This window comes from Malania oleifera, chromosome 3 (genome assembly GCF_029873635.1).
Source record: "Malania oleifera isolate guangnan ecotype guangnan chromosome 3, ASM2987363v1, whole genome shotgun sequence".
Lineage (NCBI taxonomy): Eukaryota > Viridiplantae > Streptophyta > Magnoliopsida > Santalales > Ximeniaceae > Malania > Malania oleifera.
Genome location: NC_080419.1, coordinates 34,877,825 through 34,949,913, shown reverse-complemented (window position 1 = coordinate 34,949,913; position 72,089 = coordinate 34,877,825). Strand labels below are relative to the sequence as shown.

General features: G+C 36.7%; 1 protein-coding gene across 2 annotated transcripts; it reads left to right on the top strand.

The window, feature by feature from the left end:
* The first annotated feature begins 17,012 nt into the window (after nt 1-17,012).
* Nucleotides 17,013-69,686, top strand: LOC131152054 (protein NUCLEOLAR COMPLEX ASSOCIATED 4). 2 transcript variants are annotated; one of them, XM_058103650.1, is made up of 15 exons: nt 17,013-17,448; nt 17,547-17,639; nt 20,193-20,266; nt 20,381-20,442; nt 20,535-20,586; nt 53,852-53,952; nt 59,904-59,995; nt 62,067-62,168; nt 63,066-63,124; nt 63,221-63,395; nt 63,932-64,105; nt 65,340-65,499; nt 68,106-68,163; nt 68,314-68,419; nt 69,067-69,686. In XM_058103650.1, exons 1-15 carry the CDS (start codon nt 17,083-17,085, stop codon nt 69,292-69,294), a joined length of 1,902 nt encoding a protein of 633 aa, XP_057959633.1. In that variant the 5' UTR covers nt 17,013-17,082; the 3' UTR covers nt 69,295-69,686. The 2 variants fall into 2 exon arrangements, with proteins under 2 accessions (XP_057959633.1, XP_057959632.1); XM_058103649.1 differs by having other exon boundaries at nt 17,027-17,448; nt 20,381-20,445.
* The last annotated feature ends 2,403 nt before the right edge of the window (nt 69,687-72,089 follow it).

Here is a 72,089-nt window from a genome sequence, read left to right as displayed (position 1 = left end):
CTGCGCTCCTCTCTCTCTCTCTCTACGTCACTCTCTCCCTTCTCTCTTCGATTTTGGCCCCGCCAGTCACCGGAGCTAAGATTTGAGGCTACCACAACGCTCCTGGCGAAGTTCTCTACAAGTTTGCCGGAGCGGATCGTTGGGAAAACGAAGTTGGATTTCATCCCAAATTCAGGGTATGACCTTTTATCCTATTTTTGACCTTATGATAGTTATAAGAAATGATGTAGGCGATGAAATATTGATATTTTGTTTTGGCGAATATTGTTTTCAGGGTGTTGTGTAGTATTCCATAGGGGCTTTCTAGTAGTTAGGTAAGGGAAATATGCTATGCTAGGTATTTTTAAAATATATACAGTTTATTAAATGATGAAAATTATGTATTACAGGATCGTGTGGCTTGTGAATATGAATATAGTATAAAGATATTTTAGTATTATGATTTTACGATATTTTAGTACCATGATAATAAGAATATCAGTATTATGATCATGCAGTTTCAGTACTATGATTATGCAGATGTCAGTGTTATAATTATATAGTTCTCAGTATTACGTATGAACTACAGTTACAGTTTATGCAGTACCATGGTTATTTTAGTATTTTAGAATCATGGTAAATCAGATAGATATATATATATAGAGAAATATATTATATGATATCAGACCCTGTTGGACTATGCAGCTACAGAGTACGGTACCGTTACTATAGATATTACGTTACTTTTTGAGTGCAGCCACCTATTTAGATAATACGTGGTAAGGTCGATCACCTAGGCCCTTGAAGAGGTTAGGCTCGCCATCTAGATATGGGTTGAGGTGGGCAGATTGACCGATGGAGTATAGTGATTTATTCCTAGTTGGCCAGTCAAGGTAAATCCTGCCTACGGGCCGCACAACCCTGTCATAAGGGGGTAAGTCATGACACACAGACTTCCATAGGGAACAGTTTCAGTTATTATTACGTATGTATAGATTTGCAGAAACAGGGAACATACTTACTTATACTAGAAGTATTTTGAATAATTTTCTCCGATACTGACATGTTAAACATTAGAGACAAGGGTGGTGGATTTTATCACTTATACTTTATTTATATATTCAGTTATACATGTTTATTTGAAAACAGATTTTCATGATATAGTAGCTCATTTGCCACACACTAGTAATAGCATATTTCTTCTTACTGAGCGTTGGCTCGTCCCAGTATTGAAACATTTTTCAGGAGATCTAGGTAGGTGAGCAGACTAGGCTCGCAGATAGAGGGGCTTCTGTACTGCCCTGCTAGTGGAGAGTGAGTACATTTTGGGAGTATTTTTGTATACCCTAGCTAGTTAAGGGTATTTTGGGGAATAGACGTATGTATATATATTTTGGAAAAAAAACATGTAGTACTCTTGTATTGTGTGGTATTGGTTTTTGTATTGTGTATATATTTTCATATGGTTATGTCTATGTGATTTATGCTTCTCGCTGCTTAGGTTCATGGTTGGGTTTATCCCAATATGGTATCAGAGCATGTAGAATGTTTTATTATAAAAAAAAAAAAAAAAAAAAAAACCCAATTAATTATGGTGGTCGTTAGAGTTTGGTATCAGAGCCTAGGTTTGCTAGGTTTTGTAGACTTTAGAGTGCAACAGAAGTAATACCAGAGTATAGGAAAAGGATTTGGGGTTTGTTTTGTGTTTGGGTATAGGATTTTCGTAGTGATTTCTATGCTTTTCCTGGGGTGACGATTTCAGGAAAACCATAGTGAACTATTGTCGGGTCGTGTGTCTAGGTGACAGAACTGGATATTGAGTTAAGTTCAGGGAAGGTAGTTAATTTTGAGTTTATACAGGATAGGTACGTATAGGAGATAAAGTGCTTAAGTGTGTTTCTTGTTTTCAGGATGGACCCAGGAAGTAGTGGCACCAATGAAGGGGAGGACAGGCCAAGACCTTCCAGCATAGGTGGAGGAGATATAGATGCTGTACTACGCAGTGTCATTCAGCAGGTGATCGCTAAGATGGCCAGAACCTCTGGGGTGCGTGGCTGTTCGATCGAGCAGTTTGCACGTATGAAGCCCCCATCCTTTGCTAGAGGTGATGACCCGATTGTAGTTGAGAATTGGGTCCAGGATATTGAGGAGACGTTGGCGGTGCTTCCATGTACGGATGAGCAGAAGGTAGCATTTGCCATATTTAAGTTGACAGGGGAGGTGAAGCACTAATGGAGAGCAGCGCGAAGAGGAGCAGACGCCGGTTCCAATGCCAGTGACGTGGGATCGATTCAAGGATCTATTCTTCGAGTGGTATTTCCCTGCTATCGTTCGGAGTGTGAAGGCAGTAGAATTTCTGCATTTGGTATAGGGGCAGATGACTGTATCTCAGTACTCGGCTCGGTTTGTCGAGTTGTCGCATTTTGCTCCACATCTAGCACCTGATGAAGAGAAGAAGGCAAGGAAGTTTGAAAAGGGATTAAGGCAGAATTTGTTTGAGTAGGTGATTGGTTTCAGGGCTCAGACATTCACAGAGGTTGTAGACAGAGCTGCGATTATCGAGAGTGGCATTCGGAGGGGTGTAGCAGCTCAGAGTCAAAGGAAGAGGCCTGCGCCTCAGGGTTTTCAGGCTGGCTCCAGTAGGGGGCCAAGGAGAGGAGGTCATGATAGGGGAGACCAGAGGCAGATGGCAGGACCTCGTGGGAACCAGGGCGCGCCGACTTACCCGGTGTATCAGACATGCTTGAGACATCATTTGGGAGAGTGCCGGGTAGGTAAGGGTGTATATTATCATTATGGGAGACCCGGTCACGTGATGCGTGAGTGCTCAGGTCAGCAGGACCAGGTCCCAACACCCAGGCCCTATCAGGGAGGACAACAGGCAGCTCGTGGAGGATACCAGGCACCTCGAGGTGGCCAGCAGAGGAATGTGGCCCCAGCACGAGTATACGCTCTGACGCCAGGAGATGCAGAGGCTGCTACGGATGTGGTGACAGGTACATTTACTGTTTTATCATATCTAGTTATTGTTCTTTTTGACTCGGGTGCTACTCATTCTTTCATTTCTGCATCTTATGTTAGACTATCTGAGAGTGAGACCCATTCATTAGATATACCGTTGTCGGTAGATACACCATCAGGGTCAGTGATCAGATGTCAGAGGGTACTTAGAGGATATCTGATAGAAATTCAGGGAAAAGTATTACCAGCAGATCTTATTGTGTTTGATATATATGGTTTCAATATAATACTGGGTATGGACTGGTTGGCTGCCAATCACGCCAGCATTGATTGTTTCCAGAAAAAAGTAATTTTTAGACCTCCTAGAGAGCAGGAATTTAGATTCATTGGTTCATGGGTACGTGCTCCAACGTAGTTAGTGTCAGCCATGCAGGCGGACAGATTACTCTTAGATGGAGGTCAGGAGTTTATAACATTTGTGAAAGAAGCATCTGAAAATGAGTTGAAGATTAACAGCACCCCAATAGTACAAGAATTTCTAGATGTTTTTCCAAAGGAGCTACCAGGGTTGCCTCCTGTGCGCGAGGTAGATTTTCCTATAGATTTACCTCCAGGGACTGTGCCGATCTCTAAGGTCCCGTATCGTATGACTCCAGCTGAATTGAGAGAATTAAAGGAGTAGTTGCAGGACTTGTTGAACAAGGGGTTTATACGACCCAGTGTATCACCATGGGGAGCTCCAGTGTTGTTCGTAAAGAAGAAAGACAGGTCCATGAGGATGTGCATTGATTACAGGGAGATAAACAAGGTTACTATTAAGAATAAATATCCTCTACCTCGTATAGATGATTTGTTTGATCAGCTCCAGGGTACACGGGTATATTCCAAGATTGACCTTAGATCCGGGTATCATCAAGTGAGAGTAAAAGCGGAGGACGTCGCAAAGACAGCCTTCAGGACCTGGTACGGGCATTATGAATTTCTCGTTATACCGTTTGGTCTGACGAATGCCCCAACTGTGTTCATGGACTTGATGAATAGAGTTTTTCACCAGTATTTAGATTAGTTTGTAGTAGTTTTTATTGATGATATATTGGTGTACTTGAGGAGTTTTGAGGAGCATGAGGTGCATTTGAGACAAGTGTTGCAAACTCTCAAGGAAGAGCAGCTTTATGCTAAGTTTAGCAAGTGTGAGTTCTAGCTTGAGAAAGTGGCATTTTTAGGCCATGTGATCTCAAGGGACGGTATTTCAATGGATCCCAGCAAGATTGACGCGGTGGTAAATTGGGCTAGGCCGAAGAATGTGTAGGAAGTCAGGAGTTTCTTAGGACTAGCAGGTTATTTACCAACGTTTTGTTGAGGGGTTTTCAGCTTTGTCAAGTCCTCTCATGCGGTTGACTAGGAAAAATGTCATATTTGTATGGGATGAAGAGTGTGAGCAGAGCTTCCAGGAATTAAAGCAGTGGCTCGTCACTGCACCAGTTCTGACGATTCCATCAGGAGGTGATGGTTATGTTATCTACAGTGACGCGTCCTTGAAAGGGCTTGGTTGTGTGCTGATGCAGCATGGTAGGGTAGTGGCATATGCGTCCAGGTAGTTGAAAGAGTATGATAAGAACTACCCTACTCATGATCTAGAATTAGCTGCGGTTGTACATGCACTAAAGATCTGGAGGCATTACCTTTATGGTGAGAGGTGTGAGATATTTTCTGATCATAAAAGCCTAAAATACATCTTTACACAGAAAGAATTGAATATGCGATAGAGGAGGTGGTTGGAACTCATTAAGGATTACGACTGCACCATCAGTTACCACCCAGGTAAAGCAAATGTGGTGGCTGATGCTCTGAGCTGTAAATCAGGAGACACAGCGCAGTTAGTAGCAATAGTTCAACATCCGATTCAGATGAACTTAGAAAGACTCGGTGTGGAGTTAGTGGAAGATAATTCTCGGGCGCTTATTGCCAGTTTGGTGGTACAGCCCACATTGTATGAAAAGATTTAAGCTGCTTAGAGAGATGATCTAGAGTTAGTGGAGGTGATAGCCAGAGTTCAGGATGGGTAGGGGGAAGAATTCAGTATTTCTGATGATGGGGCTTTGAGATTTCGCACCAAATTGTGTGTGCCTGCAGATGATAGCATCAGGAGGACGATTCTAGAGGAGGCACACAGGTCTCTATACACTGTTCATCTTGGCAGTACAAAAATGTATAGGGATCTGCGGGATTATTTCTGGTGGAGTGGCATGAAGAGGGAGATAGTAGAATTTGTGCGGCGGTGTTTGACATGCTAGCAGGTTAAGGCTGAGCACCAGAGGCCGGCTGGTCAATTGCAGCCATTTTTCGTTCCTGAGTGGAAGTGGGACCACGTGTCCATGGATTTTGTTACTGGGCTACCACCAGCATTGCATGGTCAGAATGCCATCTAGGTGATAGTTGATAGATTGACGAAGACAACGCATTTTTTGCCTATTAAGATCAGCTACCCTATGAACCGATTAGCAGAGATATATATACAGGAGATTGTTCAATTCCATGGAGTGCCGGTATCCATAGTCTCGGACCGTGATCCATGTTTTACATCGCGGTTCTGGAGGAGTTTACAGGAGGCACTAGGGACTCAACTAGCATTCAGCACAGCTTTTCACCCTCAGACCAATGGTTAGACTGAGAGAACCATCCAGGTATTGGAAGATATGCTTTGTGCCTGTGTGTTAGACTTTGTAGGTAGCTGGATTCAGTTTTTACCGCTAGTAAAATTTGCTTAAAATAACAGTTATCAAGCTAGCATCGGCATGGCACCCTACGAGACATTGTATGGTAGGAGATGTCAACCTCCTCTTTTCTGAGATGAAGTAAGCGAAAGGCGAGTTTTGGGTCCAGAGATAATTCAGCAAGCATATGATACAGTCTGACTTATTCGAGATAAGATCAGTACAGCGCAGAGTCGGCAAAAAAGTTATGTAGATACTCACCACCAGGAACTAGAATTCTGAGTAGGTGATCATGTTTTTCTGAGAATAACTCCACTGAAGGGGATCTTGAGGTTTGGGAAGAAGGGTAAGTTGAGCCCTAGGTTTATTAAACCTTTTGAGATACTTGAGAAGATTGGGTCAGTAGCTTATCGGCTAGCTCTACCGCCATCTTTATTTCGAGTTCATGACATATTTCATGTTTCTATGTTGAGGAAATACGTCTCAGATCCTTCCCATATCATCAACCATGCAGAATTGGAAGTCAGTGAGGCTTTAGCATATGAAGAAGCTCCAATACAGATCCTAGATTACACAGCCAAAGGATACCACTAGTAAAAGTTCAATGGAGAAACCATGCGATTGAAGAAGCCTCATGAGAGCTTGAAGATGAAATTAGACAGAAATATCCCCATTTATTTGATGAATTATAGTATTGATGTATATACTAAGATGGTAATTTTATTTTGTTGAGTCCGATGTAATTGTAATGTAGAGCATAGGTTAGGTAGTATTTTGGTTTTGGGAGAAATTTTCTTTTATGGTTGTAATCTCTCAGAACTACCCATGTAACCACGGTAGTCCTCCGCCAGAAGTGAGGGCAGGTAATAAAATAAGTAGACTCTTTTCTTTTACTGGATGATGGAGAGTATAACTAGAGATGTAGACAGTAAATTTCAAGGACGAAATTTTATAAGAAAGGGAGAATGTAGTGACCCGAAGAATAATAGCATTTTAATAATAATAAGAGGGAGAGAAATAGAAACAGAAACAGAAGGAGGCTGTAGACTTCATTGACGACATTGCATTTTGGAGAATATAATAAATTCGAGGGATTGTCAGGACTCGTCGACGAATACAGGGCTTTGTCGACGAGTGCATAAGGAAATTCCGAGAGATGGTTTTAGCTGCTCTGAATTTCGTCGACGAATACAGACTCTCGTCGACGAATTTAATGAAGGACTCATTGACGAGGTGACGTGTCTCGTCAACGAATCTGACCCTATAAATAGCTAAAAATCTAATTTTTATTCACTCTTCGCGCTCCTCTCTTTCTCTCCTCTTTCTCTCTACATCACTCTCTCCCTTCTCTCTTCGATTTTGGCCCCGCCAGTCGCCGAATCGAAGATTTGAGGCTACCACGACGCTCCTGGCAAAGTTCTCTGCAAGTCCGCTGGAGCGGATCGTTAGGAAAACAAAGTTGGATCTCATCCCAAATTCTGGGTAAGACCTTTTAGCATATTTTTGACCTTATGGTAGTTATAAGAAATGATGTAAGTGATGAAATATTGATATTTTGTTCTGGCGAATATTATTTTCAGGGTGTTGTGTAGGAGGCCCTGCGGGTGTTAGGCTAGTATTCCATAGGGGCTTTCTAGTAGTTAGGTAAGGGAAGTATGTTATGTTAGGTATTTTTAAAATATTATACAGTTTATTAAATGAGGAAAATTATGTATTACAGTATCATGTGGCTTGTGAATATGAATATAGTACGAAAAAATATTTTACGATATTTCAGTATTCTGATTTTACGATATTTTAGTACCATGATTTCATGAACCTCAGTACCATGATAATAAGAATATCAGTATTATGATCATACAGTTTCAGTACTATGATTATGCAGATGTCAGTGTTATAATTATATAGTTCTCAGTATTACGTATGAACTACAGTTACAGTTTATGCAGCACCATGGTTATTTTAGTATTTCAGAATCATGGTAAATCAAATAGATATATATATATATATATATATAGAAATATATTATATGATATCAGACCCTGTTGGACTATGCAGTTACAGAGCACGGTACCATTGCTACAAATATTACGTTACTTTTTGAGTGCAGCCACCTATTTAGATAATACGTGGTAAGGTCGATCACCTAGGCCCTTGAAGAGGTTAGGCTCGCCATCTAGATATGGGTTGAGGTGGGCAGATTGACCGATGGAGTATAGTGATTCATTCCTGGTTGGCCAGTCAGGGTAAATCCTACTTACGGGCCGCACAACGCTGTCATGAGGGGGTAAGTCATGACACACAGACTTCCACAGGGAACAGTTTCAGTTATTATTACGTATGTATAGATTTACAGAAATAGGGAACATACTTACTTATACTAAAAGTATTTTGAATAATATTCTCCGATACTGACATGTTAAACATTAGGGACAGGGGTGGTGGATTTTATCACTTATACTTTATTTATATATTTAGTTATACATGTTTATTTGAAAAACAGATTTTCATGATATAATAGTTCATTTGCCACACACTAGTAATAGCCTATTTCTTCTTACTGAGCGTTGGCTTGTCCCAGTTTTGAAACACTTTTCAGGAGATCTAGGTAAGCGAGCAGACCAGGCATGCAGATAGAGGGGCTTCTGTACTACCCTACCAGTGGAGAGTGAGTACATTTTGGGAGTATTTTTGTATACCCTAGCTAGTTAAGGGTATTTTGGGGAATAGACGTATGTATATATATTTTGGAAAAAAAACATTTAGTACTCTGGTATTGTATGGTATTGGTTTTTGTATTGTGTATATATTTTCATATAGTTATGTCTACGTGATTTATGCTTCTCGCTGCTTAGGTTCATGGTTGGGTTTATCCTAGTATGGTATCAGAGCATGTAGAATGTTATAGTATATAAAAAAAAAACAATTAATTATGGTGGTTGTTACAAATTACCCCTCCCCTGGTCCAAAAACTCACCTTGTATGTTAGGGTCCCAGCTCCCTATGGTCACGGAGCTCTATCACCTTGCCTATCCCTAGTCCCTGAAAAATTTAGATAATTTGGGTGAAACAGTGTGTGGCCATATGAGTTCAGTTATAATACACTTTATTTTTCAAATCATCATTTTATCTAAGAAAATACACTGATATACACATTCTCATAAACATATAGATATACAACACAAGCTTTTATAAGCTTTAAAATCATTTCTCAAGTTTATTCATTTCCAACACACATATTTACCTGCGAAGTTCCTGAGAATAGGGAAGATTGCCCACCCATACAGGTAGCTTCCCTCTGCCCTAACACATTATGCTGCCAGGAATGGCCACATCTTATACCTATTAGGGGACTCATCTTACTCAGCAAGCCCTCAGGCGGAGAGTTTCACTTCGCCTCAATTATTTATTTTATAAAACACACACTCTTTCATTTCTCATAATCATTTCTCACTCTTTCATGCAAATAAATTCTACTCACATATAAATACCACATTTCATTATTTTCTATTAATCACATCAGTCATTCTCATTTCAATATTTTCTCAAGAAATACTCATTGCTATATTTCACATTTTTCAATACATGTCATGTGCCACACAGTTTTCTTCTAATATTCATAATATATTAATTTCACACTCCAAAACATCACAATTTAATATTACTCAAATGCCACACAATTTATCTAATATTTATATCATAATAACTTTCAAGCAAAATACCATATGCTCATTTTCACATATTAATTTCAACAGTATTTCTAAAAATGCTGCTATATTTTATTCCCTTTACCTGACTTAATGAGAGTCTCATTAACACCCAAATCCTGCGCCCTCGGCGCCCGAAATTCAAATCCTGCAATTTGCATTTTTCCTAGATTAATTGACTCATTTCCCCAAAATAATACTCAACTAACCTCCCCAGCCTCCATATACCCCAAATTATCATTTAAATTATTATTTAACACCCTCACTTAATTTTCTAAATTATGCATGCGGGTCTCGAAATTACACCCGCGACGCTCACCCGGGCCCTAAATTCTGAAAATCCAACTTCAACCTCAGATGCTCAATATTCTAGCATTTCTAAATCAATCCTAATTATTAAAAATAAGCCCTTTAATAACCCCCTTATCCCAAATTTGGGGTTATGCCCATGACGACCCCACGAGAAATCCATTTCGTTAGATTTGTAGAGAATTACCCCTAGATTCTCGTGGTGGTGTCTAATCGTCAATCGGGCTTATAATTTGTAAGAAATTGAGAAAAAATGAGAAATTAGCTTATCCCAAGAGATACTCCTATGCCGCTCCTACCACCAATTCGTTCCGGTAGAAATGACGGCAACGGAGAATGGAGTCCAGCGGCATCTTCCGATTTTCGATCGGGCATGAATCCGTCACGGAACTGAGGAGAGAGGGAGAGAGAACAAGAGAAGAGAGGAAGAGAAATTCATAGAGAGAGAGAGAGAGAGAGAGAGAGAGAGAGAGAGAGAGAGAGAGAAAGAGAGAGACCTGAAGATTCAAAACACCTGAAGATTCTTTGAATCTTCGGGTGAATATATATAATAATAATAATAATAATATATTTTTATTAATAAAAATAAAAATTTTTTTTTTTGGGAATCACCCCACTAATCTTGTATAGTCATTTTTGGGGTTGTTATAGTGTAGCCACTGAGGCTAACACCGAGCACAACACCTACACCAGATGACATGTGTATTGAGGCCACCCTTCACCGTATGCATTTTTTGAGGGATGATCAGGCCTTGATTTGGAGGAAACTTGAAAACTGGTTAGCAGGCCGAAAGATGTGGTGGAAGCAGAAATGGAAGAGGAAGTTGCAATCGGGGAACAACACTTCTCTGACATTCATATAGATACTCCAGAGGCACCAAGAATTGATCCCATCATGGAGCGCCTTAATAGGATTGAGTTGGGCATGACAGCACGTATGGATGCAATGAAACAGAAAAATCGTGGTCAGTTTGACTCCTTAGACTCTAGTCTAGCCGCCATCCTTGACCATCTACGCCGTAACCAATAAGGACCCCTCATTTTTTTTATGATGGCAAAGAGGGAGAAAGAAATATTGTATTGGTGTTGATGCTAACTCTGACTGATGTATGTTTTTGTATGTTTTTGGCTGCTATTGATGCATGATGTATGCTTTTGGCTATCACTAATGCATGCTTGACTGACTAACGCATGCTTAGTTGTATTGGATGGATATCTTCAAAACTTTAACTCTTATTTGAATTTCAATCTCGGTTTTGCTTAGTTAACATTATTACTTGTTGAAACTTGATAGTTGGTTGAGTACTACTGTTGATACTGTTGAGCAATATTGTTATATCATAAAGGTCATGATTGAGTACTACTGATTAATATCACAAGTTGTGACTTTTGAGTAATTCCACTGCCACATCATTTTTATAAATCATATATATGATTGTTGTGTAATACTTCTTATTTGGTCATACTGCTCATTTGTTGAACATTATTCTTGTGTTGGATATACTGATTGTTATTGGAAAATACTGCTGAACTGTGGAAACTTTATTAAACTGAACTTTTTGAAATTATGCATGTTTATGAATCTCAAGGTTGAATATCTTTTAACCATGCATAAATTGCATTCATTAAGGAGGAGGAATGTTTTCAAAAAATTTCAAAACAAGTATGTATATTTTGAGGAGGAGCATTTTTAAGAAAGATCTTACAAAAGAATACCAATGGTTTGCCATCATTAAAAATGGGGAGAATGTTAGCTTTAGTAGCTAAGGTTTCCCATTCCAACAAGTTTTGAGGATAACAACCCATTAGTGTCCCTCAGGTTATCTAATCTATGAATTTAAGTTCGGTGCATGTTAAACATGTCAAACAAAGCAAAATGAGCAAACGAATCATTGAAGAAGAAATAAGTAGAAGACTTAGCCGAAGCATACTCATTGAACACCCAAAGCACAACCAACCGAAGTTAATATGAAGACTTGTTTTTGTTTTCACCTATGTTGTGTGAGGTAGGAAAACTTTTTATAACTCTTTGTGCTTGTGATGTGTGTGTAAGAATTCTGTGCAAGAGATGAGCAATGCATGTGCATATAGTTCATGTTAGTATAGGACATCAAAATATGTTTTCACATGCATACCGAGTCACGCTAAGTGCATAAGATGTCAAACGAGCATTCAAATTTGGTTGTATCAAACAAGACATCTTACACTCATTTAGACCTCATTTGGACAAGCCTAAAGCATCATTAGATTTAATATAACTAATTGGCACTTGTCCTTGCATAGGCTACCTTACTTAGAGGCCTTTTAGTGAGAAAAACAGGGGACTTATCGACTAATGCATAGCACTCGTCAAGCACTCATCGACCTCAAAATCCAGTAGCCTTATATAAGGATCTGCCCAGGAGACTAGTTGACGAATATAGGGGACTTGTCGACGAGAAGTGACTGAATCGTCAACGAACGTGTTTTGGCTCATTGACGAATGAAACCAGTAGGTATTTAAGTCTTCTTAGCCCAGGTGACTCGTCGACGAGAGCAGGGCACTCATCAACGAACTGATGGCGGCAAAGTGTAATAAATGCGCAACAAACGCCCATTTTTTGCCTTGTCTTTGTCTCCATTAATGCCCAATGGCTAGCCAGCAACTTGCTCGTCTCTTTGGCCATAAATACAACCCATTGGAATTCATTAAACACATTGATTAAGCATTGGTTGTTAAGAACATTAGTTGAAGCATTCATTCTAGGGTATGTTTCTAGCGCTTTGTTCTTGTTTATACATTATTTGCAAAAGAGAGTATGTCAGCTTTATTGTAATCCCAATAGGGGGTGAATTGGTATTTTAAAATTTAATCCCCTAGGTCAATCCACTAACAAAAGTATTACAAAAACCTAAGGTCAATCTAGTGCGTATGAAATAAATCAATATATATATATATATATATATATATATATTCAGCGGAAATTCAGTTGCACAAGTAATCTAACTAAGCATACATAATAAAGCAGTAGATAGAAACGACACCATAAATGTTATCGAGGTTCGGTAAAGTGCCTACGTCCCCACCTTGGCTCACAAGTACAAGAATTACACTATAGACTCACTTAACGGGTGAAGCGGCACCTAATACAACCAAGTCAATTAACGGGGCTGACCTCAACCTACACAATCATTCCGAGCTAGATTATCATCCCTTCAAACCACGCCTAGAATAAAACAAATTTACAGTAAAATTTGCGTACAAACTATATGCTTCTCAATCAAGCAAATTTGCACCAATATAATCAACACACTACCGAATGATAAGATATGATAAGTTCAATGTAGTCTTAATATCTACTCTAAAAAATTAATGCAAATATAGATCTTTGTGTCAAGATAATAATATCAATCACAATGCAGCAATAAAGATCTCAAGCACACTTCAAATATCTTCAACAAATATTTTTTTTTCAAGATAAACAACAAGAGATATTTGAAAATTAGTTTATAAAATATTATTTCACAAACAAAATGCAATACGAACTCTTGAGTATTACAATAAAGATGCAGAACTCATGAGCTCTTAGAGGTTTTCCTATGGAAGACTTATTAACAAAGTCTCATAGAAAAACTTAAAATTTGCTCTCAAATAAAAATATCTCAATCAACAAGAACAAATAAGAGTGTGAGCTTAGTGAGAAAGTTTCAAGAACACTCTTACTAGATGATTTTAAGAATAGGAATGAGTAAGAATGAATGTAGGGATCTTGAATATGAGAGTAGGGATTTTTGAATTTTAAAGAGTTTTTTGTTAATTGTATTTGCTAATCCTACCCTATTTAATGCAAATGAGGGGGTATATATAGACACTCCTAAAATTATAACCGTTTGGGACCTATCCGGCATTTTTGGAAAAGTTTAAATGAGGTTAATAAAAAATAACAGCGTTTTAATCTCGGTAAAATCCGAGCAACCCGAGAGGGTCAGTCGACCAATTTCATGGTTCGGTCGACCAGGGTGCTCAGTTCAGTCGACTAGGACAATTTTGAACTGAAAAGATGGTGGACCAATCTTGAGGCGATTTCCAAAATTTCGAGGTTTGATCGACCAGACTGAGTTTGGTTGATCGAACTTGGGTGTTCGGTTGACTAGGTTAATTTCCTTCTATAACTTCGGTCGACCAGACAGTTGGGATCTCCCCACGTGTCAGTTCAGTCGACCAGGGCATTACAACACATTCTGTGGTCGGTCGACCGAAGGGTCAAACTATTGACCCTGGGGAAGTTTGGTCAACCAAAGTGTTTCTGTGTGCTGGGGTTCGGTCGACCGAGCACACCAACTTTGTCCATTTAATTTCTAACTCCCTTTTAAAGACACCCCTAATCATATATTTGTTAATGCTATGTTATATGAGGTTTTTCATGTGATGTGTAGAGACCTATGGTCTATCTAATGTCTTTTTAGCCTACCAAAAAAATCTGGCGTCGATTGACCGAATCCCTAAGATCCATCTATGGTCTTGAACTTATAATCCCTACCATGCTGGTCATGCATTAATTATTACAGACTGATAGATTATTATTACATACCCGAATGATACATATAAAAATATAATACAACTTGAAACACAAATTAATTTTCATGCACTACTCCTTTACAATTCCATGGAATATGCTGGGGTATGCTCGTTTAGGTGCTTTTACAGCTTCCACATTGCATCATCATTTGTGCTAACTAAAACATAAACCTGCTCAAGTACTCAAAGCACCCAGATGAGATAATGTGTTTAGTCATAATCAAAATAAGGATCTAACAAAAAATTCAACAATCTCCCCCTTTTTGATGATGAAAAACGCATGAGCAAAATATGGGTTCACCTGACAAGGCTCCCCCTAACAGTATGCATATATACAAAATGATATTCAATAAAGTTAACCAACAAGCATGAAGACTTCATAATGATTCAAGTTTAGCATTTAGGTTCATTTATCATTTACCATTTTGAATAACAAAGTTCAAGGAGAAAGAACTAATTTTGCCCTTATAACACATCTCTTCCTTTTGTCATCAGCAAAATGGTGTGAAAAAAAATACGAAATATGGGGATTTGAGTATACAAACAATATAACTGGTTATTCAAATTTAAAATGACATAACAAATACGATTAGACTAGAATTATCCACAAACCATAGCAATTTAAATCATATCATAAGACCCGTAAAAGATTTTATTTTAAAACATAAGGCATATGATAACAGGTACAAGGTTTGAGCATAAGACAGTCTAACTAGTTCGTATGCATTTTCATGTGTAGTTATCGAACTAGTTATGCAATTTAAAAACATAGATATATGTTAATTAAAATAAGGCAAGAGATAAAGAATTTTTGTTTTGAAAGAATTTCTTGCCAAGAAAAATTTTCCCTTTAGAGATTTATCAAAAGGTACTGGGGGGTGCTTGCCAAAAAAAATTTAAAGATCATACAAACAAGCAACATTATTCTGATTAAACATTTAGGTACACACAAAAATATAACTAGAATCATAACCATATGGATCCAAAGAAAATATTAACAGACAAATGCAAGACCATATGACAAATCAAATGACTATGGAAAATCAACACGTTTCAAATTATGATTTTCAATAAAACATTTCATTCAAACACACATCACTCTTGATTCAATAACATATTTAAGCTAAAAAGTTTGTAAGCATAATATGATAGGTATTTTAATTTTAGATGCTCCCCCTATCAATTTGAATTCTAGTTTAGATGTAATAAACTGCTACTAGATAGAGAATTATTTTATTATGCCTAGTAGTATTAGCCATCATCTTGAAACTTTTAAACCAACTATACTGATTATTAATCAACTATATTTATCCTTATCAGTATAGTTGTCCCTATAAACCATAGATGCATCAGAGAAGTGTGTATTAAAGCATGCTATAGAGTTCATGACTCAAGAACATTCCATATCAAAACATAAATCTTTAAGCGCAGGATATAGTGTTCAGGGATTTCAGAAGAGTCTCAATATTTCAGTAGACGAAAGTGATGCATATGAGTCATTTATGCGCTTCCTATAGGAATGGATCTTAGTTGCCTTAAATATTTGATGATTATGTGAGGATGAAATTTAATATTCATTTAATTTTCACTCATCATTTCAAAAATATTTTATCATTTATTATATCATAATCATCTTTGTATAAGGTTTTATTTTGGAAAAAATCCTGTCGAAATTTCAGTAGCATGCCGTCTATAAATCAGATGTTTTCCCATAAAACATATACTTGATAGGTATAGATAAAAAAAAAAAATACTTTGTAAGTATGGACGCATACGTCAAAAAATATGATAGTAAAGTCATTGCAAAGTATGCATCAACAATTCAAATACACAAACTATTTCCATACTTACAAAGTCTTATATTTACCTACGCTAGTAATTTACATGACTTATTATGATTCAAGTAAATTGCTAACGAAAATTTATTATCGAGGCCTAAATTAATTATGTGGGGTTACTTCTCTCATGACCCTAATAAAATCTTACCTCTTAATTTTGAATGAAAAAAAAACATTATTTCAATAAAATAATAGAATATTATAAACAAAAAAGAACAATCACAAGGGATGGAGGACAAGAAGTCTTCCTAAAGAACTGAAAAATCAAAAACCTAGAGACAAAGAAAGAGAGATACGTGAGAGACTGCCAAAAAAGCAAAACCCTCCTATCTTGAAGCACATCAATCAACTTACTCATAAACTTTGTATTACATTTAACCAAAATAATGAAATAAAAATTCAAAATGTTCATCATTAGATCATCACTTTGGGATAGAGATACATTATTTGTCATTATTTAGTATTATGAAAAGCCCATATTAATATTTTGTGTGTAACCATGAGAAGCAAATTGAAATAATGAGCATTATTGCCCTAAATGATATGATCTTAATTTTGAATTTCTTGTAGTATGTGCATGGGACATGTAAAAAATGCAGGATGAACCAGCGTTTTTTGAGCTAAACACACGTCACCTGTTCTGTTAATTCGTAGGTAAAAAAAAATACTAGATCTTCTAGTTTTGTTTTAAAAATATATACATAGGGCATTCAAAAAATGTTAGTTTATCTAATATTTTTCAACTAAAAATATTAGTTTATCTAATCTTTTAGTGGTCACATATCATCTCTATTTTTACGCTAGAACATTTTTTTTTAATAAACGTTATGTATCAATTTGGAAATAAAGTTTCATTCCTCATGTTTTAAAATAATTTTTACTAAAATAATATTAAATTCGGAAAAAAACTCTCCTAGTCTCTGTCCATTTTAAACGCTGCGTTAACGTTCTTCCCCTACTTTTGGGCTCTTCATCTTCATCTCACGCCGCCTCCTTCGCTTACCGCCAATTGAACCATGGCTTCGACTCCAGCAAAGAAGAGGAAAGGCAAATATAGTCTCTCAGAGCTGAAAACCCTAGGTCACCAGCTCCTCTCCTCTAGATCCCACATCAACAACCTCCCTCTCCTCCTCTCCTTCATCTCCCCCTCTTCTCCCCCACACTATGCACTCGAATCCCTCCTCTCTCTCCAGTCCTTCTTCACTCCTCTTCTCCCTCAACTTCCGCCCTCTTCCTCCTCCTCCTCCAAGCCTTCTGCTCGCCAGAACTCCGCTGAAGATCCCGAGTTCATCTACTGGACATGGCTTCGGTCCAAGTTTGACAACTTTGTTCAATCGCTCATTGACGTTGCCGTGTCTCCAAAGTCCGAAGATGCTCTGCGGGTGAGACGCCGTCTTTTACTTTTTTACTTCTTCTTACGCACACTTGTTCTTGTTCTTCTCGCTAATTTAATGTTGCTTGGTTTTATTTTCTTTGTTAGGATGTTGTGCTGGACACGATAATGGAGTCTGTGAAGCTGGGGAATGGGGGCAGATTTCAATCTGCCATATATCACAAGTTCATTCATAGAATTGTAAGTTACTTCTTTCTTTGAACCCGAAGTGAGAATGGTTTATTGTGCTTTATTAGGAGCCTCAAAGTTTTCATCTTTCAAACCTGCATTCTGCTTTACCTTTTTAAAAAAAAAAAAAAATTGTTTGTTATTTGAATCCACATGATTTGGTGGTTTATTTCTTGTTACATGAGTCTAAATTGTTTAAAAGAGTCGAATCAACTCGTAAACTACTCCAGTTCGACTTGTTTTATAGTTTGAATGGTTTGGTAGGACTCTAATCAGATTCTATTGAGTACATTGGTGGGTTGAGTACTAGAGTTTGAGTTTTTCAATACTACTTATGAGCCTAATGAAGCTTTATCTAAATTTTATTATTTTATTTTCTATATTTATAAGTGATTATATTTTATACATACATTTGCTAATTTATATATATATATATATGTGTGTGTGTGTGTGTGTGTGTGTATAGCAACTATGGTGTCCGCTTTTAGTAGTTGTAGACAGATATTAAAATGTTTTGGGTTTTGGAAATTGCATTTAAAAACATGGGAAAAAATAAAGAGTATCAACTAATTTAATCGTCTTGGTTAAGGATGACGATATTAAAGAAAGATGGTGAAGTTATTTTGGTAAGTTGTTTAACGAAAACCAAATAGAAGACTTAAACTTAGAATTGTCAAATGAGGAAAAAACTAAAAATATAAGATTTATTCGCAAAATTAGAGTTAACGAAGTTAAGTTTGCACTAAAAAAGATGAAAAATGGGAAAGTTATGGGATCAGATAACATCCCAATTAAAGTTTGGAAATGCTTGGGTGATAATGGAATTATATGGTTAATTAATTTATTTAATACAATTGTAAAAGCTAAGAAAATGCCAGATGAATGGAAGAAAATAACTTTAATACCTATATACAAAAATAAAGGAGATATTCAAAATTATAATAACTATCGTGAAATTAAACTTATGAGTCATACGATGAAACTATAGGAAAGGGTAGTTGAACAAAGATTAAGGTTAGAAACGAAAATTTTAGAAAATCAATTTGGTTTTATGCCTGGGAGATCTACCACAAAAGTTATTTATCTTTTAAGAAGATTAATAGAAAAGTTTAGGGAAAAGAAGAGGGAGTTGCATATGATATTTATTGACCTTGAGAGAGCATATGATAGGATACTTAGAGAAGTTCTATGGTGAGTTTTAGGAAAAAAGGGTATATGTTGTAGGTATAACGATGTCATTAAGGATATGTAAGATGGAGTAATGACTAGTATAAGGACTATAGATGGAGAAACTAGAGAATTTCCAATTACCATAGGTATACATCAAGGATCTGCTTTGAGTCCTTATCTTTTTTCTTTAGTGATGGACCAATTGACTAAGAGTATTCAAAAGGAGGTTTCATGGTGTATGCTGTTTGCAGATGATATTGTATTAATTGACGAAACTAGGGACGGAGTAAAGGCTGAGTTAGAATTATGGAGAGAAGCTTTGAAATCTAGAGGCTTTAGGATAAGTAGAAATAAAACAGAATATATGAAATGTAATTTTAGTAATGATAGGAGGAATATTGGAGACAAAGTTAAATTTGATGATGAAGAAATAAATAGCACTTGTAGATTTTGATACCTTGGATCTATTATACAAGTTGAAGGAGAAATTGAAGATGATGTAATGCATAGAGTTAAAGCAAGTTGGGTGAAATGAAGAAGTGCTTCAAGTGTGCTATGTGATTGCAGAATACCCTTAAAATTGAAAAGGAAGTTTTATAGGACAGCTATAAGACTAGCTATGCTATATGGATCGGAATGTTGGGCGATGAAGAAACATAATATCCAAAAAGTAAAAGTTGCCGAGATGAGAATGTTTAGATGAATGAGTGGTATAACATTGAAAGATAAATTAAGAAATTGACATATTTGTGGTAAGTTAGGTGTAACTCCTATAGAAGATAAGATAAGGGAGAGATGACTTAGATGGTATGGATACTTGCAACGTAGGCCACATGGTGTATCTGTGAGGAAGAGTGTCGTAGTTACTATGGGGGGCAGTAGAAGGGGTAGGGATAGACCTAAAATGACTTGGGAGGAGATAGTGAGTAAGGATTTAATATCCTTGAATCTATCAAAAGAAATGGTCCATGATTGCATAAATTGGCGGAAAATGATTCATATAGCTGACCCACTTAGTGGGACTAAGGCTTGGTTTTTTGGTTGTTGTTGTTGTATCAACTAATTTAATCATTAGTTGAAAATTTTATTGATTTTATTTTAACTGTGAATCCATTTGAGGAATTTTTTTGGAATAATATGGGAATAATATGGGAAAAAGGTATGTTGAAAACTCATCTTCTTCCTTCTCTTAATTGTATGTGCTCGTAATATTAGTTTATATCAAAATTATGCTTAATTTTGTCTAGTTGGAGCTGAATTTAAAAACTTTAATTTTTTTTTTCTAATCAAATCAAGTTGAGTACTTCACTGGCTAGACGTGACTAAAATGCACCCTAATCTAGATAATTTAGTTGCTAACCATGAACTGTTATCCACACTCTTGATAACTTACAGGTTCACTCATCTTTGGTGGTGGATTTTTTGTTAGAATCACTCACATCAAAGTATTTCAAGTTCCTTGATGTTCGGTATGATTGAAATACACGACTGCTTGTTCCCTCTCTCCCTTTCGCCCAAGAAAAATGGCTGATAAAGTAGGATTCCTGCGATTTTATTATTAAATCATTCTCATTCTTGTGCAGTTATTTTACCTATATCAGCCTGGAAAAACTATCAAGAACCTTGGAGACAAAAGATATATCTGGTAGTTAGTAAATGTTATTCATCTCCAAAGTTCTTAATTCTTTTGTTTGTTTCTTTTTTCCATTGATTTTTTTTTTAATTTTTTGTTTTTAGAGAAGAGAATTATGAGTTTGGATGGTGATGGTGAGAGTCAATCAAAAGAAAGGTTTGCACACTCTGCCCAGTTGCCCCTTCCCCATGCAAATCATCCTTTACTTTTTTCGCATTCATGTTGTGATGTAGATGATATGTCAATGTGATTGTAACTAAAGTTGGATACCATGCTTTGTCTGCATTTGGTGATGCTGAGAGCACTATTAACTTGAATTGTTGTATTTTTTGTGTAAGTTTGAAGGGTTTTGGTTTTTGTATAAATTTGAAGTTTTGAATAGTTGTAGTTTTGGCCATAGGTTATTGCAATTTGCAAATATTGCCATGTCCTATAATATTATTTACCTTTGATATGTTATCCATTTATTGGGTGTACCTCATTCTTTGGGAAAGTGCAGAACACTAGCTTTTTTAATTTTTTGTAAATAAAAGGAAACTTCATGAAGAAAAAGAGGAACGTACAAGGAGGATCACATGGCGTTCCACGGAAAAAATGAAATAAACTTAAAAAAAGGAGAAAAAATCGGAGCTAATTGCAGCAATGATTGAAAAAAAAAAAAAAGCTAACTATGCTTTCCTCTTCTCTCAAAATTAGAGAAGCAAGTTCTACTAAAATGGCTGAAAGAAAACACCCACAGGGAAGCAAACAAAACAATCTTGTTCCAGGTCAGATGCAGAGACAAGAAGTGACCATGAGAAATGGAAGCTTTGTTTTTAATTAAATGGCCAAGAACATTGTATAAAATGCACACAGCCACAATCTTCTTGCATCTTTTTATGTCACTTGAAACCTCTTTAAGAAGTCTAAATTAAGGCCTCTGAAGAGCTTAGGCGCACCTGACACTAGGAAATCAAAGAACTTATTTGATAAGCTCCAAGTTGAACACTATAAGAAAAAGTGACAATGAGTAAATCACAGAAACATCCTTGGTGCAAGGTTGAAGAAAGCATTCCCGAATGTTATTGACCAGCACCAACATGCATTTGTTGCAGGCAGGCAGATCATGGATGCAACCCTTATTGCTAATGAAGTTGTCAATGTCCATAGCAAGGGTAGGAAAAGGGAGAGGTCTATAATATAAGCTTGACATGGAGAAGGCTTGTGGTCATGTTAATTGAAATTTTCTCCTTACTCAAAAAATGGTTTTTGAAGATCTTTGATGTAGGTGGATCCAATAATGCATTTCAACAACGAATTTTTCCAATGCACATCAGTTTTCTAGTAGGTTTTTTTCGCTCTTCTAGAGGTCTATGGTAGGGTGATCCCCTCTCCCCCTTATTGTTTATCGTGGTTTTGGAAGTGTGAATCTCATGTTGAATAAAGCTTCCGAAGGAGGCCTTCTTAAAGGTCTTAGTATTGGATCAAATGGGAGGGAAATGGGAGTCTCCCATCTCTTTTTCATGGACGATACCATCATTTTCTATGAAGAGGATCCTTAGAAAATACTTAATCTTTGATGCCTTCTTCTCAGGTTTGAAGTAGTCTTGCGCTTGAAGGTGAATTTGGGAAAAAGTGAACTCATTCCAGTTGGGGTTAGCTTTGAGGGGGCTTTCCTTGTAGGCCTTTTGGGCTGCTAGTTGGTAGCTTTTCCAATCTTACCTTGGTTTTCCTTTTGGAGCTAAATCAAAACAAAGGAGTTTGGGGCCCCATCATTGAAATATTTGAAAGTGTTTGTGCCATCTTTGTGCATCCCCTTGGAAAAAGATGATAATCACCTAGTTAAGATAGTCGCTTGATGAATTAAATGGGAATTTGGTTAGGCAAGGCACATGACAAACACCTAGGCAAGGTGAATCACTTGCTGTGACATTGCATTAGGGACTAAAAAGGAAGTTGCCCAGGCAAGGCATATGATGAATATTGCCTAGGAACATGGCTTTCACTCAAGTTAGGTAAATCACTTACCACAAAACCGTCTAAGAAATTACAAGTGGCCAAAACTAGGCAACAAAGGTTGCATATTCACTGGTTGATAGGGGTCGCCTAATCATTAGGCGACACGGCAGACAAAAATCGGGCATGACATGATAATTTGTCAACAATAATAGTTAGGTCTTTAATGTTTAGAAATATTTCAACTTTATGATTAGGATTAGTGCTCAGAAACGCCCCACTTTTATTATTAGAATTTAATATTTTGAATTTATACTTGTAACCATGGAATTAATGTATCTTCGACCTAAAGAGGGGATAAATATATGTAATTGTTATTGTAAAAGGGGCCTTCAAGGCTTCAACCCAACATGCAAGCCAACCTAGTGCTAAAACAACATGACACACTGTATTTTTTATCTCCACTCTCTCTCTCTCTCTCTTAATCTCTGTGTCCTTAACCTACTGCTTTCTCCCTCTTCTTCTAACCTAAGTCTGTTTACCTCCCCTATCATTCTCCCTCCTTTTAATGATTTCTATGACTCCCTTTTCTCTATCTTCTTATTTCTTTAGGCTAGCCCTTTTCAAATAAGGTATTTATCCCAAAACCTTTGACGGGACTGGCATAACGATCCCATCTCATCCTCTACACTCAAAAATTCCCTATTCCCTTTCTAGGAACTATTTATTGGAAGTAATAAATAGGCATGCTTGGCGGGACACCTCATCATCATCATCAACAACATTCAAACTATTTATTGGAAACGATGAATCGGCACACCAACGTGGGATCATATCATGCTGCTAGTTCCAAAGGTGCATGATAAAGACACGATCCAATCAGACTTGCTTGTGATGACTTAACAACGTTTTGACAACAAATTGCGGTGCAAAGTTTTCATGCGATCTTTCACACCTCTCACTAGGTAGTAACAACATCGAAGACGATCATGGGCAATTTGAAAACTAAGATGAGATCTTGGATGGAGAACATGTAGGAAAACATGTTTGGGGATGTAAGGACCACAATAGAAGCTCTTGTTGCAGCTCGTTGACAATTCTTTATGGGCACGGTCGAACCATCATGCATAACTGTTGTGATGGTTTGGCCAACATGCTCTTTTGCAGGTGGATGCTGCTATTTTGCCCCACAATCTCCCCTTGTTAAACCATCGCCTAGGTTGGTTTCGGCTAGACATGTGAGCTCTTTGAAGAGACATAGTTGATAATAAGGACCATGAAAATGATGTATTGGCTGATTACATAGAAGATGATGAAGAGGTCGAGCCCAAAAATTATGATGACTCCTTAGTGGCCAACTATATTAAGGAGGAGGGGTGGATTTTGATTCAACCGATTATGAAGAATACAAGAACTCTTTTTTGATCGAATTTGGTGTTTGGTGATCGTCTTCTGTCTTCCACTCTTGATTGGTCAAAGCATGCTCCAAGTCCAATATGCTCGGGAGCATCTCTTACAAATAATTTGACCAATCAAGAAATCCTTTCAGCCTAAGAAGACAGCAAAGGCAATACATTCTTCATGGCCGACATATATATGTGTGCACGTCAACTGATGCCCAGTTTGTATGGTAATCTTTCAACCTAGGAAGATGATGAAATAAAAATATTTCATGGCTGAAGGGTATAAAAATTTATAATTGACCAAAATTTATGTTGCGTTGGTAATGATACTTTGGCAAGTTAGGACCATGGTTTTAAAACTCGGATTGTTGACCAACTCGGTGAAGTCACTAGGTTGGTCAGATCGGTGGGTCAAATTGGTGGTTGAGCCGGTAACACACACACACACACACACAGAGACATATATATATATATATATATATATATATATATATATATAGACAAGTTTATGCAGTTTTAAATCATCATTTTTTTCTCCTTATTCCTAAAATATCCTAAATGTGATAAGTTATTATTTATTTACAAAATTTACAAATGCGGATATATAAGTATTTTAATATAATAATTTTAATTTTAAAATAAAATTTTTAACTCTCTTGATATCTCCATTAACTTCCCAATAATCTACATAATTTCAAATCTTTTCAAAAAGAGTTGTTAACCACATAGGCATCAGGTGCTGATGAGGCTGCGATTAATGTGTATGTGTGTCTATGCATTTATAGATTATACTAGTATAAAAATCAGCAACAAAACTAAAACAAATTTTAATACTACTTTTTAATTGTTAAAATATTTTTAAAACTTATTCTTTTTATTAAATATTCAAAGATAGCTGGAAAATATTTGATTTAATTAAAAATTATATGTAGTATGCCATGCCCCAACAGCCATATAAGAAATTGAAAATCTAGATATTTATTGGTTTTTGTAATTTGAAACAGTAAAAGCAAGTTGGTCATGTGGTCAGCAAGCTTGCTAATAATTCCAGAGCATGCAGGTTCAAGCTCCTTCCCTTCCTCATTTCCTCTTATTTTTATTTTTTATAAGGACTATAAGCTGCTAAGTCATCCCGACTGATTTACTAGGGTCAGACAAGGCAAGCCAAGTCACCCGGTTCTAACCAGGTTTACTCGGGTTCTCTTTAAAATTGGTTTCTTTCCATCACTAGGATTGGTGAAGGATCCGCTTTTGGTCCAATCCGATCAGATCAGCCAGTTTGGTCTAGGTTTTAAAACCATGGTTATGAATGCTAGTTTATATGCGTTAAAAGCAATTAATGGAGCAGCCGTGGGGGGCATTGTTTGTGTCATCTTTGTGCACCCTTGGAGTATGCCATCACTTGAAGAATTACATGGGAAGTTGCCTAGGTCAGGCACATGACAAATACTTGGGCAACGTGAATCACTTACTGAATGTTGCCTTAGGGACTAAAAGGTAAGTTGCATGAACATTGATTGGGAACATGGTAGTTGCGTAGGCTAGGATTTCATTTATCACACAACCGTATGAGGAATTACAAGTGGCCACCTAGGCGATAGAGGTTGACGCAATCATTGGGTGACAAAGGTTGCCCAATCTAGGAGGTTGCTAGTCATGACGCGACAGGGCAGATGAGCATTGGGCATGACATTCTTAACTATAACAATTAAGCATTTAACGTTAGGAGATAAACTAACTTTATGATTAGGATTAATGCTTGGAGACGTCTCAACTTTATTATTAGGATTTGGTATTTTGAATTTGTGCTTGTGACTGTAGAATTAATGTTGGTTTGACTTGCAAATGATGTAAATATTTGTGATAGTTACTGGAGAAGGGACCTTCAACCCAACATTCTACACAAATTTGGTGTTTAATGCACACACACATAGAGAAGGTATTGTGGCCTGTTGTATTAAGCATTGGGGATGGTTTGAATGTTGGGTTGAAGGCCCCTTAGAATTATTGTAGGTTTGACAAATAATGATATAAATATGTGTAACTGTTATTGGAAAAGTGACCTTCACAAAATTCAACATTGCTCTGGTCAACATTGCTCTGGTGCTTAATATGCACATAGGAGAGAGGAGAGAAGGCACAGTGACCTATTGTATTAAGCACAGAGGTTGGTTTGAATGTTGGGTTAAAGGTCCCTTTTACGATAAAAATTACACGTATTTATACCCTTTTCCCTTTTCAAATTAAACCTACATTAATTCTACAGTTACAAGTATAAATTCAAAATATTAAATCCTAATAATAAAGTTGGGACATTACTAAGCATTAATCCTAATCATAAATTTGGGTCATTTTTAAACATTAAAGGCCTAATTATTATAGTTGACAAAATTCTCATGTCGTTCTTGATTCTTGTTTGCCTCTTTGCCTCATGTTTAGGCCACCTATTGGATGACCGGGCAACCTCTTATCATTTGATGACTGTGCAACCTCTATCGTCTAGGTGGTCACTTGTGATTCCTTAGATGGTGGTGCAATAAGTGATTCGACTGGCTTGGGCAACTGCCATGTTCTTAGGTGATATTCATCATGTGTCTTGCCTGGGCAACTTCTTTTTAAGTTCCTAAGGCGACGGTGCAGTAAGTGATTTCCCTTGTTTGGGTGTTTGTCATTTGTTACGCTTGGGCAACTTCCCAGGTTTCTTCAACTGTCTTATCTAGATGATTGTAGTCATATTCTAGGGTTTGCACAAAGGTGACACAAACAATGCCCTCCATGATTGCTCCATTTAGTTGCTTTTAACGCTTTTAGATGAACAATGTAAAATTTACAAAGAATCGTTACTAGTACGACCTAAGTTTTGGATGACTATAAACTTTTATACCCTTCATCCATGAAATATTTTCATTTCACTATCTTCCTAGGCCAAAAGATTACCATGTCATATAGCTTAGGCATTGATTGATTTACATATATATATATATATATATATATATATATATATATATGTGCGGACCCCGCATACGGGGGAGCTTTGTGCATCGGGCTGTCCTTTTTTATTTATTTTATGACAACGACGAGCCTTAAGTCCCACTAGGTGGGTTTTGCCATATGAATCTTTTTCTGCTAATTCACATGATCAAGGACATTTTTCTCATCTAGCTAAAGAGCTATTGGATCCTTTCTAACTATCTTATTCCAAGTTATTTTAGGTTTACCTCTACCCCTTCTACTACCATTAACAATAACTAACTCACTCTTCTTCGCTGGAGAGCCTATGTTTCAAATGCCCAAACCATCTAAGGTGCCCCCCTCTTATTTTCTATTGGTGCTACACCTACCTTACCGTGAATATTTTTGTTCTTTTAATTTATTCTTTAAAGGTATACCACTCGTCCACCTTAGCATTCACATTTTTGCAACTTTTACTTTTTCGATATGTTATTTCTCAGTTGTGGAACATTATGATCCATATAGCATGACTGGTTTTATAGCCGCCCTATAAAACTGTCCTTTTCATTTTAGGGGTATTCCACGATCACACAACACGCTTGAAGCACTCCATTTTATCAACCTGCTTTAACTCTATATATTACATCCTCTTCGAGCTTTCCCTCTGCTTGTATGATAGATCCAAGCTATTGAAATCCACTAGTGCTACCAATTTCTTGATTATCGATTTTAATCTTATCTTTAATATTCCACCTTATGTGACTGAAGTTACATTTCATATACTCTATTTTATTTCTACTTATTTTAAAGCCTTTAGACTCTATAGTTTTTCTCCATAATTCTAACTTATATTCTACTCTACTCCAACTTTCATCAATTAAAATAATATCATCTGCAAACAACATATACCACGGGATCTCAATTAGGATATTCCTAGTGAGTTTGTCGATCATTAAAGCAAAAAGATATGGACTCCACGTAGAACCTTGATGTACCCTATTGTGATTGGAAATTATTTAGACTTTCTTCTTTTGGTCCTAACATTGATTGTTACCCTATAATACACATCCTTAATGACATCATTATATCTACTGCACACTCCTTTTCTAGAACACACCAAAGGATTTCCATAGGTACTCTATCATATGCTTTCTCAAGGTCAATAAAAACCATATGCAAATCCCTCTTTTTTTGCCAAAACTTTTCCATTAATCCTATTAGAAGGTGAATAGCTTTTGTTGTTGATCTCCTAAGCGTAAAACCAAATTGATTTTCTGAGACCCTCTTTTCTAACCTTATTCTTTGTTTAATTACCCTTTCCCACGGTTTCATCGTATGACTTATAAGATTGACTCCATGATAGTTATTGCAAGTTGAATATCACCTTTGTTTATGATTAAAGGTGTTATTGTGCTTTTCCTCCACTCTTGTGGCATTGTCTTGGTTTTTAATATAGTGTTGAAAAGATTTGTTAACCAAACACTTCCAATATCCCCGAAACATTTCCAAACTTCAATTGGGATGTTATTCGGTCCTATACATTTTCCAATTGTCATCTTTTTTCAATGTCATCTTTACTTCACTGACCCTATTTTATGGATAAATCTCATATTTTAATCTTTTCGTCATTTGTCAAATCTAAGTTCAAATTTTTAGTATGGTTTTCCTCATATATGTGTGTGTATGTGTGTATATATATAATAAGTTCAAACTTTCAATATGGTTTTCTTTATTTATATATATATATATATGACCTTTCAACCACGAAGAATGCAATACTTTTGTTGTCTTCCTAGGTCAATATATATATAAAATCTAAGTTCAAACTTTCATTATGGTTTTCTTCATTTATATATATATGACCTTTCTACAATGAAGAATGCATTACTTTTGTTGTCTTCCTAGGCCAAAAGATTTCTTGATTGATCAAATTGTTTGTAAGCGATGCCCCTAAGCCTATTGGACTCGGAGCATGTTTTGAATGTCCAATAGTGGAGGATAGAAGATGATCACCTGACACCATATTTACGTTCAGTCAAGGGATAGTCCTCACCTAATTTAATTTTTGTCTATGAATTTGCCAAAATCCATATTAGGTTTGAGATCATTTTTGATCTCAAGATTGCTATATCCTTCATCATTTATAGGCTTTGAATCCTCAACCTAAAAGGAGTTCTTGTATTCTTCATACTCAGCCGAGTCAAAATCCATTTCCTCCTTAGTATAGTCGGCCTCTAAGGAGTCATCATAATTTTTATGCTTGACCTCTTCATCCTGTTTTATCGACTAGGAGATTGTTTTCATGGTCCTTCATTCGACAATGTAAAAAGAGTCCGCTGCCCCTTGTGCTGCTGTATTTGGCCGAAAAATCATCATAGGCGTTGGTTTAGCCAAGAGGAGATTGTGTGGCAAATGATAGTTGCCCCCAACGTCCACCTGCAAAAGAACAAGTTGTTGAATCCATCACAATAGTTATAGGCGATGGTTCAACCATTAGCATAAAAGGACTATGGGTGAGTTGTAGCAAGAACTTCTATTGTGGTTCCTACATCTTCAAACATGCCTTTTTTTTTTTGCATATTCTCCATCTAGGATCTTGTCTTAACTTTCAAATCACTCATGATTGTCTTCATTGTAGTTAATATCTTGCGAGAGGTGTCGGAGACGGCACAAGAACTTTCCTTCGCAATCGATTGTTGAATTTACGCTAAGTCATCATTGGCAAGTTTGAATGGCTTTGGCAACATCGTGTCTTTATCATGCAGCACCTCTGGTAATTGATGGCACAATAGGGTCCTGCGTGGGTGTGCCAATTTATCGTTTGGAAGTAATATTTTGAATGTTGATAATGATGATGTGTCCCTCTAGGCATGCGAATTTATTATTTCCAATAAATAATTCTTGACATGGGAATTGGGAGCTTTTCGAGTCTGGAGGATATGATGGGATCATTATGCCAACCCTTGTTGGAGGTTTTTAGATAAATGCCCTATTTCACTAGCGATATTCTATGAAATGAGGAATGGGAGAAGGGAGTTGTAGAAATCGTAGTAAGGAGGGAGAAGGATTGGGAGGTGAACGGACTTTTAGGGTAGAAGAGATAAAAAAAGAGATGGATTAAGGAGGGAGGGAGAGATAGGTAAAGGAGGGAGGGCGGGAGGGAGGAAGCATTGGGCTGGTCTGAATGTTGGGTTGAAGGTCTTTTTTACAGTAACAATTATACTTTTTTACCATTTTTAGGCCAAACCTACATTAATTCTATAGTTACAAGAATAAATTCAAAAATATTAAATCCTAATAATAAAGTTGCGAGTTGCGATCCATCTAAACATTAATCCTAGTCATATAGTTGGGCTGTTTCTAAACACCAAAGGCCTAATTATTATAGTTGGCAAAACTCTCATGTCGTGCCTAATGCTTGTCTGTGTTGTTTCTTGATGATTTGGTAACCTCCCAGATGATTGGGGGACTTTTGTTACCCAATGACTATGCGATATTTGTTTCTTGGGTGGGGCCACATGTAATTTGTTAGACACTTAAACAATAAGTGATTCACGTAGCCTAGGTGACTACCATGTTCTCAGATGATGTTCGTCATGTGCTTGCTTGGGCAATTTCCCTTTTAGTCCCTAAGGTGATGTTGTGGTGAGTGATTTACCTTGCCTGGGTGTTTGTCATGTGCCTCATCTGGGCGACTTCCCATGTAATACTTTAGGCGATTGCCTTAGATAGGTAATTATCATTGTATTTCGGAGGGTTCACAAAGATGACACAAGTAGAAAGGAAGTTGGCCAATAGGAATAGGAATTATTTTTATAAAGGTGGGAGATTTACCCTTATTAAGAGCACCTTAACAAATCCCATGGTCTATTATATGTCCCTTTTTTTTTTTTTTTTTGCTTTGTTGCTAGAAGGTTAGAGGGAATTCAAAGAAGATTACTTAGGTGAGTTCAGGGGACCAATTCAAGTATCACCTTGTCAACTAGGTGGTTGTTAAACAACCTATTCGATTTGGAGTTTAGGAACCAAATCTCTCTCTATAATAAACAAAGACCTTCTCGGGAATAGCTTTGGAGATTTATGAAAGAGAAGGATTAGCTTTGGAGGGAAATCATAGCTTCAAAATATGGTTGTCAGCTTAATCGCTGGATCACTAAAGTTGGGAGAGGAACATATGATGTTGGAGTTCAGAAATCCATCACGGAAGGGTGGGATTATTTTCTCTGTCATTAGCTTCCAAGTGGGGAATGGGGATAATATGCTTTTTTGGCATGATACCTGGTGTAGTCATTCTTTTGTTACTGTGAAACTCCCATCCTTTTTTTGTTTGGCCTATAGACAATGATGCCCTGCTTAGTAATTATTTTCAAATTTCTGAGCTAGGGATTTTTTGGAATATTCCCATGATTAGAAATGTTTTTGATTGAAAAATTAGATAGCTTGCTAATTTTTTATGTTAGTTTATACAAAATCCAAGTGCAGAACTCAGCTAGTAATTCCAATTGGATCTTAGATAAAAATGGTAACTTATGGTTAGATCTTCTATTGGAAACTTACTTCACATGTAGAAATTTGTAGTGACTTTCCCTAGAAGCCGATTTGGGAATTTGGACCCCACCACAAAAGTTGCCTTCTTCGCATGGGAGGCAACAACTCTTTGGAAAGTTCTCAATGTGGATAATGTGCAAAAAAGATGACCACCTTTTGTGTTTGGAAAGTGTTGACTCATTTGTTCACATCTATATCCTCTTTCGCTACTCTAGCACAAGATCTTTTAGGACTTGGCTTTTTCTCTTCCAAATAGTGAAAGAAGAACTATAGGCTTGGAAAGGTATTTGTTCCAGAATAAGGTTTTGTCCTTCTCCCCTTGCCATATTTTGGTTAGTTTGGAGGGAAAGAAATAAAAGAGCTTTTGAAGGATCAACCATGTCCATGCATATTACTAAAGACTCATGGATTGCTGTTGTGAAAAATGGCTTTGTGGCTATTTTTGGTTGATTCTCCTGTAATTCTTGATTTTTTTAACAACTTGCAATGGAGGTGATTCCCTTCATTTGTTTCTATTTGGGTGGGGCATCCCCTTGATGTATTTTAAAATGAAAATATCTTTGCTTAATTATGATAATGGAGGTAGGAGTTTCTCGAGGATTAAGACAAAGGGTTCGAATAACCCCCTTTCTTGCTTATGATAGTGGTGGATGTGTTAAGTAGGCTAGTGTTTCGCGCTCATGATTTAGGTGTGATGTGTGGTCTTTTGGTTGGAAGGGAGGAGGTGGAGGTGTTTTGTCTACAATTTGCGGACGACACTATTTTGTCTTTTTCTTAGAGAATAGTGTTAAGAGATTTTGTAAGGTTCTTACTCTGATTAGCATTTTTCACTAAGATTTCAGGGCTAAAGAGAAATTAATCTTATAATGGTTTAGCATTAATTTGAGTGTTAGGGAGTTAAAGAGGGTTTTAGAGTGGGGTGTGCTTGGCCTATTTCGTGTTTTGACCTTCCTTTTGGGGATAATCCTTGTCAGTTGATTTTTGGGACCTAATGATTGAAAGGGTAGGGAAAATATTAAAGGGGTGAAAGAAGGCTCATTTGGGGGATAGGATTACTCTCATTAGTGCTTCTCTCACTATATAATATTCCCATTTATTTATTTATTTATTTTTATCTCTATTTAAAATCCTTATGAAAGTGGCGGAGAGGTTGGAGCAATTAATAAGTGATTTTTAATGGTTCGGTTTTAGAGAGGATAAGAGGTATCACCTTGTTAGTTGAGAGGTGGCTAGGATACCTAAATCTGGGGGTTACTTGGGCTTGGAAATGTGATTTCTAAGAAAATCTTTTTAATAGGTATATGATTATGGAGGTTCCCCTTAGAGTCTTACTCCTTATGGCATAAGGTTATTAAGAGCAAGTATGATATTCATAAGGGGAGTGGCATTATTAGCCATGCAAATCCTTGGAAATTTGTTTCTTAGGTGTCTTGTTATTTCTTTCCCCTTATTTGTTCTATAGTGGGCAATGAACCAGTGGTAGAGTCCACTTATGGGTGGATATTTGGGTGTGTGAGATTTTGTTGGAATTATTGGTGCCACATTTGTATAGACTTTCTCCTATTAACAATGCACCGGTTTCATCTTTTTATTCTTCTTAGGGCGTTTTTTTTTTTTGGGGGGGGGGGGGGGGTGCTCTATTTTATGAGATCACTTCTTTAGAAGTCTCAACGAGCGAGAGGTTAAAGAGCTCACTTGTTTATTTAGTGTTTTGAATTCTTGTATTCCTAATGACAGAGGGGATGCTAGGCTTTTGATTGGGGACTCGTTGGGGCCCTTATAGTCTTTTCTCGTTTGTCTCACAAAATCCCCAAATTCTAGTACTTTCCTTATGGACAAAATTGTGTGGAAGGCAAAAGTCCCTTTCATTTGTACTTTGGTTCTTACTAGGATTAATACGAATGACTTGCTTTTGACTAGGAGGCCTTGTAAGGCTTTCCAACCATATGTGTGTATGATCTGTTGTGAGGGAAGCAAGACTTATTGTCATCTATTCCTTCATCGCAGGGAGGCTTTTTGATACGGTTTGGGTGGATCTACAGAATGTTCATGATTTTTTAGTGGTGAACCCTTGACGTTTAGGAAAGGAAATGAAGACTTTCTAGAATTGTGTAGTTTTTGCTACATTGTGGATACTTTGGCTCGAAAGGAATGCTAGAATTTTTAAAGATTAGAGGAGTTCTTTGTACTTGCTTTGGTTGGGAGTTCCTTTTCTTGCTTTTGTTTGTTGTTTTTTTTGGGGGTTTCTTAAGGGGTTTTTGAGAATTGCCCTATATTCATAGGGATTGGAAGGTAGTATTGGTGTAACCACTTTTATATTTTCCGAGCATGCCTTATCCTCCTTCCTTTGTAATTTTCTTTATTCTTCTTCTAATGAATTTTCTGTTATCTAAAAAGTTTAGGTGTATTAGTCATGTTAAAGACTTAAATTAGACTAGTGTCTTTGAATGTTTTGGGGCTAGGGGATGGTAGAAAGCACATGGTGTTGTAGAGTTTTCTTCCCCTATTTTGTTCATTCAAGAATCTAAACTAGTGTAGGCAGATGTTTTTGGTAGAGAGTATTTGAGTCTTTCAAAATTTGGGGGGTTTTGCCATTCTTGTGGAGCTTTGAAGGGGGGTGGGTGGCTGGGTATTAATGTAGGATACTATAATAGAGCCTGTTAAGGATTTGTTTGATTGAGTCCTTTTTGTTGGTCGTTTTGATAGAAGCTATGTTATCAAGAATGGGGAATGATATAGGATCGTGGTATGACATTTGCTCTAAATGGTGGTGCTTAGGGATATCCTTATATATTGTGACCAATATTAACGGAACTTGTATATTTTGGAGAGAATGTTGAGGTATTTTTAGTTTTAGAAGATTTTTTCTTTTGTGAAATAAATTAATAATGACAAAAAATAGAATTGTAACATGATAACTCTCTCCTTTAACTAATAAAATTTTTTTTGTGTGACAAATATTAAACTAATTCTTTGGATTGTTAGATTTAACATTTTGGACAAAAGTATACCACATTTGAATGTTTGTGCCTCTTCATGCTTCGTTAGGGGTTTAGTGTTTTTTGGCAACTATGATTTGAAGTGAAAAGACTTCTTGGATTGGTGGTTTAGATGTGTATGAGCCTGCTCTATGCTCCTTATATATATATATATTGTTTTTGTTCTTGTTTTTTGTTTTTACGAGTTCGTCAGACTTTTTGGCCCTTGTGGCTTGTATTGGATTGTTTTTTTGGGGGGGGGGGGAGATTTTAATAACATTTGCATTCCTAGTGATAGAATACAAGGGTAAAAGGTGATTGGCACTATGAGGGTGTTCAATTCCTTCAATATGAGATTGCAGTCACAGGGATATGGCCTTGGCAAAAGGTCATTTTACTTGGGTGGTTCCTGGACATTGGCTAGCGTCTTCTTGTATTGATAGGGTTTTGTTTACTAAAGATTGGGACAATTTACTTTCAAATGTAGTTTAGGAGGTTTTTTAGTTAGTCCAATTTTGGGTCAATCTTTGGTGCTATTGCATGCCAATCCGATTTATTGGGACCATATTCCTTTTAATTTGAAATTATGTTGTTGATGCATCTTAATTTTGGTGATTGTGTGAAGACTTGGTTGAACTTGAGGAATGATTGCACTTATGGATTAGTGCATTTTAAATTAATTAAAAAATTTAAGCTTGTGAAAATAATTTAAAAGTGTGGAATAAATAGATTTTGGTAAAATAAAAGAACAAGAGAATGATATTCTCTGTGAGATTAAGTGCTTGGATAGACTATAAGAGTGTGGTTTGGTTAGAGAAGAGGATAGAGCTAGAAGGGCTCACCTTAGTTATGATTTGGAGATGATCCTTTTCCGAAAAGACATTAGTTGGAGGCAGAAGTCAATGATTAAGAGGGTGAAAAGGGGGATTGTAATTCAAAGTTGTTCCATAGGATAGTTAATAAGTGGAGGAGGAAAAGCCTAAATCAAGAGATGGATTTAGGTTTGGGATGTGTGGTGAGAAAACATAGTAGATTGGGGCAGGTGCTTTTGGATTTTTTATTGGAACTTGTACAATAAGAGCTGTCAGCATAGGTTCATGGTGGAGGTTTTGATTGGAGTCTCATTGATGGTCACTAGATGCATGGTTAGGGTACTCTTTGGACCTGGAGGAGGTTAGGAGGTGCAATGATTGAGATGGAGAGGGATAACACCCCAAATCATGACAGTTCTATGTTGCATTTTTTCAGGATAAGTGGGAGGTGGAGAAGGTGATTTGGGAGGATATCATGGGTTTTCTCATGAGTTCCATCTAACTGGAGTGGTGAGGAAACGTGTGAACTCTACTATTATTGTTATAGTTCCTAAGATGGAGCCTTCTAGGAACAAATGACTTTAAACCTATTAGTTTGGTTATTGTGCTTTACAAAATTTGGCAAAGGTTTGTCTAAGATGCCCTAGAAGTGTTAGGAAGCACTATTTGGAATAGCTTGGCTTGATTAAGTATAGCAAGATTTTAGATGCAACTTGGGTTGCTAATGTTAGGAGGGGAGGGATGAGATTTCTTCTTAAATTGGACTTTGAAAAAGCATATGACATGTTGAGTTGGGCCTCTTGGATGAGGTTTTGATTAAGAAATGTTTTGGATTAATTCAAATTAAATGAATTGAAGGTTGCTTACGTATGGTGAATATTTTTGTTACTATGAATGGTCAACCTAGGATTTTTTAAAGGTTACTTAGGGGTTCAAGCAAAGGTGCTCCTTTTTTATTCATATTGACATTTGATGTGTTAGGGCACGTTGATCATTCATGTTGAGGGCCTTAATGTGATTTATTGTCTTATGGTAGGTAGGGAGGAGGTTGTTATGTTCCACCTTTGGATGATACAATGCTTTCCTTGAAGATAGTGTTGTGAATTTCAAAAGGTTTTAACTTAACATATTGAGAAAATTTAAGGGTTAAAAAATCAACATGTCTAAAAGTGGGGTAGTTGGTGTAATCATTGGGGGAGGTGAGCTATAAGGGGTTTATTGTGTTAGCGAACTCCACAACTTTTGTTTGGCTTTTGACTTATTTTGATCTCCCTCTTAGAGGTGATCCTAGCTTTGTTGCATTTTGGGAGCTGATGGTGGAGAGTGGAGGTTAGAGGGTGAAAGAGGGCTTTTTATCCTTAGGACCCCATACTATTATTATTGCAGTTCTTTCTAATGTGCTTATTTATTTTCTCTCTTTAGATCCTTGCTGTAGCAACTACAAGATATTTTTTGTGGTTGGGTGCGAGAGATAGAATAAGAATCATCTTGTTGGTTGCATTAGATTAAGAAACTCAAAGTCTCAAGGTGGTTTGGGTCTTGGTTATGCGGTATCCAAAAACACATCTTTAGTTAGAAAAGGTTTATGGAGGTTTCCTTAGAGGACAACTCTTTATGACACAAGGTTATTAGAAGTAGGTATGACATGCATTATAATGGTTGGGTTACTAGAGGATGTGGTAATGTGAAGTTTATTTCCCAAGTTGCGTAGTCTTTTATTCTATTACCCATTTTAGAGTTGGTAATGGGAATTCCATATGGTATTGGGAGGATATTTGGATGGGTGAGGTTTTGTTGGAGATAGGTTACTTATCGTTGTAGGCTGTCTTCATTCATAATGCTTTGGCTAGTTCCTCTTATTTTTTTTTTTTTTGGGGGGGGGGGGGTTCCCCTTAAGGAATCTCGGTAAAAGAGAGATTGATGAGCTCATTATTCTATTGAGAGTGTTAGATTCTTTTGCTCTCCAAATAAGGAATGGCTTGAGAATTTGGATTGGGGATGCTCGTGGTTCCTTCACTATTAAATCTTTCTTCTCTTATTTGTTGAATTCTAGGTCTTCTTTTCTTTTGAATAATGTCATTTGGAAAGCTAAGGTCCCTTCAAGAACAGAGCTTTCATATGGACTTCGTCTCTTTATAGGATTAAGAACAATGACTCCTTGTAGGAATGGAGGCCTTATATTTGCATTATGCATTTAGAATCTAGTGAAACAAGTAAGCAAATTTTCTCCATCATCTGGTGGATGGAGCTTTTGAGGAAACTTTTTTCTGTTTTTGAAGAGCAATAGTTTTGCTATGCTTTGCCAAATCTTTCTTGATAGTGAGGTTTTGGGGTTTTGGGAGGAGTAAGAAATAAATAATGTTGTGGAAGTGCACTATGATTTTTTATTTTCTAGACTTTGTGGTTGAGAGGATTCTAGAATCTTTCATAGAAAATCATCTTTTTTGCATTTATTATTGTATAAAGTTTTTTTTTTTTTTTACCCCTTCTCTTGCTAGTTTTTGAGCACATCCTTTGGGATTCTTTTGGGGAGTTTTGTTGTTTGATCTCGAAAGGGATTTTTTTGGCCGCTCCCGGGGGTGGGGGGTGGTGGTGGTGTGCACTCTATTTTAACTATTTGTTTTGTTCCTTCAGAAAGATGTCTTATTCTCCAACCTTAGGTACACTTCTCTACTCCTTTAATAATCTTCCTTTTTATATGTTAAAAAAAAAAAATCTCAAAGCCAAACCCTAGAATCATCCCCTGCTTATGTGTGACAAAAAGGAGAGAATAAGGGGGGAGGGTTTGTATCTTTCAAGGAGGATTTCTTTTGCTCCTTGTTGTATTTCTTAACAAAATCTCTTCTTTTTTGATAAAAAAAAGAGAGAATAAGGGTGAGACTCAATATTCTGAGAAATAAATGTCACTAAGTGTTGATAAGAAACGCTACTTCCAACAATAGCAGCTCCTTATTTCATTTTAAGCCAAAACTCTTGATCCCTTTATTGCAAGGAGAATTAGTTTCCAAGGGAAAATGCCATATGCCATAACTACTTTCTCCTAAAAGCGATGTTCAAAGACGCCAAATTGCAAAGACCTAAATTTAGTGAAAAGTTCCATTGTCTTGATTTGACTTTTACTTTAATATTTTATGCTTTTGAAACGTGAACTTCATTATTTCATTGTATTAATTTTCCTTTATGCTTTAGAAATTAGCTAGAAGATATGTGAGGGGTAAGACTTTGATATGTTTGTGTCTGTTGAAATTTGGAGTAAAACAGAAGAACTAACACATCGATAGGTCTCTACCTCTATTTATAATAGATATCAAGTACATTCTAAAGATCATAATACCCTTACTAACTCTCACTTATTAATATAACACTAACATAGTAATAATACTAAATGACTAAAATAGCGATTAACTCTTCTCTCAAGCTGGAGCATAGATATCATATGCTTCTAACTTATTACAAATAGATTTAACATCAGCACCCCCGAAAGCTTTGGTAGAAAAATCAGCAAGACGCATATTGGGCTTCACATAAGTAGTGGTAATGAGCTTTTGCACAAGTTTCTTCCGAACAAAGTGACAATTAACTTCAATATGTCCTGTTCGCTTATGGAAGATGAGGTTATTAGCACTATGAAGAGCAACTTGATTATCACACATCAACTCCATAGACGACAACAACAACAACAGCAAGCCTTTAGTCCCACTAGGTGTGGTCGGCTACATGAATCTTTTACTGACAGTTCACTCGATCTAAAAGGTGAGTAAAGCACATATAGCTGAAGGTGCTCAACAACAGCAAGAGACTGAGTCAGCTTTTACCAACAAGCAGCTTGCAGAACTAATGAAGTTACTGTGTCGAGACTGCTAACTCTTCAAGGGGTGGTAAAACTTCCTATGCTCTTTCTACTACTTCAAATAACTGTAACATGTGGATTGTTGATTCAGGTGCTTCAGACCATATGATAGGAAATAACTCTGTTGTTATCTCGTATAAACCTAGCCCTGGTAACCATAAAGTTGAAATTGATGATGGTTCAGCATCAGTAGCTGCAGGAAAGGAACATTTCATCTTGGAGGGAAACTAACACTACCTAATATTCTGCATGTGCCTCGACTATCAGCAATCCTAATCTCTGTTTGAAAGTTATGTAGGCAACGTAACTATTTAGTGCGTTTTTCTGAATTTGGTTGTTTTCGTTTGGATTTGACCTCTATGCAGAAGAGTGGTCTAGTTGAGGAAGAAAACGGGTTGTACTTGGTGAAGATGCACAACGGGCACCAACAACAGATACGATCCACAAGTTTTCATGGAATGCAACGACCTGGTGATCTTATTGAAGCTTGGCTGTGGCATATGAGTTTTGGTCATCCATATTTTTATGTTCTTAGTAAAATATTTCCTAGCCTAATAAAGCCCTCTGATATTTTCCAGTTTTATTGTTCTTCTTGTGAATTAGCTAAACATCATAGAGTGTCTTATCCTTCAAGTACTAATAAAGCATCTACTCATTTTTCAGTTATTCATTCAGATGTGTGGAGACCTTGTCGCATATCTTCTGTCTTTGGTCATCTTTGGTTTGTAACATTCATAGATGAGCACACTAGACATATGTGGGTGTATATGATGTGTGAAAAATATGAGGTTTTTTCACCATTTGTTATTTTTTACAACATGATCCAAACTCTCTTTGACACAAAAATTAGAATAGTTCATAGTGACCAAGGTAGAGAATATGTCAATAATGACTCCAAAACATTCTTTACCGAAAAAAGCATTATTCACCATATGTCATGTGCACACACCTCTCCTCAGAATGGTCTGGTTGAAAGAAAAAACCGGCACCTTCTAGATGTCACTCGCAGCTTACTCTTTAATCATAATGTTCCTAAGCATTTTTGGGATGATACGCTCTTAACTGCTACCTTTCTTATTAACAGGATACCTTCAAGAGTTTTAGACTTTGAATATCCATTGGACAAACTCAAAGCTATTTACCCCACGGTTATATTCTATTCTGATCTCCCACTATGTGTTTTCAGGTGTGTTGGCTTTGTTCAGAATGTGTCCAACAATTTTAGTTAGTTAGAACCCCGTGCAACAAAGTGTATTTTCCTTGGGCACTCGATGCTTCACAAAGGGTGCAGGTGTTATTGTCCACAGACTCGTAAGTTGTTTATTAGAAGAGATGTCACCTTCCACAAGTTGGTGCCATTTTACCTCCCTACTGCTCGGCAGGGGGAGAATGGGTCAACTCCGAGCAGTTATGGAGTTCTAATCGAGGTTTAGATCAAGTCTCTATGCCAATTACTATGCCTACTGACATGCAAGAATATGAAACTATCTTGGAACACCCTGACTTGCAGCTTGAACAGCCTGACCACCTGCGGCCTGAACAGCCTGACCACTTGCAGCCTGAACGCCCTGACCTGCGACCTGAACAACCTGACCACCTTGACCTGCGGCCTGAACAGCCTGATCACCCTGACCTGCGGCCTAAACAGCCTGACCATCTTGACCTATGTCCTGATCTCTTGCAACATGAATATGCACCTGGAGACATCCTACCACCAAACACCTTGCAACCTAAATCTAAATCCACAGACAGCCTGTAGCTGACTGACTCTTCTAAATTACCAAAAACAGTAAAGTTTTTGACATACCAGAGAAGGAGGAAGGCACTATCAATATCAGACAAAGAACCAGGCATAATTGAACCCATTCATTCCTAACAAGACCCCTTGGATGCAATAGAGGAAAGTATATCTGAAGGTATATATCGTTTTCATTGCAGGCATAGCAGTTGTATGGCTTTCATAGCGTTTAGTAGTTGTAGGGATAGGTAGCTACAAGTAGTGCTTGAATGGGAAGAGTTGTTCTTTCAAGGAGTGCTTGAAACATAGCTACCCCTTCTCAAGGCTAGAGTGCTTGAAGAGATAGCTACCCAAAGGAGGAGCAGTATACAAAAGGTCTAAGCCAACTATAAACTCAGCTTTAGATTTACATAGTGAACTTGATATGCCTATTGCTATTAGGAAGGGGGTCCGAACATGCACTAAACATCCACTGACAAATTATGTATTCTATCATAGACTTGGCCCAGTGTTTAAAGCTTTCACTACCAGCCTAACAAGTCTTTCCATTCCAAATATTGTCATAGAGGCACTTAAATAAGACAATTGGCGGAAATAGAATTTGAAGAGTTGGGAGTGTTAGAAAAGAATCAGACGTGGAAGTTGTGCACACTACCAAGAGGAAAAAGGGCAATTGGTTGCAGATGGGTATTTGTAGTAAAGTTTAGACTAGATGGAAGTGTTGAAGGGTTCAAAGCACACCTATTAGCTAAAGGATATACTCAAACTCTGTGTGTTGATTACTTTGTAACTTATTCTCCAATTGCTAAGATTAATACAATTAGAATCCTGTGGTCTCTAGTAGCAAATCTGAATTGGGAACTAAAACAATATGATGTTAAGAATGCATTTCTTCATGGAGAACTTGAGGAAGAGGTCTACATGGAAATTCCACCAGGGCTAACAGGAGAAGATGTAAAGGGGAAAGTGTCTCACCTTTAGAAATCCTTGTATGGACTAAAGCAGTCATCTGGAACATGTTTTGGGAGATTTACGAGGTTCATGAGAGGAATGGGTTATAGGCAGAGTCAAGGTGATTATACTTTATTCATCAAACACTCTACCGGTAACAAGATTGCTGTCCTGATTGTGTATGTATTGTAGATGATATTATTGTTATAGGGAATGATAAAATAGAAATAGACAATCTGAAATTAAGGATTACTTGAGAATTTGAGATCAAAGACCTTGGGAATCTAAAGTATTTTTTGGGAATAGAAGTTGCTAGATCTAAATAGGGTATTTTTATCACTCAAAGGAAATATTTTCTTGATCTATTAAAAAAGGTAGGGATGGAAGGAAGTCGACCAACATAAGCTCCAATTGAAGCAAATGCCAAGCTAAGAGTGAATGAAGGGGGTGAAGCAGTTGATAAGGGATAATATCAACGGTTAGTTGGTAGATTAATTTACCTACCACATACTAGACCTGATATTGCTTTTGCAGTAAGTTATGTGAGCAGGTGCATGCAGTGTCCTAGTGAAGAACATATGGAAACCGTGAATTGAATCCTAAGGTATTTGAAGTCATGCCCAGGAAAGGGCATCCTATACATAAAACAAGATACACTAAATGTAGAAGTCTATACCGACTTAGATTGGGCTAGATGTTTGGATGATAGAAGAACCACTATAGGATATTGTGTGTATATGGCGGGAAACTTAGTTACATGGAAGAGTAAGAAGCAAAATGTTGTTGCTAGATCCTGTACAGAAGCAGAAATCCGAGCCCTAGCTAAAGGACTAGATGAGATATTGTGGATTAAATTAATCCTGAAGGACCTGCGAATGAAAATCAATGGAATCATGAAGCTCTGTTGTGACAACAAGTCAACAATCTCATTAGCTCACAATCGGGTGCTACATGAAAGGACTAAACATATTGAGATTGATAGACACTTCATTAGAGAGAAAATTGAGTCTGGAGAAGTGTGTATGCCTATATCCCTACAACTCAACAAGTGGCAGATCTGTTTACTAAAGGACTAGACACAGGAAGACTTATGAAGCTTTGGTGGACAAGCTTGGAATGATTGACATCTATTTGCCAACTGGAAGGGGATTGTTGAAGATCTTCCGCATATGGAAAACTACCATTCTTGGTAACTCTCAATATAAAGTGTGCCAAGAATCACAACTAGTGTGTCCTAAATTAGACTTGCCTTATTAGTTATAATTTCCTAGAATTAATTGTATAGTGTGAGTTGATTTCTTTCTATTTATAGGCACCTGACTTTATGTATAAAAGCAGTAGTATGCCTCCATTTATGGCATTGGTCACACCAAAGATTGTCCTTGTCGTCCCCTTTCTTCCTCTTATTTGGAGATCTACAATCTTTGTTGACTGCCATAGCCATGCATTCTCCACTCCGATCCTTAGTCATGGACTTTCTTCTGCTCTCTTCTCTTCGTATCATCAAGAAAGCTTCATTAAGAGAAGGAAAAGGAGTTCTACTAATCACCATGGAGCGCACATTATCAAATTTAGATCGTAAACCAGCCAAGAATTTATACATGCTACCCTTCTCCATAAGGCGAGTAACTCTAATTGGCACATGAGTATTCTCAAGTTCTAAATTTTGATAAGAATCCAATTCCATCCATAATCCCTTAAGAGTACTGAAATAGGAGTTAACATCGGAATCACCTTGTTTAGTGTCTCAGATTTGATTCTCCAACTCATAAATCGAACCATCATTACCTCCATTTGAAAATTCCTCTTTCACAGCTGCCCATTGATTACTTGCCTTCTCCATGAATAGGTAGTTACACCCAATGTTTGGCTGCATAGTGTTGATCAGCCAAGCCAACGCGTATGAGTTCTCATCTTCTCATCTCTCTGCTGCAGTTTCATCTTCTTCTAGCTGCTTCTTAGAGCCATCTAGATATCTCAACTTGCTCTTCCCTTTGATGGTCTTCTTGATTGATTGTGCCCAATTGACATAATTGGCGGAATTTAGCTTCTTAAACACCATCGGGAGGTTGGATTGATAATGCTGGCTATTGAATTGCATAGCTGACACGAGATGTTTATTAGTCAATAGACATGGTGATTTGTGAGGTTTCTGGTTGCAAGTGGGTAGGGACGTGTGGCAGCTAGGGTTTTGCTTGAGAAGGGGGTGGCGGCTGAACTTCTTTCTCAGCCTGAGAGGGTGGCAGCTGAACCTCCTGGCTGGACTTCTTTCTTGGCCTGATACGGTGGCACCTGTACCTCTTTCTTGGCCTGAGTTTGTGTGCTCAAGAAGTTGATGGTGTCTAGGGTTTTCCCAGGGATGGAACGTGCAGTTAGGGGTTTTTCAAGACTGTGAGGCTAGGGTGTTAAGAATCTTAGGCTTTGATAAATGGCTTTTTGTTTTATGTCGTGTATAATGTTATTACATACTGCTGCTTTTATACATAAAGTCATATGCCTATAAATAGAAAGAAATCAACTCACACTCTATACAATTAATTATAGAAAATTATAGCTAATAAGGCAAGTCTAATTTAGGACACACTAATTGTGATTCTCAGCACAGTCTATATTTAGAGTTGCCAAGAATGGTAGCTTTCCATGTGCGGCAGATCTTCAACAAACTGAGAATGTGAAAAACCCAATTCTTCCAACATGTTTTCAACCAAACAAACTCGCATATAGTGGGAGCGATGCCCTTATACTCTGACTTAGTGCTTGACCGCTACAGTTTGTTTCTTACTCTTCTGGGAAACCAAGTTACCACCAACAAAGATACAGTATTCGGTTGTTGATGTTTTATTTAAAGGTGGTTCAGCCCACTTTGCATTAGTATATCCCTAAATATAAGTATGACCTTGATTTGATGTAAGCGACCTCTCCTAGGTGCACCTTTTATATCACAAGATGCAAATTACTGGGTCTGGATGACCTGTCCTTGGAGAATCTGGAAATTGACTCACAACAATTGTTCAAAAGATATATGCGGCCGAGTGATTGTGAGATAATTCAATTTTCCAATAAGCCTCTGGTATCGTCCTAGATTAATTAACAAATCACCTGTATCCGACACTAACTTGCTGTTAGATCCATGGTTGTATCAACTGGTTTGGATCCCAACAACCCAGTCTTATCCAAAAAATTGAGAACGTACTTCTCAATGAAAAAACAGTTCACATATGCGATATGGATACTTCTATACCCAAGAAGTAGGGGTGAGCAAACGGTCGGTTCGGACAAATTCGGGTAATTAACCAAATTAATCGAAAAATTTGGTTAAATAGTACCATTAACCGAACCGACCGAATTGGCGAAGGACACCGAACTGAACCCGATCGAATTACCCATTCGGGTAATTCGGTTAATCGAAATTATTTAAAATTAATTGTTATAATTAAAAAAAAAAAACCAATTCTAGCTTAATTAAATACCTTATTTATTAATTTTATTAATAAAAATGATATTTTACCATAGAACAAAGAACCCAAAACAAGAAAAACGACGACAAAAAATAATAATAATAATGACGAGTATACGCAAGCTTAATTAAACTCCTTAATGCACTTGCATAAGCAAAATAGGGTTGTTCACAAGAAGCATAACTAGTGTTTATAAAATTGCCAAACCAAATGACGAGTATAAGCACAAGTTTAGTTTCTACTAAAGGCAAATTAAGCAAAACAATCCCAGAGTTCAATAGAAAAAAAAAAAAGGTGGGGTGGAGTGAATTGGGGGTAGGGTTACCCACCGTCAGCTTAATTAAGATACTCTTAATTCTGAAGAAAAAAGAAATCTATAATGACACCATCAGAGGCTCACAACTAGCCAGCTAGGTGTCTTATCCCTGCTTAGATAAAATCTAATCAACGTAAAAATAGAAGTATAGAACCCTGTTTACATAAAATCTAATCAATGTAAAAATAAAATCATCTGCATACCAAAACAATCTAGAAAATCTTCCTAAAAAAATATAATCACAGACCAAACATGAAATTTAAAGGTCTGCAGTGTCTACTTGGATTTGAGTTCAAGAGTTCAAAGTCCCTAATATTATATTATAGATCAATGTAAACAGTTTGTGCAAAATAAAAATAAAAAACAAACATGAAATATAAATTGTTTTTGAAAAATTAAAATAAAAACTAAGGCTTCAATGCTTCATATATCAGCTGACAAGTGACAACTACAATTTCATGGCTTCTTATATTAGAAACTCCCACTCTTCAACTTCTTAAATTACAAAATACAAAATACAAACTACAATTTCTTTGCGCTTATTTCACCTGCAAGTCTGCAACAAACCAAAATAATGATAATTGATAGCATGTAATTTATATGACAAGACACTAAAGCATAATCTCAATATGAAAGTAAGAAACTAACCCTTTGTATTTCTTTGTTTGGCTTATTCACCAATTGTGGACTCCAATGCAACCTTTGACAATTCTAAAAAATTGTATAGAAGCACTTGTAAGTTGTAATAATTAATCATTCAATGAACAAGTGAAAATTTTTGACAATATATTAATATAATATTACCTTTTTCTAGATTTTCAAGGTCATCTATGTCTTCTTCAACCTTAATTGGAGTATATGAACCCCGCATCCAATCTTGTGTATAGATAAGAGCTTGAACAATTTTAGGAGTCAAAGAATTCCTAAAGGCATCGAGAACACGCCCCCCTGTGCTAAAAGCAGACTCTAAAGCAACTGTAGAGATGGGTACTGCTAAAACATCACAAACCATATGTAAAAGGACGGGAAACCTTTGACTATTTAACCTCCACCACTCCAAAATATCAAAGCCCTCCACGTCCTTTTCACAATCCTCCCCTGAATACCTATCCAACTCTGATTTATTATCTCCACCTGCAATTTGAGTCTTGTACTTTTGATACAAAACTTTGAACTTTCGTTCTGCTGCTTCACCTTGACCAGTGGAGCAAGTGGAGCTTGAAGTTTCACTTCTGTTTGATTCTTTATTTTTAGATTGTGACAACTTTTTATATTCAGCAAACAATTCAAATGTTGTATCCTGAACCTTTTTCCCCACCAATAAACCTTTGTCACCGTCATACATAGTAGAAAGAGCATATTGCACAAATCCCAACTTACGTCCAGGGTCAAGAACAGATGCAACAAAAATCAACATATTCATTTTGTCAATGTTACCCAAGTACTTGTTGTGTTTATCCTTCATTTTCATGCTCATTAAACTCAACTCCAGGTCATCACTATTTTCCCACTCTTTTAGAAGACAATCAATCCCACTAATTTCATAAAAAAATGTATTACTTGTAACATACAAAGAACCTAAAACTCGTATAGTGAGTTCATAGAAGTGTTCCAAAAACATCACAAATTTTCTGACTTTTTCCCAATCAAAACTACTTGGTTTGCCATCCCTAGTCTCAAGCTCAATTCTAAATGAAGGATCTTCATCTCTAAACCTTTCAAAAGCCATTTCATATCTTTGAGCTGTGTCTAGCATTAGATAAGTCTAGCATTAGATAAGTAGAATTCCATCGAGTGCTAACATCTAGGCATAACATCTTTTTGCATTCTACTTTTTCTACTTCTGCTCAACGCTTGAAATTTTTCAACCTAGCAGGTGAATGCCTAACATATCTGACTGCGTCTCTAACACGAGCAACCGAATCCCCCATTTCTTTCAAATCATCATGCACAATTAGGTTAATTATATGTGCAATGCATCTCATGTGCAAGAATTTGCCCCCTAGAATGTCTTTTCTCCAATTTGAAACTTTTCTTTTTATGTAGGCAATTGCAATGACATTTGAACTTGCATTATCTACAGTCATTGTAAACACATTATCAACTCCCCAATCAAGCAAACACCTCTCAATGGCCATACCTATCTCTTCACCTTTATGACTATAAATTGGACAAAAGTTAAGGATCTTTTTGTTCAATTTCCAATCATTATCTATAAAGTGTGCAGTCAAACACGTAATTGACCTTTTGCAAAGAAGTCTATGTTTCAATTGTGAAACTAACCCTTTGAGAGGAGGTTTTCAAAAACTTTTTCAACTTTAACCTCTCTTCCATGTAAAGGTCATAACAATCCCTAGAAATTGTCCATCTTGATGGAATTCAAAAACGAGGGCATGGGACTTTCATAAGATGTTTGAATCCCATATTCTCTACAAATTTAAAAGGCAATTCATCAACAGTAAGCATGTAAGATAATGCCTTTCGAATTGCCTCTTGGTCAAATTTCCAATTTGTAAGAGTTGCCTTGGAGCCCTATGCATTTTTTGAGGCAGGTTCATAATTTAATTGTGTCTGTTTTGTTTCTTCAACATGTGGATTTTGTGCACATCTAACCATATGATATCTAAGTGTGCCCGTACCATTCTTTTTAGGATCAAGACAGTAATCAATATGACAATAATGACACTTACACTTAATTTCACCAGACTCCGTCACGAATTTAGTGAAGTGATCCCACACTTCAGATCTTGGTCTCATTCTCTTCCTAACTTTTTGATTAGATTGAGTAGGAGGATTAGTAGCACTCTCACTTGTCATGCTGGGATTTGAAGGCTGATCTTGGGAATTAGCTTGCGTCATTATTACATCCTCCAAGTTTGGCACCTCCACCTCTATAGGCAAGTCATTGCCCATTTTCCCTTTAATATCTGAAAAAAATAAAAAAGAAGGGTAAAGTCCATCATAGAAGAGTATTAATCCAAAATTTTTAAAAAAATACTCTAACCACAACATAAAGCATTCTTACCTTAAAAACTTTTACATGCTTACTGTGTCATCAACAGTAGATTGACCTAAGGAAACACGTATGGCTTTGTTTATTGAAGGATAAAACTAAAATAAAACAATATGCTTACCTATTGCATTCATATTCATAACTTTGCAAGTGGCAATCATATGCAGAAAGCTCAAAAAATGTGGTTCTTGGTTTCAATTATTAAAAATGCATGCAATGAGCACACGTTGATCATCCCACTGAAATTTAATCGATGCATTTGTTGTGAATAGCATTTTAATGAATAAATTTGCAACACTTTTTTTGGCTAAAAGAAATTAAAATTACAATACAACATTTTTCCACAAAATCAAATGGAAGCAGACACTTGATAATGTTTCAATGGAATATGTTCTCATTGAACTTTCAAGATTTAAAATTTTCAAGCACTAAATAATGCCTTCCAATAAAACTAACCAAGAACCAGGATAAATTTTCTCTAGATTTTTCACCTAATTTTCATGGCTCTAAGGTGGTGTTTGGGAGCATCCATTAAATATTTTGAAGCTGAATTCGTTAATACACACAAGACCAAATTTGTTGAATAATTTGAAGGTCGTAACTCTTTACACTGAAATACTCATCCTAAATGCAAAATCAACTTCAAAGACAAAACATATTTTCCATTAATTATAAATGGAGCAGCAAAAATGTCGATAAATGCGAACCCAAAAAATGCAGATAAATATAATAACAAAAGTGGAAGAAGAAGAAGAAGAGGAGGAGAGGAAGAGTTACTGGGGTCCGGGTTTGCATGGCAAGCTGGTGGCTGAGACGCTGAGGGCTGAGAGGTTGGACTCTGGAGAGTCGAGTTGCCGATGCTTCGAAGAGGGGATTCGCCGACTCCAAAAGGTGGTCCGATGGAGAGCTGCGGGCCTGCGGCGCAGATCAGCAGAGCGCTGAGAAAGTGAGAAACCCTAGCCCTAATCCCTAATTCCCAAATCCCTTTTCTCCCACTCAGTGAAGTGTGAAGTTCACACTGTGAATGAAGACACGACACACGAAGCCCTTTTTCCCCCCAAGCCCCAAGCCCAACTACCGTCACTGCCCAGTCTGCCAGACCCTATTCATAAATTATATTTAAAATCTAATTAATTAGTAATTCGGTTAATCGGTTAACCGATATATTTTTTACCGTTAACTGAACCGAAACTGATTAACCGAAATTTTGTAGAATTCTAACCGAACCGACCGAACCGGGTTTTTTACCCGAACCGAACCGGCCAATTTCGGTCTGTTAATTCGATTTTCACCGAATTATGCTCACCCCTACCAAGAAGTATTTCAATGCTCCCAAATTTTTGGTTTGAAACTTTGTCTGTAAAAAATGTTTTAGGTTTTGAATACCTTGATCATCGTTACTTGTAATTGCAATATCATCCACATTTACGATAAGAAGAATCCTATTCGCTGAAATATGATGATAAAACAAAGAGTGACCCAATGCATATTGTTGAAGGCCAAACTTAACTACTACGACATTGAAACAATCAAATCATGCTTTAGGGGACTATTTTAAACCATATAAGGCCTTCTTGAACTGACACACTAAGCCTGACTACCCCTGAGCAACAAACTCAGGTGGTTGCTTCAAGGTCATCATGCAAGAAGACATTCTTCACATCTAACTGATGCATAGGTCAATGACAAGTGGTGGCCAAGGAGATGAACATTTGTATTGAGACAAGTTTGTCAATCAGGGAAAAATTACCTGAATAGTCCAAACCATGCATCTGAGTATATCCCTTACTAACAATTAAGATGAGCCATGGAACCATCAGGTTTGACTTCCACAGTATTTATCTAGCACAACCAACCATAGATTTGTTAGGAGGAAAAGAGACCAATTCCTAAATATCATTGTCCTGTAATGCACTCATCTCTTTAGCCGTTGCATTCCTCCATCCAGAGTGGGCTACGACTTCAGAAATAGATTTAGGTAGGGCAACAAATGATAGTGGTAACAAAAGAATAATAAGAGGGTGACAAGAAGTCAAAGCAACCAAAATTGGAGATGTCCGTTTACCTTTTTAGACAGCAATGGGAGGATCAACATTGTGGGAAATATGATCATTAGACGAGGGGACCAAAGGCGTGGTAATAGAAGCTAGAGGGTACCCTCTTCCTTGGAGCCGCTGTCGTGAATGCACTTATAAATTAGGATGATAATCATGATATAGACAATAAGGAGGATTCAAATTACATGAAGACATAAGTGGATAATTGAGTATGGACAATGAACTAGAATTTGGAAGATTTGGCAGAGGAAAGACTTATTGAGATTAGAAGCACTCAAGGACTAACAATAGTAGATGTAGACTCGGGGAGGGTAACATTGGCCGAAAGAAAAAAAGCGATGCGGAGTAGGACTATAACAACGATATCCCTTTGAGGGCAAGAGTAGCCCAAAAGAAAAATTTCATAGCATGAGGATCCAACTTATCCACCTTGAGAGTTAGTTGATGAACGAAGGATACACATCTGAGTGTATGAGGAGGTAAAGAGAATAAAGGTAAATTAGGAAAGAGAACGAAGTAGGGAATTTTACCACTATGAACATTGGACGACATCTTATCGATAGCGAGCAGTAAGAATGACATCACCCCACTTTAGTTACTTGCATTTGATAAAGTAAGGTGCCAGTGACTCCAAGTATATGTCTATTTTTCCTCTCTATGACCCCATTTTGTTGAGGAGTATGGGCATAAGATGATTGATGAACAATACCAAGCTGAGTCATATAAGTAGTGCATTAAGTTTTGAATAATCTTTGGTATTATCACTCTAAAGTATTCGAACTAGAAAACCAAATTCAATCTTTATTTAAAAAGCACAAGATATATGAAATAACTTAGCATGATCTTTTATTATAGATAGCTAAGTTATCCTTGAATAATCATCCACAAAGGTTATAAAGTATCGAAAACCGAACTTGGACACAACTGGACGAGGACCCCAAACATCATAATGGCCAAACGTGAAAGGGATTGCTGCCTGTTTATTGACTCGGGAAGCAAAAGATACACGATGATGCTTTCCCAACTGACAAGACTCACAATCAAGACTAAACATAGGACTCAAGTAAGGAATTAGTAGTTTCAACTTTTCAAACGAAGGACGACCAGGTTGATACTGGATTTGGAGAGGTGTGGCGGCAGCAGTATAGAGGGTAAAAGGAAATAAGGGCTCAAAGTGATAAAGTCCTCTAAATTCACGCCCTCCGTCAATTTTCTTCCTTGTTTTCAAATCCTAAATGATCACAAAATCAGGGAAGGATGTTGCTGAACAATTCATGGATTTGGTAATCTTGCTGACTATATAAGATTGAAAGGAAACTTGGGAATATACAAGACTAAAGAAGAGAAATAGAGGAAGTGGGACTTAAAGTCCCAATTCCTTTAACAGTAGTGGTGGATCTGTCTGCAATAGTATCACGGGGTAAGTTTTGAGGGCATTGGAGAGTAGAGAAGAAATTAAATATACCTGTGATATGACTAGTGGTTGTGGAATCTATAACCCAAGGGCTAGGACAAGACGTACTTGATGAAAGGTAAGTTGTTGAGATGCCTGATATTGCTGGACTTTGAAATACTCTTCCTTGACATAGATATGGTACGCTGCTCCTCACTTGGCCTCGAAGGTGTGGAGCAGGTTTACCATGGAGATCCCAACACTGCTCAGCAATATGACCTCCTTGTCTGCAATAAAGTACTTGCAAGGTATGCCTCTACCTTGCCCATTTCTTCTACCAAGGTCATTTGAACCCCCTTGATAACTTCTGCAGTTGCTTGGTTGAAAACCAGAATCACCCTGTGTGGCAAAGGCTGTCCTTTTAGACCCAGGTGCAAGGGCAGGGAAATGTGTGCTTGAGGAAGCATGAAGGATGTGAGAATAAACAAGCAAATGATGGCAACTCTGCACTACCATGTATCGAAGACCATACTACTTCAAACTCAGGTTTCAAACCTGCTAGAACACGAAGAATTGTCATTTGCTTGCTCTGCTTCTGCATCTCGCGAACATTGGTGGTTATAGGTTGCATGATGTTGAGCTCCTCATGAATACACTTCATCTCTGCAAAATACTTAGTAGCACTCATATCTCCCTATTGTAACTGTGTAATGTTACTGGAATACAACATCTTGACATAATCCCAAATCTCCTTGCATGCGTTCAGATGCTGTACAATTTGGGGATCCATCGATTTCCAAAAGAGGGAAGCAATCAAAACATCTTTCTGAGTCTACACTTTGTTTCTCTTCTCATCAGAGGATCCATTTTGCAACAAGTCGTTAGATTTTCTTAACCCTATTATAACAGCCTTAGACCATTGAGCATAATTGTTTCCATCCAACTTTTCGATTGTTATCTGTGGCAGTGATGAAGGAAACATACTTTTTTGATCATAGACTCCATATCAACACTCACAAACTAAAGCAATGTCAAACAAGAGGGACATCAGACTAACTGGAACAACCACAAACAAGGTCAACCACCAAAACAACCGTGGAGGAGTCACCAACAACCTAATTTAACACTGCCACAGCCCCACAAAATCAATGTATGAATGCTGCCACTGCTCTAGGAGATTCCCCACTGGACTTTACTAATACTGAATAACATCATCGGTTTGGCACAAGTGCATGGTAAAAAAAGGTTGGAGTTTTGAACAAAAAACATGCCCAATAACTTGATATTATGGTCTATGGAACTAATCAAGATATTCTGCAGAAAAAATGCAGAAAATGGTGGCTGGAAAATGTCTCAAGTGCTGGCACATGAGGTTGGCACTAACAGCATTCGATCAATGTGTGGGGGTGCCTGTTCCAGTGATGGGGTTTTGCAGATCTACAGATTGGAAGGTCTATTGGTTATATGGTTGGTTTTTTGAAATATGGAAGGGTTTTGAAGGTTCTGAGAAGGCCAGAAGGGGCAGTGACGGCCAGGGAATTTCCTGGCGACGACTGAGTTTTCCGGCAACCCCTTGGACTTGTTTCTAGGTTGTAGGAGTGTGGTTGAGCCTCCTATAATGACTGATTTGCATGCATGGCTAGGTTTAGGGTTTGGTTTGGTGGTGGTATGGTTTAGGTTGGATCTTGCTCTGATACCATGTTGAAATTTGGAGTAAAATAGAAGGCCTAACACAGCAACAATTGGTCTCTTCCTCTATTTATAACATATATCAAGTACATTCTAATGACCATAATACCCTCACTAACTCTCACTTATTAACATAATATTAACACACTAATCATACTAAATGACTAAAATAACCATTAACAGTGTCCTATTAAAAATGTTTGATGCCATGATAAATTATGCTGCCATTTTCTTTGGCAGTTAATTACCTGGTTCTTTGTTGTATGTTTCATATAGTTTATGGGGATTTTATCTATTTTATTATTGTGAAGTGTTTGTTCTATTGCAGCATGGAGCTTTCTATTCAGAAACTACATTATATTCTGTTGCACATCCCCCCTTTAGAAGCTTCAGATGACCATTCATGTCATGAGATGTGGAGTGGGTCAGGTGACTTCTTGCTTGGTTTTATTATTGAAGCTTTTATTTATATCTTTGTTTTCATTATTTCTTTTTCATTGTGTTCTGTAAAATTTTCCCATTGATCATATTTTGGATGCATTACTTTTGTCTCTGCTTGCTTCTAGCCTTCACTTAGCTGCATGCTGTATATGTCATGTTAAGCTTGATTTACTTTTTACAAGAAGTTCTTTCAATATCTAAGAATGAGTTTTATTGAGATAACATATATTTATATAAAAAAACTTTTCATTTAGTGTTCCTACCAGCTACTATTTTATTCTTATGTTTTATTTATTTATTTCAAAAACTTGATTGCTCATTAACATTTTCCTTTGGGAAGGCATGAAGAGATTTGGAGGCTGGAGCCATTGACTTATTTTTAATAAAAAGTTGTTAGAATCTAAGTTTCCTAAGTATGTTTTCTCCACTGGTAAATATTTTAGAACTCTTCTATTCATTTATTTGACAATTGCACCATCTGTTTGTGTATATGTTGTTGGCAGACAAGATGGTCTACCAATGGAGCTTTTTTATTTTTTTTGGTTGAACATGAAATGGTCGGGGAAAAAAATTACTGAGCTGGAAATCAAGATTTAAAATTGTAAATTTTCTATCCTATTACTCATTTGAAAAAAAGAAAGAAAGTGGTATCATAGTGGTGGGGTTGGGATTATTGTGGGGAAAAAAGGAAAATATTGTTAGATGTCTCTAGAATATAATGCAAATAATATCAATAAACTTCTCTTATGAAGGAGGTAATTATTATTTTTTTAATAAAATAAGAAATTTTATAAAAAGAGAATATAGACAAAAGGGTACAATGAAAGGAGGCTAAGGCATGCACCTAATCTATAAAAACTATAGAAGGAAAAGAAACAAGACAAAAGCTAGCACAACAAAGCCTTCTAATCTTGCTGGTTTGTCAGTTAGATGGACTCCTTTAAAAGCCCCACGGCTCAAGCCCCATAAAGAAGCAAGGTTGGCAATTTTATCCCAAAGTAGGCATAAAGGAAAATACTGTTAATTTGTTTCTTAATTATCAAATAACAGAAAACAACGCACATCTATGTAGATCCTTGATCGTTATCCTTCCCAAGGCCTCAACAAGAAATTGACAGAAAACCATCCAATGACAGGCTGACCCACAGCTCTACAAAGTCCAAACAAACCAAAGAGTTGCCATATGCTACCGAGTAATATAATAATGCAGAGCAGTGTATGAACGAGTCTCACCACTATTGCAATATACAACACATGCATTTCGTGATAAAGTTTTGTAAGTCCTAACCTGGAAAAAGGTTGTGAGCAAGGATTTTATGAAAAAATGTCAAGAGGATATATGGGTTACAGAATGGGGGAAAACTGTTTATCATTTTGCGAGAAATGCTTGGGGAGTATGAAGGGGAAGTTGGATGTATCTTCTAGGATAGGGCTCTTCTGGTGGTGGTGTTGAGGTATGGAAGCAGGATAGACTGGAGATGATAGACAAGTAGAGAAGGGATTTTTTAAATAAGGGAAAGAAGGATTCATGGATAAGTGGACAATGAATTGCATGGCTAATTGTTTATTGAAATCAAAGAAGGACGGATGGACTGTGATGGATTTTTTTTCCTTGGGTGTGTAATGCCCAGGTGAGGGGCAGGCAGACTCATTAAGTTGGGAAAAAACTTGGAGACAGTTTTCATGAGAGGATTCATTGAATTTCTTCGTCTTAATTGCCTGGTTTATCTTCGTCTGCAAGACGGATCCTTTAGTTTATCAAGTTTAAGGGAGAACTGACTTTTTCCTTGATTGGCAGATTCTTGATGTCAACAGACTGGAAGAGCTCAATCCAATGGTGACTGAAATGCTCTTGCCTAGAGGAATCGTGGACCATCATCATATCCTCATTAGCATGGGGGAGTAGTTGGGGCCCCATCAGGTCCAACCTCCGTTCACTTTGAAAACATGCGATTAAAGATGGAGTGCTTTGGGAGGGAAGGGGTGGTGGGACAAATTTTGGGTAGAAGGTTTGCCAATATGAAGCTGAATTGAGTAAGAAAAAATTAAAAAATGAAACAAGGAGATTTTTGGGAATTTAACTGTGCCAAAAGAGACGCTAATGGAGCAAATTAGTTGGCTGGGTAAGGAGGCTGACAGAGGTCTTTTAGGAGGAGAAAATGAGAGGAAAATGGTTTGTAGTGAGGAGCTTTTTACTACAGTCAACGACAGTTGAGCTGGAGAAGATTTCTGGGGAGGCAAATGTCTGGGGCCCTTTGGTTAAAAGAAAGTAATAGAAATACAGAATTCTTCAACCGTGTGGCACTCATAGGAGATACATTTTTTTCGATAAGGTGGAGATTTGTAGGATTGTTTTTGATGGAAAGGGTGAAGGATGCAATTTGCAATTTCTATACAATTTTTTACTTAAACCCGTTGGCAGAAGGCCTATACATAATTATTTTGATTTTCCTAGCTAGTCATCATGCAGGTTGGCTGCAGAAACCTTTTTGTAAGGAGGAAATTGTGATGCATTGAAGGAGCGTAGTGCAGACAAATATCTAGGTCCATATGATTTCATACTTGATTTTTTGGCAAGCAATTTAGGATGTAGTGAGAGAGTATTTATTCAATATCTTTGAGGATTTTTATTATTTGAGGACTTCGTGGGTAGTCTACTTTTGTAGCTTTGATTCCTAAGAAAAGTGGCGGTCAACATCAAATAGTGCCATCTTATTAATGTTTATGTAAGCGTTCAATAATTATAACTAAATTTCTTGCAAATAGACTTAAGATAGTGGGTAGAGTTGTGGGGCCTTTTCAAAATCCTTTATTGGAGGAGAGGGTAGATTCTTGAGGTGCCCTTTTTGCTAATAAAGTTTTGGACACTAAATAAATCAAAAAGGGGTGGGATGTGTGATATGCTCACTTGATATAGGGAAGCCTTTTGACCATGTGCTTCTGATATTTTATTTTATTTTTTTGTTATGGAAAGATGGATTAGTGAAAGATGGTGCAATTGGATTAAGAAGTGCATATCCATCCCAAGTGTCTCAATTCTCATCAATGGAAGTCCTATAGGGTTTTTCAAATCTTTGAGAGGCTTGGGGCTATGAGACTTTTTTCATCATTGTTGTTTCATTTGCATCAGGGGAACTCTAGTAAGATGCTTTTGAAAGCTTGAGAAGTTTGTCTTTTAGAAGGGTTTAGGGACGGGACCTGAAGAGAGGTGACTTGGAAATGAAGGTGTCTCATTTGTTGCAGATGACACCTTGTCTTTTTGTGGGGCAGATATGGAGCAAATCCTTAATGGGAGGTATCCTTTTTCCCTCTGAATCAATTTCTGGCCTAACGATGAACTTGAGCAGAAGCAAATTGATTCTGGTGGAAGGGTGGATTATGGAGGCTTCTTGGATGCAAGGTGGGGGTCTCTTCCTTTATCATATTCAGAATTGCCCCTTTGATCTGAAATGGAGAAGAGTCTGTAGAATTCAATGACTAAAAAGTTTGAGAAAAGCTTATGGTACGGAAGGGTAATCACTTGTTGGGGGGGGGGGGGGGGGGAGAAGACTCACTCTTATATACATACTTTATCTAACCTTCCAGTTTATTTTGTTTTATCCAATCCTTTGCTTGGTGGCCAGGACGTTGGAGGTGTTGCAATCTTTGTGGCAATGGGGAAGAAGAGTTCAAATTTGATTTGGTTAAATGAGAGGTTGCTAAATGAACTCTATTTATAGAACCAGTGTTAAGAGATTTCCCTTTTAAATGGAATTATTCATGGAGGAAACAGGAGCATTTGTTGAAGATATTATTGAGCTCAATGTGCTTTAAAAAAGGTTTTCTTTTTGGATGATTATTGATGTGGACATCAATATTTAGATCATTTCTTTCCTGTTGTTTTAATTTTGTTAGCTAGGGGATATGGATGCTTTCGAAAGAGGTTTTTGGGGGAATATTAACTTTTAAGAGACATGCTAAGGTTGGGAATTGGATTCCTTGACAAACTTTTTGATTTCCTTTGCTTGATAAAATGATTATTTTGGGTCTTCAAAGGAGGGAACAAAGTTTGTTCTGGCCAATGTTTTAAAAGGTGTATGTGAGGTGCGCCTTGAGGAATTTTGAGCATAAAACGCCCTAAGGTGTAACTTGAAAGGCGTAAAGCCTCAAATGCGTACGCCTCAGGAAAAAAATCGCGCCTTTTATGCCTCAAATGGGAAGGCGTATGCCTTTTGGGAGCACCTGAGTTAAAAAAAAAAAACTGAGTAACAGCCTGATAGGGCTTTGACGAGCATCAAAAACCCCCCTCTCTCGATGAAACTTCTTTCTTCCAAGCTTCGTATCTGTCCGACGACTCTCCCACTTTCTTGTCTCTCTCCGACGAGTTGTCGACTGCTTCCGAGGTATTGCCTCTCTTCGACGACCCGTTTGGAGCTTTGTCTCTTTCCAAGCTAGGGTCTGGCTTCGAAGACTCCTCCAGCTTCTCGCCTCTCTCCGACGAGTCGACGACCCCTTCCAACCTTTGATCTGCCTCTGACGACCCCTTCCGACGTCTCATCTCTCTCCGACGACCCATTTGGATCTCTCGTCTCTCTCCAGTGACCCTCTACAGCCTCTCGTCTCTCTCCGCGACCCCCTGCAACCTCTCTGCTTCGAGTATTCAACTCTCGCTCTCTCCAGTGTTGTTTGTAGCAGATTCCCATGAGACTCTCTGCCAGTGTCTCTAAAACTCAAGCTAGCTGCAGCTGCTTTTGATTTATTTCAGTTTTCCCTTTTCATTTTTCAATTTTCAGTTTTAATTTCTGGCTGCTGCTGCTGCTGATTGTTCCTGTTCAATAAACAAAAACATGTCTGAAGGCGAGTCAAAGGGGTAGAACCCTTTTCATTTTGTAATGTTTTGGCCTATATGATTTTTAAAAATTATGTTTTTATTTTTTTCTCCATTATTCTAAATTTTTTCTCATTTTTTACTATATATAAATTGATTTTATTTATTAATTATTTGAAAAAATATAGTCCCAAAATGCTTATGTCTCAACGCTTTAAGGCTTATGCCTCACCTCACGGAGGGTAAAACGCCTCGCCTTGCGCCTTCGCCTTTTAAAACATTGGTTCTAGCAAATTTTTTTCCTTGTCTGGGAGGAAGGGGCATTTCTCTGGAGAAGATGGTTGACCTTGGTTAATAGATGCTATATGTGCAAGGAAGACCAGGAATCAGTTCAGCACTACAGCATATTGTCACTGGACTAAATTTTTGTGGGGTGTGACTTTGAGTATGGTGTCTGGACTGGATGATTTCAGCTTTAATTGCTCAGGAGCTTTAATGATAGAACAAGATCTCTTAGGCTATTACTAACCCATCTCACCATTTTGGGGGTTGAGTGGAAGGAGAGAAATAGGAGGGCATTTTAGGATTACTAAATTGTCTGTTGTTTAATTTACTGCTTGGTGGCTTAAATATTTATTTTTTGGTTGAGTGAGGATGTGTTATTGGAGAGCTTATTATAATTGATTTTATTAATATTTTCTGCTGTAAATGAGCTGATGAACTTTGGTGGGAACCCCCTTAGTGCCCTTTACTGTTCTTCCCTCATAAAAAAAGGGGAAAAAGTGGCTTTGAATTGAATTGAATTAATAAAAAAGTTTTATGTGGCTGACCCAATTATTTCGGAATAAGGCTTAGTTCTTGTTGTTGATTACATGTACTTTTGTATGAGTGTGATGGCAACGTTGTACCTTTAAAAGAAGTATATTGTTGTTTAAGAATTTTTTTTTTTTTCCTTTTTTGTGCTTTGAAGATGCCTCTTTGCTCTTTTTTCTTTAATGATACTTCTTTTTGCCTAACAAAAAAATATTATTAATTTAAGAATAAGGGTTGCTAAATGCATGCCTCATGCCTTGGGGTGTGTATCTCGTTTGTAAAATAGTATATTAATTTTTTTTTTTGTTCTATAAATTAGGATTTTCATCTAATGAAGGTGATTCAAAAGACCATTCACAGCCTATGGAAAGTAAAGTTGAACAGGGCAAGACGAAGAAATCCAACAATAATGTAAGTTGTTGATTGTTCATTTTTTAAATCCTTCTCTTTTCCTCTCTTCTTGCAATAAGATTTCAGCCCGTGTAATAACCAAATTTTAAAGATTTTGTAACCTGTCTGGTTCTTGAACCAAAAACAAAAAATAAAAAAAAATGCCTTGTAATTTTCCCTAATTGTGTTTCAAATAATGGATTTTATTTTCATTTGTTTTTATGGATTAATATTTTCTAATATTCTTGTTAAGTTGGGAGAAAGGTTTGGATGAGTTAGTGCTTTCTAGAAAATCAAGTAACATGTAAGAAAGTCCCTTTATCTTGTGTGGAAACTGCAGTGAGACGCGTTTCTGGTTTTATCCTTGCTAGTAAAGGCATCACTGCTGCTTCAAGAGTCACCTTGCCATCATTGTAGCTTCAAGCATTTCCACTGCCAGGGTTTTTGCTGCTTCCACCCTTGTGTTATCTTTGTCTTACAACCATCACCACAACCACAATCATCATCAATATCACTAACTTATGACCAGGACTGCAATGCTCTGCTGCTGCAACCAATTTACTAATGCAATGCTACATTTAAAATTATTGTTGCTGCACTGTTGCAAACCTTATTACTATTACCCCCTTTTCCTCTACATTGTCTGCCTCCTCCATTCCTATACTCATCATTGGTGCCCCTCAATTGGTGCCAGTCCTCACAAAGTTAAAAAATGATTGAACAATTAAAAAAAAAACTGGCTCCCCACAAAAAAAAGCATTGGATTTCTAATCTTCTAATCCGTGGGAGTGGTCCACAGATTTTGCATCCAACTGTGAATTGTGCGTGTGCATTGGCAATCCGCAGGGAATTAGATTGAAATTCTCAAATTTCAAATTCTTAGGCCTGTTAGATAATTGTATAAGATGTCATGAAGTCAAGCTGTGAAAAGTTGAATCCTTGGAATTGTCAAATGGCATGAACAACCCTGCTGGTAAGCTGAAAGTCGACTTCTAATAGTAAAGGCACTTTAAAACAGTAGTAGTTTATCATCACATGGTATTTAATGTAAACATATAATTAATTACAAAAATAAAGCATATTAAATATATGAATGCTCCGGATTATGTCATATTTTCATAAAAGTTGTTCTTGCACTCTTGCTCCCATTCTGGCTTCCGAACTAGGTATCCTAGCCTCAAGCTTAGTTTGGCCTTGTTCTGATGCAATATTAAACTTTTTCGATCACTTGGTCTCTCTGGATATCCTATAGTGTGGATGTGTGAAGCTCTCTTTGGTGTTGTTCTGGGTAAATGTGTAATGTTATGTGTTCCTGACTACTTGATCTTTTGTCTACTTTTGACCCATTTTTTTTTTTATTTTATCTTTTATTACTTCTCTGAAATTCTGGGCATGACACTAATCTGGTAAAATATTTATTTCTGGGTTGGGAAAATTTTCCTGAAAGGTACTACTTTTTTTGAATAGTCTGATGCAAATTTTGCCGCCAACCATTTCGACTTTGAGCTTTTTTAATTTTTATGTAAATCTTTTCAAAATAATTGCGAGTTGCATATTGTATCATGGCACAATTTGGACTTTGTAATATTATGATTCTTTTAACATGGTTTACTTGGATGAATTTAAGTTTGTACGCTTACAATGACCAAAAAGTAGTTTACAAATCATTTATGATTTGTTTTTCAAATTTATTTGTAATTTTCCTTATATTTTCATATATATATATATATATATATATATATATATTTGATGTATAAATAATTTGTTTGTATTTGTGGAAAAAATAAAGTTTCCAAGAGGCATTTTTCTTAACACCTAAGGCTTGTGCCTTGCCCCATAAAAGGTTTAAACTCATCACGTTTGAAAATCACATGATTCTTGATTCAAGTCATACGATTCAATTTGATTCAATAACTTATTGATTCAAGTCAAATAAGTAAATCAAAATAAGTAAGAATTGACCATGAATGTTACGATTAAGTATTACAATTCATGATTCAATTTTTTGACCTATTAGATATTGTCTTATTGTTTGTATTCTTATGATAATAAAATTGTTGTGTTGAGTTTTTTATATTAACATTGAATTCAGGTCTTGTCTTCAGTCAATATTGCCAAAAAGATTAAATTAAAATTCACTAAAGCGTGGATATCATTTCTTAGGTTACCGCTTCCTCTCGATGTGTACAAGGAGGTAAATCGCAACGCTTCATTCTATTCTTTCCACTTTTATTTTTTGTTCTTTAGTAGTGTGAAATTTCTTTTTTCATGTTGAAAGCATGACCTTAAGGATATGTTAAGGAACATATTGATTTGTATTATCTTTGTTTACATTGTCATTTTTTTTTTCTTAATGTTGACCATATGAAACATGAAACATCTTTGGAAATGTGTTTTGGCTGCCAAAAATGTGAAAACATGTTTCTGAGAAAACTCAAGTTTTATCTTTTTCTTTAGAAACGGAAATAACCCAAATAGACCATGAATCAAATCATTGTAACAATAAAACTGATCAACATGTTTCCAAACGCACACTAGAGGTTTCAAATCCATTTAGGCTGCCAGCCTGACAAGTTTTAGATCACCAACTTTAATACTATGACCTAGCGGCTTCAATTTTTCTCTCTCTTTATCTATTATTTAATTTAATTTAGTTTCTTATGTTTTTGGGAATCAATATATATTGTATGTTCTATTATTATGATTTGTAAATGGATATGCACATGACTTTTCAAACTGCTTTCTGCAAGCTCTTTTTTTCTGTGGAATTAAGCCTTGTGAATTATTGTTCTTGTCATACATTAGATTTTGTATTTGCTTGTTCCATACGATTGTGTTATAAAATTCACCCCTTCTTTTTTTGATGATGTTTTTCTCCTAATCTTTTCTTTTTCTTTCTCACCACTGATTTATAATGTGATTTGGCCTGCCTGATAATTTAAGGTAGCGAGGACTAAGTTTCTGTTATTTATTTATTTATATTTTATGGTATTAATTTTATTTGGATGCTTATTTTTATTACTTTCTTTTGTTACAAGATTTTGTATGTTATGCATCATGGATTATGACATATCTGGCTTATGATGCTCAGGTTTTAGTTTCCCTCGACCAGGTGGTTATTCCGCATCTGTCTAACCCCATCATGTTATGGTGAGTCCGCACATTTAGGTTTTCTTTCTCCTTATGGATCTGCCACGCATTCGAGCTTTACACCTTGAGTCTGACTTTTTATCTGACACTATGCAGTGATTTTTTGACAAGATCTTATGACATTGGCGGTGTTATCAGTGTCATGGCTCTTAGCAGCCTTTTCGTCCTTATGACACAGCATGGTCTGGAGTACCCTAACTTTTATGAAAAGCTTTATGCACTATTAGTGCCTTCTATTTTTATGGCGAAACATCGTGCAAAATTTTTCCAGGTAAATAATTCTTCATTTGTTGTTTCCTGACTGTAAAAAATTCAGAAATTTAGTATCTGAATATGAGTATCAAATTAGACACTTGGATAATTGCAGAGATGTGACTGCGTTTGGTTTTAAAATTTAAATCTTTTCAAGACAGGCAGGTTGCATAAAGTATGAAATTTATTTTGGTATTCTAGTAATTCTAGTAACAGTGACTGGGTATATGTATATCAATATTTTGTCAAGCTGTATTTGTAATATCTGCAGTGATAACACTATTATACAAGTTCAATTATTCCCCAATGAGTGTATTTCCAATTTCGGTTAACCTCAGTCAATTTGGAAAGTAAAATAAGTTTTTGAAGCTTTAAGGAAGTCCAATATAAAATGCAAGTGGAAGGTTGTGGATGAGTACCAAGAAGAGGGAAGAATAAAACCACAAATTACTCTTTGTACATGACAGCCTTTAAGTGATATAGATCAAGCAGTTCTCTAAATGTTTTTGTTTATACCTGCTTTTTTTAGTTTCTAACTATTTGCTTCCCCTGCAGCTTCTTGATTCTTGCCTGAAATCACCACTGCTTCCTGCATATTTAGCAGCAGCTTTTGCCAAGAAATTGAGTAGGTTGACACTATCAGTCCCTCCTTCAGGAGCCTTGATTATTGTAGCTCTGATTCATAACCTTTTACGAAGACATCCTTCTATCAACTGTTTGGTGCACCGGGTAACAAAACATTATTTTCATTTTTCAACAATGCATTGTGGCGTTAAGATCAACCTAAGTGACTTAAGTGAGTGACTGTGGACTTCTGCTTGCATGATTTATGAGTAGGCATGTAGATTTGTTTCACTTTTCTGTGGTATTTTTTAATTTATATTTTAGTTTATACACTAGGTCTGTAAGAATAAAAAGAAGTGCTTTAGATATTAAAATAGTTGGTATTTTTTAATTTATATTTTTTAGTTTATACACTAAGTCGGTAAGAATAAAAAGAAATGCTTTAGATATTAAAATAGTATTGCCTAGGCAGATTGATTTAATGCGTATTTCCCATGGTTTTGTTTCTAAAGTGTAAGCTATTAGAGCTGAGACAATTGAATTTGTGACTAGAATAGTTTTATGCACAGGTCTTGGTGCAGCACCTACTTTTATGAATCTGGTATGGATGAATTGGTTGGGTGTATTTATTTGAAGTAAATGTGATATTCTGTTTGCTAAAAGAATTTTTAGTCGTAGCTTCTGTGCAAGGTCATTTATACTTTGGAGAATTGCTGTTGAATCACAGGATTTAGAATAAGCAGGGGTAATGAAGAATATAATGGAATGCTACTTTAGTAAATAAGAGTACAATCAAGGTAATGGTGAAAAAAAATAGTCAAGTGATTAGTTGACTTTTACAATCCTCGGGCTTGATTATTCTGTTCCTGTTTCAGACTGCAATAGATCTCCATTTTGTACTGCGTTGAAGTTAAAAGAATTTATGGGTCATGGCCAGCATGTCATACCGTCTTTTTTGCCATACTTTTTTTGGTTTGATTTTGTTACTTATGATTCAGCTATTAACACTTGAATTCTAAATATGATTTTCTTTGGTTGAAGTAAATGTTGTCATCACTTCTAGTCCATTTTTTTGCAAATGAATATACTTTTTTGAGCATGTATATTTCTGTAATAGTTAATCCAGATTGGAATTCTGCAAATATATTCCATTTATGACTGAAATGCCTGCTGAAATGAATTTGACAACTAGGATTTCCCCTTTCTAGGCCCTAACTGGGATTGAACTCATTGGGTCTCATGTACTTCTGGCACTGAATTGCATCTGGGTATTTGAGTACACTTGATATGCCTCTTGTTGATGTTCAGAGTAGCCTCCCCAAGTCAATTTTGTTTGACCCGTCCGTTTATTGCATGATCTTTCCTGATTGAAGGCTGAAATTTCATGATATACATTCAGGAAGACGGTGATGGGATCACCAAAGATGAGTCAAGAGCGCAAAAGGGGTTTGGTGACAATGCAGACAACTTCGTTTCCAGCACACAGATGGACAGTGGAAAATCAGGCATAGATCCCTTCAAAGATGAAGAAAGTAATCCCATGAAGTGCAATGCCATGAGTAAGTTTCTTCTTCAAGTTCTTTCAAGTTCATATGATCATTATATATGGCAATTCATGATTTGGAGTTTTACAAATGTAAAAGGGTTCGTATTCATTGGGCATGTTACTTTAAAGTCGCGGAATACTTAATTGTTTTTTTTAATCTATTGACTATAATTTTGGTGATTAATTTGATTTGAATGCTTGATCCAATTATGTACTCACTAATATCTGGTGGATAACACTTATCTCATGAGTTGAATTGTCATTAATGAAATATATTAATTTCTATTTCCCCTTCCTTAGTGTTGTTTGATTTTGCTTTAATCCAAAAGTGTTCCGGTATAGTTGCAATGAAAAGGAACATCAAATGTTCATTAAGAATTTAAGAACCGTATCGTACTAATAAGCCCCCAGCTCCTGAGTTTGGCAGCAGCAAAGCAAGAGACAGTAGTCAGCATGTCACACTTAGGTTGGTTTGACATGTCAACCCTAGCTTAGAGGCTTGTGAATGCAGCCGTTTTATTTGATCTTCAAATGTGAAACATTTTGCATTATTTGTTGAGTTTGTACTTGAGGCATGGTAAACACACTCTTCAATTGAGTCTATATGTTGTAGAACCATCAAAGATGTGGCTAAGTGATTGTGTTGGACGTGATGGGAATGGTATGTCGGTTGTAGGCCTGGGCTCCATTGAGTCTATATGTTGTAGAACCATCAAAGATATGCTAACTGATTGTGCTGGACATGATGGCCGTGGTATGTGGGTTGTAGACCTGGGTATATGTTGAAGGAAAGTAAAGTCTTGGTGGTCCTTTAAATGGATGAGTAACAGCTAATAATGGAAGTTTATAATGTCAAAACTTGTGTGCTTTATTGCAATGTTGGAAGTCTCAAAAGGAACTTTTAATATCTGATCGAGGCATAACAGAGAAAGATATGCACATGATAAGATCTGAGAAATTCTTACAGCTGCTTGCCTATATACATAGAACAATGTATAACAAGGCGTCACTTGCCCTCCATTGTCTAGTATAATGACTTGTTTTTCACTTCTCATTTAGTGTGTGTTTCATCTTGTTGAATTCATCTACTAATAGGTCGAATTTCCTGTTTTTTTCGGGGAGCATTGCTTCTAATTACTAAAAAAAAAACAGATTTTCCCCCCCATTTTAATGCAGTGTCCATCGGCATTGACTTGTCAGTCATATAGGTTTGGCCTAAATGTTTAGCATGTTTCCCCTGTTTACTCTTTGATTACCTGTTAAAGTAGCAGATTCAATTTATTGGCTGGCTAGTAGGCTAGTTTGGCAGAAAATATTGGGTGATCAAGAATAACTTGCCTCTAAGATAGTTAAGAGTGGCAAATTTTTAGATTTTTTTTTTCCATTAAGAAATTTAAAAAACATAACAAAATCAAGAGGATGGTAACAGATAAAACATGAGTCAAGCTTGTCTGAAAAGACATTTTGACTTGTTGGGCCAGTAGTCAGGCTTCGGACTGATGAATGTCACATTAATGACATTATCCGGGTGCACTTCGTTGTTTCTTTTGGCTTGCTAACCATAGATGAGGTCATGTGCAGTGCAAGTCAAAGGATGTGAATTCAACACAATTTAAATGCTTCCCAGCTTGCCTATGGGATTTAAGGCCCATTTAGTTGTGGAAAACAATTTTTATTTGTCATTCAATTTTCCGAAAAAGTAGAAAAATGCTACCTTGATGTTTAGTTTTCCAACATTTGAACAGTGAAGTTGGAAAATATTTTTTCATTGTTTTCCAAGTTCTTCATATAAATGTTGAAAGCTGTAAAATAAGGTGCCATTCTTGTACTCTTTGGAAAACTTGGAAGTGGAAATGAAACAGTTCCCCACAACTAAACAGGCCCATAATCACACACTCTCTGTTATCCATGGGTCCATGATGTGTTCTGCTTTATGCACAACTGGCATATTATCGATGCATTTGTGTGTAGCTGTCTTCTTTTCAAATATTTGGCTTTGACATTCATTCTGTGATTGGAGGGCAACATCCTTATCCCATAACAGACATATTTGATACTTGCCTTTGGGACCCTGAATATTCTTTATTCTGCATGTTACACCGTCTATAATAAAATTGCTTATATCTAACCTTTTACCCACTGTTTGGTATGCAGGAATGTAATGGTTTGGGAGTGGAATGGAATGAAAAATTTATATGGAGAAAAATGTAAAATTAAAATCAGTTCGGTTTCATTCCATTTGATTCTTGTGTCCCAAACCAATTCTTTGTTTTGCCCAACTGATGATATTTATTTGATGCATTTCTTACACTATAGTTGGAAAGTTGGAAGCACCTTTTGTTTGCTAGATACAATGGGTTTGATGAATGAGTCTTGGCTGCAACAGAACATTTTCTGGTGCTAGCAGATATGAGCCACAGATGATTTCCATTTGTCTAAATCAAGTTTTGTCTATCTAATTTTGGTTGAATATAAGTTTTTTTCTAGAACACCTGCATACATATCGGTGTGCTTACAATTGCCTTCATGCATATTGTACAATGTATTCTAATTTTTGAGTGACAGAAATTTTCTTTGTGAAATTTGACTTCCTCATGTTTATTACCATGCTTGGAACAGGAAGTTCTCTTTGGGAAATTGATACCCTTCGTCACCATTACTGCCCTCCTGTCTCGAGGTACATAGCAGGCCCATGCTTTATTTCCGAATCTTCTCGTGTTTTGGGGGGTGTAAGTTGGGGAGAGTTGGGAGGGGCTGGGGGGGTGGGAGTGGGTTGTATCTTCTGCATTTTTTTTGATATTTTTCAAATGTTTTATTCTGCTGTTAGATTTGTGTTGTCACTTGAGAATGACTTGACAGTCAGAGCCAAAACCACTGAGGTAGCAGTTACAGATTTCAGTTCTGGTTCATATGCGACAATATTTAGAGAAGAGGTAGTGCCATATTAATTCACAGAAAATTCATTTATATTTCTGTTCACTTAGATGTTAAATTCATTGATTTGATTGCTGTTTTACGCATTCTGAATATAATTACCAATTGTTCTTGGGTCATTATTGTTATGAATTGGACTATTTGAAAATACATGGGGGCATTTCATAGCTTATCTGAGCAACCAGTTTTCATTCTCTTGCTTTAAAATGGCACAGTGATGATATTGTCTTGAAGACAGTTTTTTCAAATGTATGCGTATGGGATATTCACATGAAACCAATTACTCATACTTGTTTTCTCTTGTCATAATATGATATTTTTTGGATCTAGTTTATGGCTCTTGCATAAGCCAAGAAAAGGAGACAGATTTGTAGCATTCTGTAGACTATCCTCTGATGTTTGACTGAATTGTACTCAACTTTAAGTTCAAATTATGATGTTTAAAATTTTGAAGGGTTTTGTGCGAATCCCTATTTAGGAATGTCACAAGAAGTTGAAATTGAAGTATCAAGGATTTAATTGTTGCAGTTACAAGTTAAGAGATTTGTGGTGTAATTTATCCTTTTTTGTTAAGAAATTAGATAAAGTGATTGGGTTTTTCTCATTTGTTTACTACATTTTGAACTGCTTCCTCTATAATTTGCAGATTAGACGGAGAGTAAAGCAAGTCCCACTTGCATTCTATAAATCAACTCCCACCTCTTTGTTCTCCGGGTCAGATTTTGCTGGCTGGGGTTTTAGATATGAAGATGAAGAGGATCAGAATTGTGGGGATGGAGAAAACACAACAAACAGCATATCTAAGGAGCATGATCAAAATTCTGCAAAGCGGCCACGGCAGCAGAAGCTAAGCTCCCCATCACCTCTCTCTTGAGATGAACCGAAGGAAGAAATTCAACGACAGAGAAGCCTAAAAAATGTCATTTTATTTCTCTTACAGACACAGTGCCTGCGTAAATTGTTTGATTGATTTTAGTAAGGGAGATAATTTGTTGATTTGAGGACAACCCCTTGGAATCGAGGAGCAGCAGCTTCATCCAGTGTTTTATGTACAGTCGCCGAACTTTAAAAATTTGCAGACCATCTGTGATATTTATCCAGGGGCTTTCTTTTTTAGATTTTTTTTTTCTGAATATTTGGCAAATGGCTATTGTTTGGAGGCTTGGAGGATGGCTTGGATCTGCAATTATGTAATGAAATAAGCTAATACAAAATTGTGGATTTTTTTTAATGAAAATTCATGCAATTCGATTTCAAATTTTAAAATCTGTAAAAATGTAATCTTACTGTACTTTTTTTGTTTCTTTTGAATTTTTGAGTGAATAAAATTTTTGTTATATACATCAATGTTATGTTTGGGAGCAATCATTTTGAATCTTGAATTTGAATATAGATGAATTTGGATTAATTTTAATAAATTTTATATTAAGATTTATCTAAATTCAATATGAATTCAAATCTACATCTTTCAAGTTTAAAGTGATAAATTTGTAACCATCCAGTAAATTTGTATTTTCCATGTCCAATTTTTCTGTTAATCATGCCCAATTTTGGAACATGAGTGCCAAGTGAAAGGAAAGGAAAAGATGCAGAATGATAGGACCCGTCCGCCATGGGATTGGAGTATAATTCAAAATGGAAGACGTGAGCTTGCACTTCTTACTTAAGGCAGAACTTTAGAACCAACATTTTACCCGCAGGTAACATTTTTTGAATACAAATCAGCAAAATAAGACTTATCCTTTTGGACATTCAATTGGTTTTTCCTCAACTTAGTGAACACTTTCCTCGAGTGCTGCACATGATCTTCCAAAGAATTGCTGTAAACAACAATGTCCATAGAAAATAACAAACTGAGCTACAAATTCATAGAAAAGTCATTCATTAAAGTACAAAAATTTGTAGGGGCGTTTATTGAACAAAATGACAGTACTAGGAACTTCTGGCTGCACAAGCTATCTTGGACTCATCCCCCTCTATAATTCTCATTTGCCAATAGCCTCTTTGCAAGTCTTGCTTTGTGAAGAATGATGTTTTTTCAAATCTATCGAACAACTCAACATTGGAACTGGATATTTGTTCTTTATCATGACCTTGTTCAATGTTTGATTATCTACACATATCTGTAGCGAATCAGCTTGCTTTTTTTGGATCAAAACTAGAGCACCATAGGGAGCCTTAGAGGGTTGAATAAGTCCTGCACTCCACAACTTATTAAACTACTTACTAACTCCAAAGGTCCCATTTTGTATTGGGCTTGTGTAGGAGGTTTAGCACTAGGCATTGATTCTCTTTTGATGATCAGTTACACGTTTGGGTGGGAGAGATTTTGGGAGTTATACGGGTATGATATTAGAAAACTCTAATAAAAATTCTGTAACCACATCGTGAACTTCCACCATCTGGTTTGGTTTGACCTTCACAAGTGTAGCCAAGAATGTGGGGTCCTTTTTTCTTAATCTGTCATCCAATTGCATAGCGTAGATGACACCCATCTTCTTCTTGCCTCACTTATTGCTTGGATCCTTGTACATTACAGAAACAAAGCAAAATTCATTCTCATCAAAGATTTGGATTCCACTAATGTGGGGCATCAACATCACTTTAGCCTTCACAAATAATTTCATGTTGAGTATGAAATCAAAATCATTTAAGGGTAACATTATTAGATTGTATTCTCCTTCCTTTGATCCCATGGTCAAGACAATAGTGGCCATTTCTTGAATAGACCTTGCTTACGAATTCAAAGCCTTGATCTAAATTGAATTTTGTGTGAGTTTGATGCTACTTTGTCATCTCCTTCTATGCAACAATGTTGGGGGTAGCCTTAAATCTACCATAGCTTCAACTTCAATACCATTGATCCTCACACGAACATGCATTAAACCTTTATAAGAGAAGGGCTTTGCAGCAGTGATAACATTCAAAAAATGGAGTGGATTGACATGCGAAGGCCCCTATTTTTCCGAATCACTCATCTTTTGAATATGAGGCTACCAAGGCATTCAACTTATACCGTTTAGGACAATCATAGGCTCTGCAAGGATTGTTGCAGATGAAACAACTAGACTTTTAGGAACTTTGTGAATGCTGCGCATGATTTAAATTTTCGCATATTATATTTATCTGCGCATTTGGTATTACATAGACAGACCCTAGGTTGTGAAATACTGTTATTTATATAAATTGACCTAAGAAAGTTTAAATTTTCAATGCACCCCCCCTCTAGGGGAATACTCCAATTCTGACAAAGATGTTTATTCCTTAATTTATCTTTTAATGTTATACCACTCATCCATCTAAACATTCTCATTTCGGCAACTTTTACTTTATGGATATTATGTTTCTTCATCGCCTAACATTTCGATCCATATAGCATAGTTGGTCTTATAGCTGTCCTATAAAACTTCCCTTTTAATTTTAAGGGTATTCTACGATCACATAGCACATTTGAAACACTTCTCCATTTTCCCAACCTGCTTTAACTCTATGCATTACATCATCTTCAGTTTCTCCTTCATCTTGCATAATAGATCCACTATATCGAAATCTACAAGTGCTATTTATTTCTTCATCATCAAGTTTAATTTTGTCTCCAATATTCCTCATATCATTGCTGAAATTACATTTCATATATTATGTTTTATTTCTACTTATCCTAAAGTCTCT

Coding starts and splice junctions, on each gene's coding strand:
- LOC131152054 (XM_058103649.1), top strand. CDS start 17,083: ATGGCTTCGACTCCAGCAAAGAAGAGGAAAGGCAAATATAGTCTCTCA. Junction 20,267..20,380: donor TTCAAGTTCCTTGATGTTCG/GTATGATTGAAA, acceptor ATTCTTGTGCAG/TTATTTTACCTATATCAGCC. Junction 68,420..69,066: donor CGACAATATTTAGAGAAGAG/GTAGTGCCATAT, acceptor TATAATTTGCAG/ATTAGACGGAGAGTAAAGCA.